This window comes from Lithobates pipiens, unplaced genomic scaffold (genome assembly GCF_037356315.1).
Source record: "Lithobates pipiens isolate NorthernLeopardFrog02 unplaced genomic scaffold, aLitPip1_a1.2 Scaffold_27, whole genome shotgun sequence".
NCBI lineage: Eukaryota > Metazoa > Chordata > Amphibia > Anura > Ranidae > Lithobates > Lithobates pipiens.
Genome location: NW_027507788.1, coordinates 15,233,832 through 15,294,779, shown reverse-complemented (window position 1 = coordinate 15,294,779; position 60,948 = coordinate 15,233,832). Strand labels below are relative to the sequence as shown.

General features: G+C 44.8%; 1 protein-coding gene across 5 annotated transcripts; it reads right to left on the bottom strand.

Moving 5' to 3' along the window:
* Positions 1-5,826: 5,826 nt before the first annotated feature.
* Positions 5,827-37,457, bottom strand: LOC143933570 (phospholipase A2 inhibitor and Ly6/PLAUR domain-containing protein-like). Of its 5 annotated transcripts, none has more exons than XM_077456515.1 (7): positions 37,251-37,457; positions 16,751-16,839; positions 15,619-15,697; positions 13,608-13,724; positions 9,896-10,045; positions 8,930-9,070; positions 5,827-6,161 (listed from the first exon to the last, which is right to left on the bottom strand). In XM_077456515.1, exons 3-7 carry the CDS (start codon positions 15,668-15,670, stop codon positions 6,022-6,024), a joined length of 600 nt encoding a protein of 199 aa, XP_077312641.1. In that variant the 5' UTR covers positions 15,671-15,697; positions 16,751-16,839; positions 37,251-37,457; the 3' UTR covers positions 5,827-6,021. The 5 variants fall into 5 exon arrangements, with proteins under 5 accessions (XP_077312641.1, XP_077312643.1, XP_077312640.1 ...); XM_077456517.1 differs by lacking the exon at positions 37,251-37,457 and adding an exon at positions 27,907-27,956; XM_077456514.1 differs by lacking the exon at positions 16,751-16,839 and having other exon boundaries at positions 15,619-15,694.
* Positions 37,458-60,948: the final 23,491 nt, after the last annotated feature.

Sequence of the window (60,948 nt, the reverse complement as noted above, 5' to 3'; positions counted from 1 at the left end):
GGCCCCCTTTGCGTTTTGACATCATTTAATGCCATTTTGTGGGCCTGCAACACTTCCTTGCTGTCCACAGAGGTTCTCATCCATGTGACATATACACTAAGTCTGCTGCTTCTGTTGGCTCTTCCTGGTGTTCCCCTGGTCACCTACCTGGTACCTGGCACCTTACATCAAATCCACGTTGAGGGGCTTGCTTACCCTTGTGTCGGGGCTGGGCTCAGCCTTTCCTTCTCAGAGCTGGCCGCTCAGCTGTCGGCTAATTGCCAGCTCCTATCTCTCCATGGTTACTCAGCTGTTGATGATATCTTGCTCGTCAGTCCTGTCTACTTAAGCCGTCCAGCTCAAAGGGTCTATGCCTTCGCCTTGGTCAACATCACAGAGACTATCTCCTGCGTTCCTGTTTAAAGACTTGCTTTGCTGACATCCCTTCTGTCTCCAGATTCTGTTTGCTGTTCCACTACATTGATCCCCGACTTCTGGATTGGCTGACTATCCGTTACGGTTACTTAATTTTGGCTATGTTTTGACTATGTTTTGTTCTTTTTACTTTTATTATTAAACAAGTGTGATTTGACTGTACTTGTGTCTCGGTCTGATTTCATGGTTTCTGACAAATTATAAGTTACAAGCAATCTCTGGAACAAATCAAACCTCTGGCTCATTGCCAGAATAACATTGTCCCTTAACAGGGTGTCAGGGTTGGGCTCAGCCCTTCCTTCTCAGAGCTGGCTCCTCAGCTGTTGGCTAATTGCCAGCTCCTATCTCTCCACGGTTACTCGGCTGTTGATGATATCCTGCTTGTCAGTCCTGCCTACTTAAGCCGTCTAGCCCAAAGGGTCTCTGCCTTCGCCTTGGTCAACATCACAGAGACTATCTCCTGCGTTCCTGTTTAAAGACTTGCTTTGCTGACATCCCTTCTGGCTCCAGATCCTGCTTGCTGTTCCACTACTTTGATCCCTGACTTCTGGTTTGGCTGACTATCCGTTATGGTTACTGAATTTTGGCTATGTTTTGTTCTTTTTACTTTTATTATTAAACAAATGTGATTTGACTGTACTTGTGTCTCGGTCTGATTTCATGGTTTCTGACAAATTACAAGTTTGCATTTTTCAGTTCATGACCAGCCAAGGCTTGGATCCCTACATCCCTTCTGGCTCCAGATCCTGCTTGCTGTTCCACTACATTGATCCTTGACTTCTGGCTTGGCTGACTATCCCTTCTGGTTCCTGAACTCTGGCTATGTTTTGACTACGTTTGTTCTTTTTACTTTTATTATTAAACAAGTGTGATTTAACTGTACTTCTGCCTCGGCCTGATTTCATGGTTTCTGACACCTTGACCACCTGGAAAGTTGCCCCCTGCTGGAGACTTATTGATACGCTTTTTAAAAACTTCCGGACCGCCTAACTGGAAATGTACGTCATTATTTTGACGATAAATACCGGGCACATGGCAGCAGCTAGCTGTTATAACCCAATATTTTTTTTAAACAGCAGGGTGTCCGGTATCCAATAAAAGTGGCTCCAGGGTTTTATTCACCGCGGGATCACTTTTATAGGTGGTGGGAGAGGTGCCCCTCCTGCCACTTTTCGGTTGTTACTCGATTACCGGATCCATCGGTAAAGGGGGAAACTATCCTATCCCCTGGAGCGATGGGCGAGAGGTCGAGTGAAGGCAAGATGGCCCCCACTCAACTCTATGCCCTTAGAGGACCAGAACAACGTGCTCCAAGGGCCCATTTTTTTTCGTGTGTAAAAGTACTTTTTTTTTTTGCTTTTAAGTATAAATATGAGATCTGAGATCTTTTTGCCCCCAGACGCCTCATTATAGAGGACCTGTCATGCTCATTTCTATTACAAGCGATGTTTACATTCCTTGTAATAGGAATAACAGTGATCAAAAATGTTTTTTTTGTTTTTTTTTTAAAGGGACAGTGTAAAAATAAAAAGTAAAATAAATAGAAAAAAAATGTAAAGAGCCCCATCTCTCCGAGCTCTCGCACAGAAGCGAACGCATACGCAAGTCACGCCCGCATATGTAAACCTTTTTCAGATCACAAATGTGAGATATCGCCGTGATCGTTAGAGTGAGAGCAATAATTCTAGCACTAGACCTTCTCTGTAACTTTAAACTGGTAACCTGTAAAAAAAAAATTAAATGGTCGCCTATGGAAATTTTGAATTACCGTCGTTTGTCGCCATTCCACAAGCATCTGCAATTTTAAAGCGTGACATGTTGGGTATCAATTTACTCGGCGTAACATCATCTTTCACAAAAAAAATTGGGCTAACTTTATTGTTTTTCCGTGATGCGTCCCAGGCGGTTGTGGGCTGGGATCAACTTCTGCTGGGATTGTGATTCCAGTGGAAATTATATTAGGCACCTGTAAAAACTAGGTACCAGCTCCCTTAAAAAAAAAAAAGTGCCAAAAGGGGGAAGATGAGGGGGGTAGAGGAGATAAAACGGAACTTCCTTTTTTAGGTGAAGTTCCCCTTTAATGTTAATCTGGTTGTAAACCTTAAAAACACCCCGTGAAGTGACTGGCCTCAGGTAATACACAGAGATGATGCAAATCCTCCTACATAAGTTGTATCTTTTTATCTGCCGCTCTCTCTCCTCTACAGTACATCCATTAAAAGTATAGAATTGCTAAAGTTTGTCTGAGCTTTCAGAAAGCAGAGGGCGGGTCACTGAAGTTACACTCTGCAGAACCCAGTGAGGAGTGCTCTGTGAGCTGATTGGAGGGAAGGGACACACCTTCCTTCACACAGGAACAGAGCTGAGGCTCTCAATCACAGGCTGTGTCCTGGAGGTCCCTCCCCGGTCACCTTTGTAACTCTTGATGTCAGGAAAACCTGCCAGGAAGACACACTCTCCTCTCCCATCATTCTCCTTCTCTTCCATCTACTGTAAAGTATTTGTAAATGATCACCTTGTAAAACAACCCATTCAATTTAAAATAGAAATGAAAGGAAAAATATTTGTGTACAGATATAAAAAAATAAAATTTAAATAAAATTTAAAAAGTTATAAAAAAAGTGATCATATTCCCTCTGATCTCAGCTGCTCAAAGAGGTGGGGGGGGGGACAACAACAGTACACTGGCTGTGTGTGTGCATGGGGGGGGGGGGCGGGGGGTCAGGACAAGTCTGATCATTGGAGGAAAGCAGACAGAGTTCTCAGCATAGCTGGAGAACTGACTATGCTTTGCTCTCATGATTAGTGTGGTCAGTTTTTACTAGGAAAGCAGAGGGGACTGGCAGGAACACCAGGGACATAAAGGAAGCAATACAAAGAGAACAGGAGACTTTCTCATACAAGTACATGGTACAGCAGTCACATATCAGGAATATGAAGTGTTGGGTTTGCATTAGACATGTGCAATTTGTTTCTAATTAGTTTAACAAATTTCAACAAATTTGTTATCTCGGAAATATCCGAATTACCGAAAACCCATTTAACGAATTTTTCTGAACATTCGGAAATTCGAAAATAAGAATGAAAATTCAAATGAACGAAAATCCGAAAATAATAACTAAAGGATAATCACTGAACTATTACCATTAAATGATAGGTATTGGAATTTCCTCGAAAAGTTTGCTGTTAGTGTACATAACGAATACGAATTTATCCGAAGTTACGAATTATCCAAAATAACGAATGCCGTATCTAAACGAATGGAAGGTAACAAATTAATAATAATAAATAACAATAATAATAAAACATTTTTATTATTATTATTTATTATTACTGTATTTTTGGCGTATAACACGCACTTTTTTCACCCTGAAAATCGGGTGCAAATAGCGTGTGTGTGTGTGTGTTATACGCCAATACTACAATATTATTTTCCTCAGAGGGGACAGGGAGGGGGGACGGGACGAGCGCCATCAGATTATATACAGTGAGAATCTCCTGTTTACTTGGCGGCCTCGGTAATAGGAAGTCCCGTCTCCTGGGCCATCATTGGACCACTGTTCTGTCTATCATAGGAGATTCTCACTGTATGTAATCTGTCGGCGCTCATCCCGCCCCCCTCCCTGTCCCCTCTAGGCTTCGATGATAGCAATGGTGAGTCTGCTTCATTGATGGCAATAGTGAGTCTGCTTCATTGATGGCAACGGTGAGGCTGCTGCATTGATGGCAACGGTGAGGCTGCTGCATTGATGGCAACGGTAAAACTGCTGCATTGATGGCAACGGTGAGGCTGCTGCATTGATGGCAACGGTGAGGCTGCTGCATTGATGACAACGGTGAGGCTGCTGCATTGATGGCTAAAGTGAGGCTGCTTCATTGATGGCTATGGTGAGGCTGCTTCATTGATGACAATGGTGAGGCTGCTTCATTGATGACAATTGTGAGGCTGCTTCATTGATGACAATTGTGAGGCTGCTTCATTGATGGCAATGGTGAGGCTGCTGCATTGATGGCTATGGTGAGGCTGCTGCATTGATGGCTATGGTGAGGCTGCTGCATTGATGGCTATGGTGAGGCTGCTGCATTGATGACAATGGTGAGGCTGCTGCATTGATTGCAATGGTGAGGCTGCTGCATTGATGGCTATGGTGAGGCTGCTGCATTGATGGCTATGGTGAGGCTACTGCATTGATTGTAATGGTGAGGCTGCTGCATTGATTGCAATGGTGAGGCTGCTGCATTGATTGCAATGGTGAGGCTGCTGCATTGATTGCAATGGTGAGGCTGCTGCATTGATTGCAATGGTGAGGCTGCTGCATTGATGGCTATGGTGAGGCTGCTGCATTGATGGCTATGGTGAGGCTGCTGCATTGATGGCTATGGTGAGGCTGCTGCATTGATGGCTATGGTGAGGCTGCTGCGTTGATTGTAATGGTGAGGCTGCTGCGTTAATGGCAATGGTGAGGCTGCTTTATTGATGGCAATGGTGAGGCTGCTGCATTGATTGCAATGGTGAGATTGCTCCACTGATGGCAATGGTGAGGCTGCTGCATTGATTGCAATGGTGAGATTGCTCCACTGATGGCAATGGTGAGGCTGCTGCATTGATGGCAATGGTGAGGCTGCTGCATTGATGGCAACGGTGAGGTTGTTCCACTGTTGGCAACGGTGAGGCTGCAGATGGGCACTGACCCTTATTTTGCTTCAAAGCTCCTTATTTTAAAGTTAAGTTTTTTTTCCTGAAACTTCCCTCTTAAAATTAATTTGTGCATTATACGACTGTGCGTGTTATACGCCGATAAATGCAGTAATTTGTTCCGTTCCATTTGTTTAGATGCAGCATTCGTTACTTCGGATAAAATTTGTTTTCGTTAAGTTGACTAACAGCCGAATCTGAAAGGAAATTCCAACACCTATAATGTCAAAGTTAGTTATTATTCGTTTTTTTCAAATTTTCGGATTTTCTTTCTTATTTTCGGATTTTCAGATTTTCTTTCTTATGTTCGGATTTTCGAATTTCGAAAAATTACGAATGACTCAAAAATGGGAAAAAAACAAAAACAAATGAACGAACTTTTGGGCAGTGCACATGTCTAGCTTACATATTCTTTAATGCCTCTAATTATAATAATAAGAATAATAAGAATGATAATAATAATGCCCACTCTCTCTTCTCCCATCATTCTCCTTCCCTTCCATCCATATGGTGTAAATGTCTCTAATAATAATAGTAATAATATGAGTGATAATAATAATGCTCACTTTCCTTCCAACCATATAAATGCCCATAGTAATAATATTATGAATAATAATACTCATTTTATTCTCCCATCATTCTCCTTTTTATCCATTCCCACTCTTCTCTCTATAATCATTCTTGACCATAGACAGATGCATTATACCCCAAAGAAGTAAACAAAACAATCTGTATTTATCAAAACAAACAAGACAAAGCACAAATGACTACATCAAAAAAAAAAATTTAAAAAAATTTAACGTTTAAAAAAAAGAAAAAAGAAAAATCTTTACTTTGGGTTATTGTATGTAAATGAATAGATACTTTAACGGAAAAATAACAGCAGTCAAAGTCAGATTTTCTGTGGGCCTTTAGAAGCTTCTCTTGAGACTTATGTTTCCACTGGTGCAGGTATAGGTAATTCCTTCCGACTCTCCGTCATTCGTGCGGCCGAAGACGTCACAGAGGGATTGTGAGGCACAACCACGAAAAGCTGTCGATACTGATATGGCTGGACAAAAAAAAAAATGACCACAGAAACAACAATTTTAAACATTTTAAAAGATAAATAAATTTTAAATTAAAACATTTAGGCTAGGTTCACATTGCTGCGATGCGGGAACGCCGCGAATCCGCGGCGTTTTCCCGCATCGCATTACTCCCGCCGGCAGTTCACACTGCCCTATGCGGACGGCTGGGGGTGTCAATGTTATGTTAATGACACCCCCAGATCCGTCGGCATATCGCAGTGCGATCTGCCGACTCGCACAGGAATCGGATCGCATGGTGTGAACCCCCATGCGATCCGATTCCGTTGCGGACCCAAAAAAGGGTCCCGTGCGAGTTTGCTGCGGGACCGCTGCGAGTTCAGCCATACTATCTGTATGGCTGAACTCGCAGCGCTACGGAGATCGGATGTGATTTGCTGTGCGAATCACATCCGGATCTCCCCCCGCAGCGGTGTGAACCCAGCCTAAAACTCTACCTAAATCTTTACAGCAAGAGAAATATTTAAATCAACATCTTAATAAATTCAAGTTTATAATCTTAGATATAATATTATTATAAAATAATATTCAATGTATTTATCTATCCATACATACAGCATCTAACAAAAGTGAGTACACCCCTCACCCCTCATATTTATAAGACTGGGATGCCAATAAAGTGCATGTGTGTGTAACGGCAGATGTCATAATACTTTTGGTAATATAGTATAAAAAAAATTATTGATTTTTTTCCAGGAGTGAGACGAGAAGTTCTCATACACTCATATATATATATATATATATATATACATACACTCATATAGTTCGGTACACAGTGCACTTCTCTTTTATGCCACAAGATGTCCTCAGTCTTCCGGGTTCAAATAATAACCAGCATCATTTTCCACGGAAGATTAAAGCTGGCCACACACTGAGCGAAGTTTGGCTGGTTCCCAGTGAAGTTGCCAAAATTATATTTGTAGGCACCATTTTCACAATACACTGCACTGTATAGCTTGGATGGAGGAATCTGTTAAGGTTTTTTTCTTTCAGTATATGGCCAGCTTAAGGATATACTATAAATTAGGGTTGCACTGATATCACTTTTTAAGACCGAGTACAAGTACCGATACTTTTTTTCAAGTACTCGCCAATACCAATTACCTATACTTTTCTTATGTTATGTGACAGTGGCACATGTGTCAGTAGTTTTTTTTATTTCTAATTTTTTTTTTTACAATTACATTTTGTTGACATTTTTTTTTTTTTTAACAATTCTTTCTTTCTTTCTTTCTTTCTTTCTTTCTTTCTTTCTTTCTTTCTTTCTTTCTTTCTTTCTTTCTTTCGGGGGGGGGGGGGGGGGGGTTGTTTGAGTGGATGGTGTCAGTGTTTTTTTTTTTTTTCAAATTAGTTTTTTACAATTTAACTTTGAAATAGTTATTACAAATTTTTTCTTTTTTTTCATCCCTGTTTTTGGGGGGGGGGGGGGGGGGGGGACTTTGTTCAGATGTCAGGGACCCAAACACACCCCCGATATCTCCCCTTTGAGGCGACAGAAAATGGGACTGAGGAGAGATTCCCCAGTCCCTTTCTCTGCAGCCTAAGCACTGAAGATGAATGGAGAGGAGACAGAGGCTCCTCTCCATGCTGAAGCACATTTTACGATGATTTCCTTTATGAATGGACAGAGTCAATGGTCACTGACTGTGCATTCGGAATAGGAAGGAGCCGGTAAATGACAGATTTAGCGTCTCCTTCCTCCTCTCTCTCCATCCTGACAGATCTGGGGCATGGGGGGACCGGAGGAGGACATGGGGGGGCTGGAGGAGGACAGGGGGACTAAAGTAGGATGGGAGGGGACCAAAGGAGGATGGGGGGGGACTGGAGGAGAACATGGAGGGGCCCAAAGGAGGATGGGGGGAACCAAAGGAGGACATGAGGAAACTGGAGGAGGACACGCAGAGACTAGAGGAGTTCATGTGGGGAACAAGGACATGGGGAGACCAGAAGAGGACATGGTGGGGATCGGAGGCGAACATGGGCAGACTGTAGGAGGACATGGAGAGACCAGAGGAGGGACTGGAGGAGGACATGGGGAGACTGGAGGAGGCCTGGGGGGACCAGAAGAGGACATGGGGGGACCGGAGGAGGGACCAGAGGACATGGGGGGACCGAAAGAGGACACAGAAGGGGGCCCAGAGAACAAAACGGATTGGGACCCAGAGGAGGACACGGGGAGCACAAAGGGGGACATCCGGGGGGTGATCGGTATGGCGGGGGGGGCAGTTACAGGCACCAATCTGCATGACAGCCGCAGGAGGGAGGGGAGGAGAAGCGGCTGTCATAAAAGCTATACAGGGAGAGCGGTGCTTGTAACTCCCCCCACCGCCACACCAATCACCCCCTGAGGCTGCCCAAGTATCAGGTCAAGCATCGAAGCATTTGCACAAGCACAAGTACTCGTGCAAATGCTCGGTATCGGCACTGATAACCATACTAGTATCGGTGCAACCCTACTATAAATGTAGGGTGCCATAGTTCCGTGCCCTGAGGGAACAGCAACACAGCGCCCTCCATTTACAGTGTATTGATGTAGAAAGCAGTACCAATTCTATCACGTCAGCGTTGTGCTCTACATAATGGAGCGCCACCACTGGAAGGAGGACTGTAGAGGACCCTGCATTTCATGTGAACGGTCTGAACACACAAGGAGAGGAGGAGCAAATTAACACAAAAAAAAAAGGGCCCCAAGTCACAAAGAGATAAGAAGTTTTGGATGTGTGATCTATACCTGAAACTTTTATAGTCTGGGTAACACACATGGTCTCATTGCCTTTACATTGCATGGTCATAGAAGCAGAACAGAAGGTGGATTCGGCATTCACGCAAGATGGACACACCAAACCATTCCATACCGAGCTGACCTCCGGCACTAAGAGAGAGAGAGAACAGAGACAGAATGTCACCAGAAACTGAAAAAAAATGTATAAATAATATTAATAAAAAAAAAAAAATGTATAATATATACACATCAAATAACTGGAAAGACCAGTGCTGCCTATCAGTGCCACCTACCAGTGTCCACCAGTGCCACCCATCAGTGCCCAATTCATCAGTGCAACCTGTGACCACCAGTGCCATCTATCAGGGACCAGTGCTACCTATCAGTGCCACCTACCAGTGCCCATCAGTGCCACCCATCAGTGCCCACCAATGCCACTTCATCAGTGAAACCTGTGACCATCAGTGCTGCCTCTATCTGAGTCCACCAGTGCCACCTATCAACACCCATCAGTGCAGCCTCATCAGCGCACATCAGTGAAGGAGAAAAATTATCTGTTTGCAAAATTTTATAGCAAAATCTTAAAAATGATTTCAAAATTTGGGGTCTTTTTTGTTTATTTCGCAAATAAAAAAATGATAAAAATGTCACATGGGTACAGTGTTGTATGACCGCGCAATTGTCATCCAAAGTGTTAGAGCGCTGACAGCTGAAAATTGGCCTGGGCAGGAAGGGGGTATAAGTGCCCCGGTAAGCAAGTGATTAAGGAAACTATGTTCAGCCCCTCCCACCAAACATGATCCATCCCCATTGCATAGAGAAGCACAGGGACCAAGTGATGGGTCTAAAATACGGTATGTAATGGCAACGGGAAGGTTCTATATACATAAATTTCATTGGCATTTTGATGTTGGGGGAAGACCAGAGAAGGCAAAATATCAGCTTTAAAGTACCATATAGAAGGGAATGACTTACAGGTGGGTAATTCCGGGACGCAGTTGTCGGTGGTGCAGCAGGAAGTAGCCATTCTTACCCTCCCATCCTCAGGAAGGCTGGCAGTGCCAGTTATTCCACATACCCTCTGAGCGCCACAGGACAGGCTGTACAGAGCCCAGGGGTAGCCTCCTGAAATTGGACACATTCTGTTACATTCAGCATTGAAAATAAGTTCAGACAGTTGTTCATTATACAGGATTTCCTGGAGGATCTGCAGCCTCACTTCGGCCATTTTTCTTTAGATTAACTTTCTTCTGGTTGGTATCTAATGCATTGGGGGTCCTATTCAAAATGAATGATGCCGCAATGCAGTGGCGCATGTAACATTTATTACCGTAATGGGGAACCCCACCCCTACCAAACTATACAGGGATACAGGAAAGAGTCCCAAACCCCACACACCTACACAACCTGATGGTTGACATAGTATGAGCAGCCTTAACCAAGCTTAGTCCAGGCCAAACCCTCCCCAATGAGTTTCGCCCCATGGGTGGGACGAAACGCGTAGGAACTAGTTTGAACAGGTTGAATCGGTATGTGGGGTTTAGGACTTCTCTTTCCTGTATCTAGTGCACTGAGCTAGGACAGGCTCATGCCAGTTAGCATCCCCAGCATGAGTCCTCAGACTGGAACACAGGAGCCTGGAGCGGTACCCCTTCATTTTTTTTTATGTAAGTACCAGTCCATGGAGCCCATTTTTTTCTTCCAGGCCTAGTGTTCTTCTTTGTTGTTCTGTTCCCATGCTGCCATCTTGCCCTGACATGCCATGCTCAGCTTTGCCAGACTCCTTGTCTGCGCATGCAGCAGGTCTACATCATGACTGGGAATTACATGAACATCCCACGCATGCATAGACACACAATGCAGCGATGCATGTAACATTGATTACCTTAATGGGGAACTCCACCCCTACCTAGATATTTTATTTTTATACACTACTAAATATCCTCTGTATTGAAATAAAAAAAAAGCACAACTACTAGTCCTGGGATACAGGAAAGAGAAGAACCAAACGCTGCACACCAACACAATCCGATGGTTGGCATAGCAAGAGCAGCCTCAACCTAGTTCCATCCACGCCATGCCCCCAACACAGTTTTCCCCCCATGGGTGGGACGAAACACGTCGGGGCTAGGCTGAAACTGCTCATACAATGCTGACCGTCAGGTTGTGTTAGTGTGTGGCATTTGGGCCTTCTCTTTCCTGGATCTAGTGCACTAAGCTAGGACAGGTTCCTTCCAGCCAGCGCCCCCAGCGTGAGTCCTTAGATTGGAACACAGGAGCCTGGAGAGGTACCCCTTAGTTCTTTTATAGAAGTACCAGTTTATGGAGTCCAGTGCTGTTCTTCTTCCAGGCCCAGTGTTCTTCTTTGTTGTTCTTTTCCCATGCTGGCATCTTGCCCTGACATCCCACTCATGCGCAGACAAAGAATCTGGCAAAGCTGAACGGCATGTCTGCATCATGGCCGGGAATTGCATTAACATCCCACGCATGCGTAGACACACTATGCAGTGATGAACGTAACAGTTATTACCTTAACGTGGAACTCCACCCCTACTTAGCTATTTTATTTTTATACCCTTTTAAATATCCTCTGTATTTAAATGGGTGGGACGAAACACGTTGGAGCTAAGCCAAAGCCACTCTTACTATGCTGACCATTGGGTTGTGTTGGTATTGAGGGTTTGCGACTTCTCTTTCCTGTATCTAATGCCCCCCAGCTTATATAATTCGATTGGAACACAAGAACCCTGAGTGGTACCCCTTAGTTCTTTGATGCGAGTGCATGGAGTCCAGCATTATCCTTCTTCCAGGCCTAGTGTTCCTCTTTGTTGTTCTGTTCCCACGCTGCCATCTTACCCAGATACCCCCAGACATCTGACAAAGCTGAGCGGCATGTCTACATCATGGCTGGGAATTGCATGAACATCCCACGCATGCGCGGACACATCACTCAGCTGTGGCAGGTCCCATAGACTAGCAGAGGACTGCTTTTTTTCTGTGCATGTATGGGAGTCTTGTGCGATTTTGTCCATGTGCAGGCATGGCATTTGGCTCTGCCAGGTCCTATAGCCCACACAGTCATCACCGCCTAGGTATGGACGCAGGAAGCAGGTAGCAATAAAAAAAAATGGTGTAACAGGTCGGGGGAGGAGTCATAGGATACAAAGTCATATTTATGGGCGGAGTTCTGCATTAATGTTACTGTAGGAAAGGGGGAGTGGGAAGAATCTGGGACCAAACTAGGTATTGGGTTCCTGTGCTGATGGGAAACCTTCTGGAAGAACATTTATAATATGCAAGACTCCCCATTTTCTTGGGCCCTCCCGAATCCACTTATCAACTATTTTGCAGGCAGTGCGGGCTCGAGGGGCATCTGCTTTGGGCCCCATAACAATGACTGGTGCCTGGGGCAGCTGCCCCTTTTGCCCTGTGTTAAAGACAGCCCTGCCACTACTGTAGTGTACTTACCTTGGGTGTGCAAAAGTGATAACATTTTCCTTCTTTTTTTTTTTTGCAAATATCAAAGTAAAATTTTTACAAATTTTCTGTTAACAAACCGTTTGCAATTTATTACAGAAGAACAAAAGGCTGAGAAGACTCATTTATGGATCTCTGTTACCAACTACGCATTCAGGATCTAGCTCCGCCTCCAGTTCTTAACCACTTGCCGACCGCTGTCAGCAAATATACGTCGGCAGAATGGCACGGCTGGGCAAAGTAACGTACCCATACGTTACTTTGAAATTCCCACCGTGCGCGCGTACCTGGCGCAAGCTCCGTGACCGTGCCCGTAGGACCTGCAAACTCGATCGCCGCGGGGGAAACCCGCGACCGTGTCACGGAGCTGAAGAATGGGGAGATGCCGATGTAAACAGCATCTCCCCGTTCTGCCTAGTGACAGGACACCGATCGTCTGCTCCCTGTCATCAGAAGCAGTGATCAGTGTCGTGTGACTGCTAGCCCATCCCCCAGACAGTTAGAAACACTCCCCAGGCCACATTTAACCCTTCCCCGCCCCCTAGTGGTTAACCCCTTCACCGCCAGTGACATTTTTACAGTAATCAATGCAATTTTATAGCATTGATCGCTGTATTAATGCCAATGGTCCCAAAAATGTGTCAAAATTGTCCGACGTGTCCGCAATAATGTCGCAGTCACAATAAAAAAAAATTAAAAATAAAAAAAAATAAAAAAGATGCTGATCACTGCCATTACTAGTAAAAATAGAAAAAAGATTAATAAAAATGCCATAAAACTATCCCCTATTTTGTAGACGCTAGAACTTTTGAGTAAACCAATCAATAAGCGCTTATTGTGATTTTTTTTTTTTTTTTTTACCAAAAATATGTAGAAGAATGCGTATCGGCCTAAATGTGGAAAAAGCATGTTTTTTTATATATTTTTGGGGGATATTTATTATAGCAAAAAGTAAAAAATAATGATTTTTTTTAAATTGTCGCTCTTTTTTTGTTTATAGCGCAAAAAATAAAAAACTGCAGGGGTGATCAAATACCACCAAAAGAAAGCTCTATTTGTGGGAAAAAAGAGCGCCAATTTTGTTTGGGAACCACGTCGCACGACCGCGCAATTGTCAGTTAAAGCGACGCAGTGCCAGATCGCAAAAAGTGCTCTGGTCAGGAAGGGGGGTAAAATCTTCCGGGGCTGAAGTGGTTAAAGGGGAACTCACCTGCTTCAAACGAGGTGTATGTAACCAGACAGGCAGAGCCAGGAAGACAAGTCTTGCTGGGGCCGGTGCACGAAGTGTCTCTTGTAGTTCCGCATAGCCCGCAGGACAGCGAGGAACCTAAAGTCAGAGAGATCTGTGAAAGTCTGTACACGGGGTCATAGCAAAGACATTAAAATTTTGAAAAAAAATAGACAAGCTGAAATGGCGCCCAAAGCGAAGACGCCAAAATGCACATATTTCTGGCACAAAATATTTTCATTGTAGTTCTGCTAAAAAAAATATCCAATTTTTTTAAACTTTAAACATGAATACATAAAAAAAAAAAAAAAAATAAGCAAAGAGAAGGTGAAATAGGTAATAGAAGGTGAGTAGTGCTAGCAGGGGGTTAAGCGTTCATTTATATTTAATGAATGCCGCATCTAAACAAATGGAATGTATCAAATTAATAATAATAAAAGTTTTTTATTATTATTATTAATTTGTTACATTCGATTTGTTTAGATGCGGCATTCATTATTTCGGAATAATTCGCAACTTCTAAATTCGTATTCGGTACATTCACTAACAGCCAAATTTTAAAGGAAATTTCAATACTTATAATTAGTATTAGTATTATTAGTTAGTAATAATTATTATTAGCTAGTTATTATTTTGGATTTTCGCTCTTATGTTCGTTTTTATTTCTGGATTATCGAATTTTCACATTTCCGAACTTTCGGATTTTCTAACAATTCGCTATTAACCGATTTGTCGAAATTTCGTCGAAAAACTAACTCGGAATGAAACTAATTGCACATGTCTACTTTTTAATAGTCGCTGCGACATGAATTGCGGCTACCTGAATGGTTCCCTTGCTAGAAATGGGTTGCGACTTGTCGTGAGATTTGGAACTGTCAAGCCGCATGACGCAGCGGCAGGGCTGGATTAACAGCATCATGTGCTTGGTGCTGAGGATTTTGGTGGACCTTTCACTGGGCACACTTCTGTGTTTCTAAGAGCCCGTATTGGCATGTGCCCAGACTCTAAAGGGTGCATGTCAACTAGGGAAGCCTGGCATCTGACTTGCCAGGTTGCCGTAAGGGCCATGCATTGCGTGCACTCTGAGCTGAAAGAGTGCAGCAGAGAGGGCCTAACACTATGGAAGCCTCAGAATTCTGCAAGAGCCCTGCACTGGCATGCCCCAGGCTTCCCGTTAGCACTTCTCATGCTGCGCCCATTATCTTTTCCACCACCCTGCCCAGGCGGTGCATGCGGAATGCAGGGCCTGTCAGGGGAGAACTCTGTTGGCCCATTGCTTTTCATAAGCAGTGTGTTCTTTTTGGGTGGCTGGGCCTATATTAAGGTAGGGGCCTGGAGCGGCAGCTCCAATAGCCCCTACGTTAATCCAGCCCTGCGCAGCGGTGTGAATGGGGGGCTTAATGCTTTATAAACAGACACAGATCTGCATTCAATTGTAACTTTTATATCTGCCTGGATGCCGGTGTCTTGTCAAATAACGTCCTCCATTCGATAGTGTCCGCTGCGTACTGCGCATGCGCAGTACACAGCAACACAGATTCCGAAAATTGCCGAGGATGAACGGCGCCTGCGCCGTGAGTCCAGGTTCTAGCCCCACCATCCAAGTGGACATAGAGTAGGAATAAAAAAGAGCCGAGCCCGAAGCGTGGCGAGCGAAGCGAGCCTGAAGCGTGGCGAGCGAAGCGAGCCCGCGAGGGGCCCTCTAATATTCACAACCCTATGTCCGCTTGGATGGTGGGGCTACCACCTCCACCTCCACTCACGGCGCAGGCGCCGTTCAGCTTCGGAAAGCTTCGTCTGCTCCGTACTGCACATGCGCAGTATGGGGCGGACACTATTTGATAGCCGGACACTATACGGCAGAACACCGGCTTTGATATTTGTTATGTATTTAGAATAATGTAACTTCTTTAGAATAAACAAAATTATAAAAAATATACACAAAATGTCATATTTCCTCTAAAATTTAAAAAAAAAAAAAAAAAACACTCACCAGATGGTACCAGAGCCAAAAAGATCGGGAGAATCCAAAAAATGGTCGCCATTATTGATGTTTTCTCTTCCTTGGGCTGCTGTAAGGTAGATGAGTATATTCAGTTAGGCGTTCAGGTGTATTGATTACTTACCCAGCTGTAGATAGAGAAATTTAAAGCCCAACATCCCAATCTTGACGTTTAGGCTCTGTTCACACTAGTGTGACTTGCCATGTGACTTTGGACACATAAAGTCGCATTGACAAGTCGCAGCCCATTTCTTTCAATGGCGCCCGTTCCAATCTAAGTGACTTTAGTCGTAGCGTCTTTTAAAAAAAAAAAAAGGTTCCTGCGCTACTTTGACGCAAGTTCCTTGCAACTCGAGTGCCATCGAATGTACAAGTCGCATGAAAAATCGCATGAAAGTCGCCCTAGAAATGACACTACCTTGGAGGACTGGAGCGACCTCTGAAGCTACTTCCGGTTCTGGGGCATAAAGGATTGAAGTCAAAATGTGTTTTTTCTTTTTAGGGTAAAGGAGTGATCTGAAGTCTTTTTGACCCCGGATCTCACAATAAAGAGGACCTGTGGTGCTTATTTCTATTACAAGGGATGTTTACATATATAATAAAACTGATAAATAAATAAATAAAATAAAAAGGAATTGTGTAAAAATAAAAAGTAAATAAAATTAAAGTAACCAAAAACAAACAAAAAGTAAATAAATAAGAAAAAAAAAGTAAATCGCCCCATCCCTCCGAGCTCGCACGTAGGTAAGTCGCGCTCACATATGTAAATGGTGTTCAAACCACACACGTGAGGTATCACTGCAATCAGTAGAGCGAGAGCAATAATTCTAGCACAAGTCCTCCTCCGTAGCTCTAAACTGGTCATCTGTAAAAATGTTTACAGTGTCGCCAATGGAGATTTTTAAGTCCTGCAGTGCGTTGCAATTCCACGAGTGTGCGCAATATTTTAAAGTGTGACATGTTAGGTATCTATTTACTCGGCGTAACATCATCTTTCACATTATATAAAAAAAATTGGGGTAACTAATAAAATAAAAAATTAAATAAAAATTGGGGTAACTAATGGGATTGTACTTAGACATGAAGTGAATAACAATGAATCATCTATCTTCAAAAATGTTACCGTAAGTTTATTAGTTAACCACTTCCATATTGCAGAATGTCATATAACGTCCTAGGCTTTCAGTGGAGATATCTGACTGATACCTGCAGCTAAAAAAAAAAAAATATTAAAAATGCTTCCATCTCCTCGTGCTCGCACGCAGAAGCAAGCGCATCAGTAGGTATCGCTGCAAACGCAAGAGCGAGAGCAATAATTCTAGCACAAAACCTCCTCTGTAACTCTAAACTAGTAGTAAAAATTTTAAAGTGTTGCCTCTGATTTTTAAGTACTGAAGTTTGGCGCCATTCCACGAGCGAGCGCATTTTTACAGCGTGACGTGTTAGGTATCTATTTACTCGGCATAACATCATCTTTCACATTATGCAAAAAAATTGGGATAACTTTGGTGTTTTTTTAATTCACGGATGTGTTTTTTGTTTGTTTTTTCCAACAAAATTATGTTTGAAAAATTGCTGTGCTATACGGTGTGATACAAAAAATTGCAATGGCCGCCATTTTATTCTCTAGGGTCTCTGCTAAAAATATATATATATATATATATATATATATATATTTATATATATATATATATATATATATATATATATATATATATATATATATATTTATATTTATATTTATATATATATATATATATATATATATATATATACACACATACACACCGTGTGATATAAAAAATTGCAATGACCACCATTTTATTCCCTAGAGTCTCTGCTAACAAAAAAAAAATACACACACACACACACACACACACACACACATTCATTGTTACGAAAAGTTAACAAACCTAACGAAAATTCGTATTTTGTACTAATCCAAATTGAATTTCGGACACGAATTACGAATTAATTTGAATACAAATTTATTGACGGCGCACATGTCTAATAAATATATATATTTATATTTATTAGACATGTGCGCCGTCAATAAATTAGTTCGTTCCGTTTCATATTAGAATTAATTCGTAATTCGTGTCCGAAATTCAATTTGGATTAGTACAAAATACGAATTTTCATTAGGTTCATTATGATGAATTTATCATTATGAGGGGCTCCCACCATCCCTGTGCTGTGATGACTTCCTGTTTTTTTTTTTAACTTCATCGTAACGAATAATCGTAATTAACGAACATTCTCGTTTCCGATGTAACAGAATTAGGATCCGAAATCCGTAAACTAAATTTCGTACAAAATTCGGAAGCATAGCAATTCGTATTTCGGATCATCCCAAATGTACGAATTTACAGTTATTCGTACAAAATTTCGATTCGTACGAAAACTAATCGCGCATGTATATCCCCACGGGAGTCTACGCCTCTAACCCCTTCCCCCCCCCCCCCCGTGCTGTCTGCTGGGAAACACACGGGTCCCAGAGAGAGCGCGGACCATTCGGATTGCGTATCGCGACTCGCGCAAGTCTTCATTGCCCGATACTCTTACTGAAGATGGCGGCGGCGGTGGCAGCATCCGAGGACCAAGGGACGGTTGGGCCTCGGGTGCCGACATCACGGGAGCCCTGAACGGGTAAGTGTCCTTATTTTAAAAGTCAGCAGCTGCAGTATTTGTAGCTGCTGACTTTGCAGGACTTCTGCTTTAAAGTCGCTTGGTGCCTTATGTGCATTTAATTAGCATCAGAGGTGGCAACCATACCTCCACCTCTCATGAAGCCACAGTGCCCAGGGCAGTCGCCCCTCCAACCCACCCCTTGTACCTGAGGGAGGGCACGCATTGCAGCATCCCCCCTTACCTTGTTCTCTTTGCCTTAGTAGTCCTCTGCTCAAGCCAAAGTTCCTATAGTAGTGTGAGAGGCATTCTCCCCCCTCTGTGCTCTCTGTGTCCGGCCTTTACTGGGAGGAATGTGGAGGAGGAGGACACAGATAACCAGACACCCCCACATTGACTTTGAATATAACCATTGAGATGGAAATGAGAGTCCCTCCTATGATCCTTATTAACCCATCACCCATACCAGCCTTCATTGTGCCTATAGGTGTCCTATACACCTCCATACAGGAGTGTCCCCCCCCCTCCCCAGGGTCACTCCTATACACCTCCATACAGGAGAGTCCCCCCCCTCCCCAGAGTCACTCCTATACACCTCCATACAGGAGAGTCCCCCCCTCCCCAGAGTCACTCCTATACACCTCCATACAGGAGAGTCCCCCCCTCCCCGGGGTCACTCCTATACACCTCCATACAGGAGCGTCCCCCCCTCCCCAGGGTCACTCCTATACACCTCCATACAGGAGCATCCCCCCCCTCCCCGGGGTCACTCCTATACACCTCCATACAGGAGAGTCCCCCCCTCCCCGGGGTCACTCCTATACACCTCCATACAGGAGCGTCCCCCCTCCCCAGGGTCACTCCTATACACCTCCATACAGGAGCATCCCCCCCCTCCCCAGAGTCACTCCTATACACCTCCATACAGGAGAGTCCCCCCTCCCCAGAGTCACTCCTATACACCTCCATACAGGAGCATCCCCCCCCTCCCCAGAGTCACTCCTATACACCTCCATACAGGAGAGTCCCCCCCTCCCCAGAGTCACTCCTATACACCTCCATACAGGAGAGTCCCCCCCTCCCCAGAGTCACTCCTATACACCTCCATACAGGAGAGTCCCCCCCTCCCCAGAGTCACTCCTATACACCTCCATAAAGGAGCGTCCCCCCCTTCCCCAGAGTCACTCCTATACACCTCCATACAGGAGAGTCCCCCCCCTCCCCAGGATCACTCCTATACACCTCCATACAGGAGAGTCCCCCCTCCCCAGAGTCATTCCTATACACCTCCATACAGGAGAGTCCCCCCCTCCCCAGAGTCACTCCTATACACCTCCATACAGGAGCATCCCCCCCTCCCCAGAGTCACTCCTATACACCTCCATACAGGAACATCCCCCCCCTCCCCGGGGTCACTCCTATACACCTCCATACAGGAGAGTCCCCCCCTCCCCGGGGTCACTCCTATACACCTCCATACAGGAGCGTCCCCCCTCCCCAGGGTCACTCCTATACACCTCCATACAGGAGCATCCCCCCCCTCCCCAGAGTCACTCCTATACACCTCCATACAGGAGAGTCCCCCCTCCCCAGAGTCACTCCTATACACCTCCATACAGGAGCATCCCCCCCCCTCCCCAGAGTCACTCCTATACACCTCCATACAGGAGAGTCCCCCCCTCCCCAGAGTCACTCCTATACACCTCCATACAGGAGAGTCCCCCCCTCCCCAGAGTCACTCCTATACACCTCCATACAGGAGAGTCCCCCCCTCCCCAGAGTCACTCCTATACACCTCCATAAAGGAGCGTCCCCCCCTTCCCCAGAGTCACTCCTATACACCTCCATACAGGAGAGTCCCCCCCCTCCCCAGGATCACTCCTATACACCTCCATACAGGAGAGTCCCCCCTCCCCAGAGTCATTCCTATACACCTCCATACAGGAGAGTCCCCCCCTCCCCAGAGTCACTCCTATACACCTCCATACAGGAGAGTCCCCCCCCTCCCCAGGATCACTCCTATACACCTCCATACAGGAGAGTCCCCCCTCCCCAGAGTCATTCCTATACACCTCCATACAGGAGAGTCCCCCCTCCCCAGAGTCATTCCTATACACCTCCATACAGGAGAGTCCCCCCCCCCCCAGAGTCACTCCTATACACCTCCATACAGGAGAGTCCCCCCCCCCTCCCCAGAGTCACTCCTATACACCTCCATACAGGAGAGTCCCCCCCCTCCCCAGAGTCACTCCTATACACCTCCATACAGGAGAGTCCCCCCCCTCCCCAGAGTCACTCCTATACACCTCCATACAGGAGAGTCCCCCCCTCCCCAGGGTCACTCCTATACACCTCCATACAGGAGAGTCCCCCCTCCCCAGAGTCACTTCTATACACCTCCATACAGGAGCATCCCCCCCCTCCCCAGAGTCACTCCTATACACCTCCATACAGGAGAGTCCCCCCCTCCCCAGAGTCACTCCTATACACCTCCATACAGGAGAGTCCCCCCCTCCCCAGAGTCACTCCTATACACCTCCATACAGGAGCATCCCCCCCCTCCCCAGAGTCACTCCTATACACCTCCATACAGGAGAGTCCCCCCCCTCCCCAGGATCACTCCTATACACCTCCATACAGGAGAGTCCCCCCTCCCCAGAGTCATTCCTATACACCTCCATACAGGAGAGTCCCCCCTCCCCAGAGTCATTCCTATACACCTCCATACAGGAGAGTCCCCCCCCCCAGAGTCACTCCTATACACCTCCATACAGGAGAGTCCCCCCCCCCTCCCCAGAGTCACTCCTATACACCTCCATACAGGAGAGTCCCCCCCTCCCCAGAGTCACTCCTATACACCTCCATACAGGAGAGTCCCCCCCTCCCCAGGGTCACTCCTATACACCTCCATACAGGAGAGTCCCCCCTCCCCAGAGTCACTTCTATACACCTCCATACAGGAGAGTCATCGTCCCCCCGGGTCACTCCTATACACCTCCATACAGGAGAGTCCCCCCTCCCCAGAGTCACTCCTATACACCTCCATACAGGAGAGTCATCGCCCCCCCGGGTCACTCCTATACACCTCCATACAGGAGACTGTGTTACCCAAATATGCCTTTTTTCACATGTGCGGCTAGGGGGTGGAAATCGTGTGGTTATACTGCCCCCCCCCCGCCCCCCCACACCAGTACAAGGACAGGGTTGTCCAGCTCCTAGGGCATAGATCCAGAATGGCAACCCCCTCCTCCACTGTGGTTACCCTGCCTCTATTCTTTGCCCCCTTGCTTTACTGCGCCCGTGGCCGCTGTCCCTCCTGCCCACCTCTTGTCCCGGCCATGCACCCCCCCCTACCTACCTGATCCTGGGCATGCTGCCATTCAGGGCCTTACACATGCCTTACACATGCAAATCAGCCATGCCAAGATTAAAAAACCGCATGACCAATGTGAGTCTATGGGGCCGCACCACAACCGCATGCACGTGATTACAGCGCAGCAGTGCAACAGTTACAGGCTTAACCACTTGCCTACCAGCCGCCGTCATTATACTGCGGTAGGTCGGCACGATCTCATGAACCCGTCATAGCTGTACGCCAGTCCCTTTAAGCGGGATAGCAGGTGCATGCGGGGGTGCTGATGCTCGTGACCGGCGGTCGTGATAACCGCCCGCCACGAGCGATTGTGGGTACGAGAGGAAGAACAGGGACGTGGGTGTCTATGAGGAGAGGAGAGACAGATTGTGACTTCCTACGAGCTAGGAACCACGATCTGTCATCTCCTCCAGTCACTCCCCTCCCCCACAGTTAGAGCACACAGTCAGGGAACACACTTAACCCCTTGATCGCCCCCCCTTAGTGTTAACCCCTTCCCTGCCAGTGACATTTACACAATAATCAGTGCATTTTTTATAGCACTGATCGCTGTATAATTGTCAATCGACACAAAAAAATGTGTCAAAAGTGTCCGATGTGTCCGCCATAATGTCGCAGCCTCGATAAAAATCACATTACTAGTAAAAAAAAAAATAATAATAATAAAAATGCCTTAAATCTATCCCCTATTTTGTAGACGTTATAACTTTTGCGCAAACCAATCAATATACGCTTTTTTCGCCATTTTTATTACCAAAAATATGTAGAAGAATACATATCGGCCTAAACTGAGAAAAAAAATAGCTTTTTTTAAAAAAAATTATGATATTTATTACAGAAAAAAATCCGAAAATATTGTGTTTTTTTTTTTTTTCAAAGTCGCTCTTTTTTTGTTTATAGCGCAAACAATAAAAACCGCAGAGATGATCAAATACATCCAAAAGAAAGCTCTATTTGTGGAGGGGAAAAAAATAAAAAATAACGCGAACCTCGTTTGGGTATAACGTCGCAAAACCGCGCAATTGTCAGCTAAATCGACGCAGTGCCGAATCGTAAAAAAAATGGCCCGGTCATCGAGCAGCCAAATCTTCCGGGGCTGAAGTGGATAAATCAGGCAGTGAGGAGGCCGCACAATGATGAATGCACCTTGTTTGTATTCAAAGTGAATTGCCCATTGCCTTTTATTGAATAAAGTCTCTTAATACCGCACTTAGTTGGCGCCCCCTATTGTCCATCCCAGGAAAAAAAAGGCCTCCTCGCTGCCTGTCAAGTGCCCTCTGAAGAGCGATCCAACACGGGTCGCTCTTCGGAGGGCACTGCCCCATGTGAACAAGCCCTAGGAGGGAGGAGGAGTGGAACATGGAGAGAAATAAAGTTGCTGCAAAGGGTTAAGCTCCTCTTTCGCTGGTAGAAAATTAGATTACAGAATGTGCTGTGACGTCATCCCCACTTCTCATGCCCTTGGCATTCCGACCAAAAGATCCGTCTGGTTTTTTCCGACGGATTTTGCCCGAAACTGGTGTTGCATACACACGGTCAGACAAAGTTGACGGAAAATCCGACGAGGTGACATTCTTTGCGTACAACAGGACTACGTAGAGGCCAGTAACTTGCTACAAAGTTACATTGGACAGTCTGATCACTGTGGGGAAAGGAGACTGAGGAAATGCTTTTTTCTGCCTGCAGCAGACTGATGACATAATCTCAGTGCCAGCTGCAGCCTCTCGCCTTGTGACTTGCTACAACAATATAATGTACAGTCTAGTTACTGGGGGGGGGGCGAGGAGACTAAGGAAATGCTTTTCAGGGGAGAAGTGACTAAGGAAATGCTCCTTCCTGCCTGCAGCAGACCAATGACATCTCAGCTTCAGCCTCTCACCTTATTTGCTACAGCATTATAATGTACAGTCTAGTTACTGGGGGGCGAGGAGACTAAGGAAATGCTTCTCGGGGGAGAAGTGACTGAGGAAATGCTTTTTGGGGGAGAAGTGACTAAGGAAATGCTTTTCGGGGGAGAAGTGACTAAGGAAATGCTTTTTGGGGGAGAAGTGACTGAGGAAATGCTCCTTCCTGCCTGCAGCAGACCGATGACATCATCTCAGCCCCAGCCTCTCACCTTGTGATTTGCTACAGCATTATAATGTACAGTCTAGTTACTGGGGGGCGAGGAGACTAAGGAAATGCTTTTCGGGGCATAAGTGACTAAGGAAATGCTTTTCGGGGGAGAAGTGACTAAGGAAATGCTTTTTGGGGGAGAAGTGACTGAGGAAATGCTCCTTCCTGCCTGCAGCAGACCGATGACATAATCTCAGCCCCGGCCTCTCACCTTGTGATTTGCTACAGCATTATAATGTACAGTCTAGTTACTGGGGGCGAGGAGACTAAGGAAATGCTTTTCGGGGGAGAAGTGACTGAGGAAATGCTCCTTTCTGCCTGCAGATGACTGATGACATCACCTCTGCCCCAGCTGCAGCCTTCTCGCCTTGTGACTTGCTACAACATAACAATGTACAGTCTAATTACTGGGGGCGGAGAGACTGAAGAAATACCTCTTGGGGAGAAGAGAGTCTGAGCAAATGCTTCTACCTACTGGGAGGGAGGAGACTGAGGAAATGCTTTTTGGGAGAAGTGACTAAGGAAATGCTTCATCCTGTCCGCAGCAGACTGATGACATCATGTCAGCCCCAGCCTCTTTGAAGAGTGCAAAAATAATATGAGGACACCAGTTTCTCCACCCCAGTGATGAATGGGAGATCAACTCCCGTTATGAAACCCCGCCCACCAGACGATGTCGCCGTTCACTCTCGTGTTTGGCAAACAAGCTCAAAGATTATATTGAACAGCTGCGGTAAAACGCCGCGCTCCGTTCACATGCCCGGGTTTGACTCCACATGTAGAAAATAGAAGGCGAAATGGAGCCTCCACTGGTGTAAAATCATTTGAGATATTGATTCATTTAAAATATATATATATATATATATATATATATATATATATATATTACACGTACATCAAATTCAGTTAAGACCAGCCTTTTAGTAACATAGTACAAGACATGCCGAGCAGCCCTGTGTTGCGATCTCGCCGCGGCTTCATTCGCTAGACATCAGAACACCACCCCAGCTTCTACATACAGTGGCCGTGTAGCCCCCCCCGGCGCGTTTCGTCGCCTCCGACTTCGTCACAGGCCACCCCGGTGACATGTCATGGCAACCAAGTTAAAATATCCTCTTCCCTCCTTATCGACCAATCAACCCTATATACTAATTTCTTAATGGGAGCCGATCTCCTATTCATCACTGCGGTGGAGGAATTGGTGTCATCATATACACATATTGTTTTTGCACTCTTCAATAAGGATTGTCTTTTTGGTGTGAATTCACAAGACTTTCTTATTATACATACACACACACACACACACACACATATAAACACATACATACACACACATGCATACACATATGCATACACACACATATACACATTACAATGAATTTATTTTTTCATTATTAAAGTGGTGTTCCACACACATAAAAAAAAAAAATAGATTAAAATTCCTTAAAAAAATAAAAAATAAAACATTTGGATTTTTTTTTTTAACTCACCTCTAAATGGCTGTTGCTAGGGGGTCGCTCGTAATCTGCCTCCTTCAGTGCCCGGGCTGGTGACATCACTTCCCCTCGGCGCAGGAAGGGCTCAGCTCTGCCCCCTCCCTCCTGTCAGTCATCTGGGACACGTGACAGGTCCCGTAAACCAATCAAATTTCTTTATAAATTTAGGCCAATATATACTCTGATACATATTTTTGGTAAAAAATTTTTTTAAAAATCCCAATACGTGTATATTGATTGAAATGTAATAATGGTCCTGTAAACCAATCAATATACATGTATTGGGGCAGAGTATATATATTGGCCTAAATTTATAAAGAAATTTGATTGAAATGTAATAATGTAATATATGCATTGGGATTTATTTATTTATTTTTTTACCAAAAACATGTAGCAGAATACATATTGGCCTAAATTGTTGAAAAAAATATATTTTTTTTAATTTTTTTATTGGATGTGTTTTATAGCAGAAAGTAAAAAATATTCTTTTTTTTTTTTTTTACCAAAACTTTCTGTCATTTTTCGTTTATAGCATAACCGTTTATACCACCAAAAGAACGCTCTATTTGTGTGAAAACAAGGATATAAATTTTACTTTGGGCACAACGTTGCACGACCGCGCAATTGTCAGTTAAAGTAACGCAGTGCCGTATCGCAAAAAATGGCCTGGTCATGAAGGGGGTAAATCTCCTGGAGGTCAAGTGGTTTTATTTATAATATATATATATATATCAGTGCCTTGCGAAAGTATTCGGCCCCCTTGAACTTTTCAACCTTTTGCCACATTTCAGGCTTCAAACATAAAGATATAAAATTTTTATTTTTTGTGAAGAATCACCAACAAGTGGGACACAATTGTGAAGTGGAACGAAATCTATTGGATTTTTGAAACTTTTTTAACTAATAAAAAAATGAAACGTGCAAAATGATTGGGCCCCCTTGCGTTAATACTTTGTAGAGCCACCTTTTGCTGCGATTACAGCTGCAAGTCCCTTGGGGTGTCTCTATCAGTTTTGCACATCGAGAGACTGAAATTCTTGCCCATTCTTCCTTGCAAAACAGCTGGAGCTCAGTGAGGTTGGATGGAGAGCGTTTGTGAACAGCAGTTTTCAGCTCTTTCCACAGATTCTCGATTGGATTCAGGTCTGGACTTTGACTTGGCCATTCTAACACCTGGATACGTTTATTTGTGAACCATTCCTTTGTAGATTTTGCTGTATGTTTGGGATCATTGTCTTGTTGGAAGATAAATCTCCGTCCCAGTTTCAGGTCTTTTGCAGACTCCAACAGGTTTTCATCCAGAATGGTCCTGTATTTGGCTGCATCCATCTTCCCCTCAATTTTAACCATCTTCCCTGTCCCTGCTGAAGAAAAGCAGGCCCAAACCATGATGCTGCCACCACCATGTGTGACAGTGGGGATGGTGTGTTGAGGGTGATGAGCTGTGTTGCTTTTACGCCAAACATATCGTTTTGCATTGTGGGCAAAAAGTTGGATTTTGGTTTCATCTGACCAGAGCACCTTCTTCCACATGTTTGGTGTGTCTCCCAGGTGGCTTGTGGCAAACTTTAGACGAGACTTTTTATGGATATCTTTGAGAAATGGCTTTCTTCTTGCCACTCTTCCATAAAGGGCAGATTTGTGCAGTGTACGACTGATTGTTGTCCTATGGACAGACTCTCCCACCTCAGCTGTAGTTCTCTGCAGTTCATCAAGAGTGATCATGGGCCTCTTGGCTGCATCTCTGATCAGTCTTCTCCTTGTCTGAGCTGAAAGTTTAGAGGGACGGCCAGGTCTTGGTAGATTTGCAGTGGTCTGATACTCCTTCCATTTCAAAATGATCGCTTGCACAGTGCTCCTTGGGATGTTTAAAGCTTGGGAAATCTTTTTGTATCCAAATACGGCTTTAAACGTCACAACAGTATTACGGACCTGCCTGGTGTGTTCCTTGGTCTTCATGATGCTCTCTGCGCTTTCAACAGAACCCTGAGACTATCACAGAGCAGGTGCATTTATACAGAGACTTGATTACACACAGGTGGATTCTATTTATCACCATCAGTCATTTAGGACAACATTGGATCATTCAGAGATCCTCGCTGAACTTCTGGAGTGAGTTTGCTGCACTGAAAGTAAAGGTGCCGAATAATTTTGCACGCACCACTTTTCAGTTTTTTATTTGCTAAAAAAGTTTAAAATATTTAAAACAATTGTGTCCTACTTGTTGGTGATTCTTCACAAAAAATAAAAAATTTCTATCTTTATGTTTGAAGCCTGAAATGTGGCAAAAGGTTGAAAAGTTCAAGGGGGCCGAATACTTTCACAAGGCACTGTATATATATATATATATTATAAATAAAACCACTTGACCTCCAGAAGATTTACATATATATATATATATATATATATATATATATATATATATATATATATATATATATATAATTTTATTTTTATTTTTTTGCAGGATATACAGTATGTTACTAAAACAAATAAATGTGATGTGCTCACTACACTCTGTTCTGTGATATGTTGTAATATTTGTTACGCAATTCTCCTTCAACACAATAAAAAAAAAAAAAAAAAAATGTAAAAATATAAAAAGAAATGGTTAACCTTATTCTTGAAATAATAAGGTTAATAATGAGTCAGATTCTATGTACTTACAACGCACATCCAGAGTCCCCAGAACTGCGTCTTCTAACATCTCCGGTCACTTTGACTTCTGAGCCTCACTATCACCCATCCCCCAACTACAGAAGAGCCAATAGAATGAACTGTGATCTGCGTATTAAAACTTTCACTGCAGTTTCACTTTTATCTCCCTCCTCCTCAATAACAGAGTAAAAAAAAAAAAAAAGACGAAATTTGACTTAACCTCTTCACGCCTAAGGGTAAAACAAATCTAAATGCCCTAGCACAATTTTGCAACTTTGACATCTGCTAGTAAAACTGTACATATCATCACAACTACTTAGTGTATCCAGGACATTTTTTGTTTTTTTTTTAATTAAAGGAAAAACTGGGCCAAAATAGTAAAAAAAAAAAATAAAAAAAAAAACCTAGACAACCATAGGCAACACCCCCCCCCCCCCCATCGTTGCCCGGGGGTGGCGCTAGTCTTGCCTAAGGCTTGGGAGTACAAAAAGGAACAGGGTCACAGCAGACTAGTTTTACCTACGTCTGGAGACCTAATGGTGTCCACCTCCCCAGCTGTCCTTGTGCCCACCTCGACCAGGTCCCCAGTGTCCCCTCCCCACTGTCCTCCTCCGCCTCCCCAGCTGTGCCCGCCTCCCCATTGTCCCCTCCCAACTGTCCTCCTCTGCCTCCCCAGCTGTGCCCGCCTCGTCCGGCTCCCCAGTGTCCCCTCCCAACCATCCTCCTCCGCCTCCCCAGCTGTCCTTGTGCCCACCTCGACCAGCTCCCCAGTGTCCCCTCCCCACTGTCCTTGTGCCCACCTTGTCTGGCTCCCCAGTGTCCCCTCCCCACTGTCCTCCTCCTCTTCCCCAGCTGTGCCCGCCTCGTCCGGCTCCCCAGTGTCCCCTCCCAACCGTCCTCCTCTGCCTCCCCAGCTGTCCTTGTGCCCACCTCGACCAGCTCCCTAGTGTCCCCTCCCCACTGTCCTCCTCTGCCTCCCCAGCTGTGCCCGCCTCATCTGGCTCCCCACTGTCCTCCTCCGCCTCCCCAGCTGTGCCCGCCTCGTCTGGCTCCCCAATGTCCCCACCCCACTGTCCTCCTCCACCTCCCCAGCTGTGCCCGCCTTGTCTGGCTCCCCAATGTCCCCACCCCACTGTCCTCCTCCACCTCCCCAGCTGTGCCCGTCTCCCCATTGTCCCCTCCCAACTGTTCTCCTCTGCCTCCCCAGCTGTGCCCGCCTCGTCAGGCACCCCAATGTCCCCTCCCCACTGTCCTTCTCTGCCTCCCCAGCTCTCCCCTGGTGTTCCCTGGCCAGGCTAGTGGAGAAGTCACTGGCCATGGCTGCACTCCCTATGCAGCAGTGCACGCTAGACAGCTGCCTAGTTCGCCTAGCGGGAGCGCCAGCCCTGCCCGTGCCCCAACTGCCTGTAGGCGCCCCGGTTTCTGTTCCAGATGGTACTAACCTTCCAAGCCCCCATCACTCTAGCAGAGACTCATAGCCACCACTCCAAACTTGGTCAGGTCAGAATGACAGCACAGAACCTCCCCTAGATCACTGAAAAGAACAGATACTACACTTGATCTTAGCCAAAAGGTCGAGTCATAGCCAATCAGAGGCTATCACAGCAATCAGGTGACCCGGAATCAGACGTTCCTTAGTACGGGGCCGGGACTCATGGTGAGACCCCAGTCACTGCGCTGGAAGCCCGCCGTGTGGAAGAGGAAGGAAGGAAGATACGCAAATATGCGGCATAGACGGAGAGAAGCCAAGTCCAGGGGGGCCACATATTTGCCTATAAAATACATGAAATCTGACCTACAGCCTGGCCTCCAGTCTTGCACAGTTGTACCGGCTCCTCTCCTGGAATGAAATGATTTGCTCTGATTTCTCTGCACACTGTGAGCTTCTCACAATGTGCATCAGAAGCTGCAGCAAGTCAAATAGAGCCTGCATCATTTCCTGTCTGGAGGACATCCAGCATCATCTAGCTCTTTCCTCCCTAGTTTGACTCTCACTGGCCCTCCCCTTTCATTCATTCATTCAATCTCAGTTCTTTCAATCGTGGAGGCATTACCTAAGGTAGTCTGCATGCAAATGTAATCTGCTTAGCAACACCCACTTCTCCAGACTGACACCCACCCATCAAGGCATTTTGATTTTGATTTTTGCACATCACTGCTTGCACCAAATACAGATTTTAGCACCAAGTCTCAAAAAAGGTTTAGTCTTTAACCACTTGCCGCCTGCCCTATTACGGCGGCAAAGTGGTTTCATAATCCTAACCGGACGTCATATGACGTGATCAGGATTATGAGCCGCTGCACGCCCCCGGGGGCGCGCATCGCGGCGATCGTTGTTGCGGGGTGTCAGTCTGACACCCGGCAACTACGATCTTGGTAAAGAGTCTCCGACGGAGACTCTTTACCACGTGATCAGCCGTGTCCAATCACGGCTGATCACAGTGTAAATGGGAAGAGCCGGTGATCGGCTGCTCCTCTGACAGGGGGGGTCTGTGCTGATCGATTATCAGCACAGCCCCCCCGAGGATGCCCACACTGGACCACCAGGGACGCCACCAGACCACCAGGGATGCCCAGCAGAGGTAATCCTCCAGGGATGCCAGTCAGGCACAATGGATGCCAATCAGTGCCCATAATGGATGGCAATCAGTGCCCACAATGTGCATCACTGATTGGCATGCATTATTGTTTGGCACTGATTGGCATCCATTAGTACAGTATAACACCTGTGTTGCTAATGAGTGCCCACCTGTGCCGCTAATGAGTGCCCACCTGTGCCGCTTATCAGTGCCCACCTGTGCCGCCTATCAGTGCCCACCCATGCCCATCTGTGCCGCCTACCCATGCCCATCTGTGCCGCCTACCCATGCCCATCTGTGCCGCCCATCCATGCCAATTTGTGCCACCTATCAGTGTCCATCCGTGTCGCCCATCCGTGTCGCCTATCAGTGTCGCCTATCAGTGTCGCCTATCAGTGCCGCCTATCAGTGTCCATCAATGCCACCTCATCAGTGCCACTTCATTGGTGCCCATCCGTGTCGCCCATCAGTGTCGCCTGTCAGTGCCCCCCTATCAGTGCCGCCTGTCAGTGCCACCTATCAGTGTCCAATGCCACCTCATCAGTGCCACTTCATTGGTGCCACATCATTGGTGCCCATCAGTGCCGCCTTATCAGTGCCCATCAGTGTAGCCCCATCAGTGCCCATCAGTGAAGGAGAAAACGTACTTATTTACAAAGTTTTGAAACTGAAACAAAAAAAAAAAACATTTTTTTTTCAAAATTTTTGGTATTTTTTTATTTGTAGCACAAAAAATAAAAACCGCAGAGGTGATCAAATACCACCAAAAGAAAGCTCTATTTGTGGGAAAAAAATGATAAAAATTTCATTTGGGTACAGTGTAGCATGACCGCGCAATTGTCATTCAAAGTGCGACAGCGCTGAAAGCTCAAAATTGGTCTGGGCAGGAAGGTGTTTAAGTGCCTGGTATTGAAGTGGTTAAAGCGGAGTTCCACCCAAAAATTGAACTTTTGCTTTAAGTGATGGTGACCCCCTAACATGCCACATTTGGCATGAATTTCTTTTTTTTTTGGGGGGGGGGGGGGGAGTGGATACCTTCTTTTTAGAGGCATCCAGCTCCCACTTCCTCCCAGGGCTTTGTGGCACCGGAAGGTTCTGGGACAGGTCGCAGAAGGTTATCCGCCCATTTACAGTGTGCTGCGCAGCTCGCGCTTGCGCATGCGCAGTGCATCACAGCTGGGCGCCCACAGCAAGAATGCCGGCATCGCAGAGAGGAGCGGGGGCTTCGTTCACCCACATCGCTGGACCCCGGGACAGGTAAGTGTCCGATTATTAAGTTAAGTCAGCAGCTACACTTTTTTTAGCTGCTGACTTTTATTTTTTTTATTTTTTTCAGCTTTACATGGCTAAACTGACCTCATTTACAGACGAAGTTCATCCCTTTGATCTAAGAGAATGTCTATCTATATCACAATGTTTCCATTTAGCGAAGTTGTGATAAACTTGGCAGGCTGCCTATTTTTTTTTTTTATTATTATTTATTTATTTATTTGCAACAATCTTAATTGTTACGTTCTCTTTTGATAAAATAAAAAAAAGTCTATTTTTTTGACAGCTGTCAGCTTGAGCAGACAACTCTCTGTACTGAATCGAGGAAATTTTTTTTTTAAGATCGGGAGGGGGGCGGTAGAATCGCGATCTCGATTCTTTAACGATTAACTGTGCATCTCTACTAGGTACGTGATCTGCCGCAGAGAGGCCGCCCTGCCGCAGTATATATGTATGGTTTGCAGGCTGTAAAGTGGTTAAGCCTTGACATGTTGGGTATCTATTTACTCCGTGCAACGTCATCTTTATATATGTTACCAAAATGTAGTAATATATTATTTAGTATTAGTAATTAGTATAACTTTAGTGTGTTTTTTTTTTTTTTTTTTTTTAAATGTTGTGTTCCTTAAACCATTGTACTAATAGCATTAGGCATAAAAAAAAAGAAAAAAAAAGTGGAACTACCACCATTTTATTCTCTAGGGTGTCTGCTTTCAGAAAATATTTAATGTTTGGGGTTTTATGTAATCTTCAGGCCTAAAAGGCAAAACAAAAAATAATAATAATAGCTCTGACAGCAAAAGGGGGTACTGGGCTAATTTTGCTCATTGTTATACCCCAAGCATTGTAGGTGTCCATTGAATCAAACCAGTGAAATTAAAGTGTCACTAAATCCACAAGAGTAAAATCAGTCTGTATATGTAGAATAGCATGCTTGCTGTACTCACTGTGGAACCTAAGGGGTTAATCCTCTATTGTGTAAAAAAAGGTTGTTTGATCCTGTCTTCTCTGATCCTCCCCTTCTTCCACAGTCCCCAATATATTTCTTGAGATATATATATATATATATATATATATATATATGTATGTATGTATGTATGTATATATATGTATATATATATATATATATATATATATATATATATATATATATGTGTATATATATATATAAAATAAAATAATAATACAGAGCCTTGGAGTCACTTTGCACATGCTCAGTTTGGTGTGTATTGCTAGAGAGGGTTTTTTTTAATTTTTTTTTATTTTTTGGAAGAGTGCATGTGATCAGCACAGGGCCAACCAGCACTGTCCTATGAGGCTGCAGAATCAACCCTGTCCTTGCATCCTCATAGGACAGTCAGAGGAGAATGCAAACTCCTCCTACAAGCTTTAACCAGACACTGATAGAAGTCACAAGATTGCTATATACTGCCGATGGGGAAAAAGTATTTAGCAGTTTATATTTAGGAAAATCATTTTATTTCCACGTTCTGTGTACTGTGGGGGACCAGATATAGTGAATGCAGGGTCCGGGGTTTCGTAACACTTTAACACAAACTTTTAGGTAGTTTCCAAAGCAAATAATGAAAACTGACCTTTCAGTGCAAGTTGGCATGACGAACACGTGATTGTGATTTTACAATTTTAGCTGATAAGACATTTAGGATCCTTTTTTTTTAGGAAAGAGGTTTTCAATTTCTAATGATATCAGCCTTCCATTGCATAGACATACAACTACATTGTAAAAAGTATTGGGACGCCTGCCTTTACACATACATGAACTTTACTGGCATCCCAGTCTTAGTCTGTAGGGTTCAATAATGAGTTGGCCCACCCTTTGCAGCTATAACAGCTTTTGGGAAGGCCGTCCACAAAGGTTTAGGTGTGTGTCTATGGGAACGTTTGACCATTTTTGCCCATCTGTGAAGTCAGGCACTGATGTGGATGAGAAGGTCTGTCTCGCAGTCTCCATTCTAATTAATCCCAAAGGTGTTCTATGGGGGTTAAGGTCAAGACTCTGCGCAGACTAGTCAAGTTTCTCCACCCCAAACTCACTCATCCATGTTTTTTTTTTATCTCAGGCTTCCCAGCCTAGAGGGGAGATCTGGGGACTTTTAGACCCCACATCTCTTTGTAAAGAGGACCTGTCATGCACTATTCCTATTACACGGGATGTTTACATTCCATGTAATAGGAATAAAAGTGATAAAAAAATAAAAAAAATGTAAAAAGAAAGTGTCAAAATAGAAAAATAAAAGTAAAATGAACAATAAGAAAAAAAGAAATGAAAGCGCCCTGCCCCCCCCCCCCCCCCCCCCGTGCTCACTTGCATACGCAAGTCACACCCACTTATATAAATGGCAGTCAAACCACACATGTGAGGTATCACCGTGAATGTCAGAGCGAGAGCAATAATTCTAGCACTAGAACTCATCTGTAACTCTAAACATGTATCCTGTAAAAAAAAATAATTATAATTAAAGCGTAGCCTATGGGGATTTTTAAGTACCGAAGTTTGGTGCCATTCCACGAGTGTGCGAAATTTTAAAGTGAGGAATCTATTTACTCGGTGCAACATCATCTTTCACATTATCCCCAAAAAATTGGGCTAACTTTACGTTTTTTTTTTGTTGTTTTTTTAAATGCATGAAACGTTTTGTTTTTTTCACGTTAGAACACGTTAGAAAAATTGCTGCGCAAATACCGTGCGAGATAAAAAGTTGAAATGACTGCCATCTTATTCTCTAGGGTCTCTGCTAAAAAATATATAGATAGAGACAGAGAGAGAGAGAGAGAGATATCTATATCTATATTTATATATAGAGAGAGAGATATCTATATGGATATATACATAGTTATATATATCTATTAGATTATTTATTATATTATATTATATTATATTATATTATATTATATTATATATAATTAGATTATCTATTATATATATATTATATATCTAATATTGCAACAACCACCATTTTATTCTCTAGAGTCTCTGAAAAAATAAAAATGTTTGGTGGTTCTGTGTAATTTTCTAGCAAAAATAATGATAATTTTTACATGTAAGAGAGAAATTATATATATATATGTATGGGTTCTAAAAAAAATATTTGGGGGTTCTGTGTAATTTTCTAGCAAAAAAAAGATATTTTTTACATATATATATATATATATATATATATATATATATATGTAAAAAATATCCGCTTTATCAAGTTGTTAATAAATTGTAAAAAAAAAAAATATATATATATATATATATATATATATATATATATATATATATTATTTTTTTTGAAAAAAGATCATTTAAAAATGTAATTTTTGTAATGCGGGAAAAGGGGGGGGGGGATCTGTCAGGTAGGCTGTACATAGAGTTGTCACCTCACCCTCTTGTGCGCCGTCAATAAATTCATTTCATTTAATTCCCGTTCCACTTCATATTAGGCGTTAATTCGTATTTCGTAATTCGTGTCTGAAATTCAATTTGGATTTGTACGAAATATGAATTTTCATTAGGTTCGTTCTCTTTTTGTAACAATTACGAATGTTCGTTATGATGAATTTATCATTATGAGGGGTTCCCAACATCCCTGTGCTGTGCTCATTATGAGAGGTTCTCACCATCCCTGTGCTGTGCTCATTATGAGAGGCTCCCACCATCCCTGTGCTGTGCTCATTATGAGGGGCTCCCACCATCCCTGTGCTGTGCTCATTATGAGGGGCTCCCACCATCCCTGTGCTGTGCTCATTATGAGGGGCTCCCACCATCCCTGTGCTGTGCTCATTATGAGGGGCTCCCACCATCCCTGTGCTGTGCTCATTATGAGGGGCTCCCACCATCCCTGTGCTGTGCTCATTATGAGGGGCTCCCACCATCCCTGTGCTGTGCTCATTATGAGGGGCTCCCACCATCCCTGTGCTGTGCTCATTATGAGGGGCTCCCACCATCCCTGTGCTGTGCTCATTATGAGGGGCTCCCACCATCCCTGTGCTGTGCTCATTATGAGGGGCTCCCACCATCCCTGTGCTGTGCTCATTATGAGGGGCTCCCACCATCCCTGTGCTGTGCTCATTATGAGGGGCTCCCACCATCCCTGTGCTGTGCTCATTATGAGGGGCTCCCACCATCCCTGTGCTGTGCTCATTATGAGAGGTTCTCACCATCCCTGTGCTGTGCTCATTATGAGAGGCTCCCCCCATCCCTGTGCTGTGCTCATTATGAGGGGCTCCCACCATCCCTGTGCTGTGCTCATTATGAGGGGCTCCCACCATCCCTGTGCTGTGCTCATTATGAGGGGCTCCCACCATCCCTGTGCTGTGCTCATTATGAGGGGCTCCCACCATCCCTGTGCTGTGCTCATTATGAGGGGCTCCCACCATCCCTGTGCTGTGCTCATTATGAGGGGCTCCCACCATCCCTGTGCTGTGCTCATTATGAGGGGCTCCCACCATCCCTGTGCTGTGCTCATTATGAGGGGCTCCCACCATCCCTGTGCTGTGCTCATTATGAGGAGCTCCCACCATCCCTGTGCTGTGCTCATTATGAGGAGCTCCCACCATCCCTGTGCTGTGCTCATTATGAGGAGCTCCCACCATCCCTGTGCTGTGCTCATTATGAGGGGCTCCCACCATCCCTGTGCTGTGCTCATTATGAGGAGCTCCCACCATCCCTGTGCTGTGCTCATTATGAGGAGCTCCCACCATCCCTGTGCTGTGCTGACTTCCTGGAGTTTTTAACTTCTTCATAACGAAGAATCACAATTAACGAAAATTCTTATTTTGTCCGATTCTGAATCTCCCATCAACTACCAGTACCAGTCTCTCCCACTCCCATATTAAAAAAGGTCATTTTCCCAACCCCCAATCAGCAGCAGAAGAAAACCTCTGATTGGTCAATAAAACACCAGTCACGTTTCCGCTGTAACGGAATTTGGATCCAAAATTTGTAAAAGAAATTTCGTATTTCGTACAAAATTCGGAAGCATAGCAATTCGTATTTCGGATCCTCCAGAATGTGCGAATTTACGTAAATTTGTATGAATTTTTGATTTGTACGGAACGAATCGCACATGTCTAATATTGATTAGTGGTTCTAAATTAATAATAACTACTACAGTAGGGAACAGACACAAGAGATACACTCCGCATCTTTCCAAATAACTGTTCCTTACTAGTTATTAGTAGTTATTAATTATTTATTAGTAGTTATTAATTAGTTATTAGTAGTTGTTAATAAATTGGAACCACTAATCAATATGAGGATAGGAGTTGCCTATCTATAAATGTCCATGCCAGGCACCAAGTGGGTTTAATTACCACCTTCATCCGCCACAGAACCCGTGTAATTCATATGTGTTCAGGTTTAAAGGGATGAGGTGGCGACCATAGCTGAACGGGGCCCCGTGATTTCTAATGGCAGGGTTTGTACTTAAGTCCAGATCTTGAAGCAATTGGTGTCAAAGCTTTGTGGTCTGATCAGAAATTGTTTGCCAAAATTCTTACCGCTCTTCGGTGGGTGACGATCCAACCTAATCGAAGTTCATTCTTCCCGGAAGGACAGAACTTTAGCTTCTCTTACAAAGAGCCGTCCAACTGACTCATCCCCCACCCTCCGCTCACAATGATTTCCATCAATTGTTGTACATTCTGAACTCTCTCTTTCATTTCCAGGTTCCACCCTCTCTTCTCCCCTCTCCTCTCCTCTCCTCCTATGGTGGAGGAGACCAGAACGAGGCTTGGAACGCTTTAGTCTTGTTCTGCTTTCCTGTAGGGGAGGAAGAGAGGAGAGCGAAGAGGAGGAGGCTGCCTGGAGTCATCTGAGATCAGAAATATTCCATTTTTGAGAACTAGGGAAAGGGAAAAGAACTCTAAAAGAAAACTTAGAACCCCAAACATTATATATATTTTTGTACTTGGAATCCCCAAACTGCATTGTTTTACATAGAACCCCAAAACATTATATATATATATATTTTTACTTACTTACTTTTTACTTAGAATTCCCAAACATTATATATATATATATATTTACTTAGAATCCCTGAACATTATATATTTTTTCTTACCTATAATCCCCAAACATTATATATATTTTTTTACTTAGAATCCCCCGAACATTATATATATATTTTTTTTACTTAGAACCCCCAAACATTATATATATTTTTTTTACTTAGAATCCCTGAACATTATATATATGTTTTTTACTTAGAATCCCTGAACATTATATATTTTTTCTTACCTATAATCCCCAAACATTATATATATATATTTTTTTACTTAGAATCCCCAAACATTACATATATTTGTTTTACTTAGAACCCCCAAACATCATATATATATATATATATATATATATATATATATAAATATATATATATATATATATATTTTACTTAGAACCCCCAAACATTATATATTTTTTTACTTATAATCCCTGAACATTATATATTTTTTCTTACCTATAATCCCCAGACATTATATATTTTTTTTTACTTAGAATCCCCGAACATTATATATATATTTTTTTTACTTAGAATCCCTAAACATTATATATTTTTTTTTTACTTAGAACCCCCAAACATTATATATATTTTTTTTTACTTAGAACTCCCAAACATTATATATTTTTTTTACTTATAATCCCTGAACATTATATATTTTTTCTTACCTATAATCCCCAAACATTATATATATTTTTTTACTTAGAATCCCCGAACATTATATATATATATATATATATATATATATATATATATATATATATATATATATATATATATATATATTTTTTTTTTTTATTTAGAATCCTTAAACATTATATATATATTTCCTACTTAGAATCCCCAAACATTATTTATATTTTTTTTACTTAGAAACCCCAAACATTATATATATATATATTTTTTTTTACTTAGAACCCCCAAACATTATATATTTTTTTTACTTAGAACCCCCAAACATTATATATTTTTTCTTACCTATAATCCCCATACATTATATATATTTTTTTACTTAGAATCTCCGAACATTATATATATATATATATATTTTACTTAGAATCCCTAAACATTATATATATTTTTTTTTACTTAGAACCCCCAAACATTATATATATTTTTTTTTTACTTAGAACTCCCAAACATTATATATTTTTTTACTTATAATCCCTGAACATTATATATTTTTTCTTACCTATAATCCCCAAACATTATATATATTTTTTTACTTAGAATCCCCGAACATATATATATATATATATATATATATATATATATATATATATATATATATATATATATATATATATATATATATATATAATATTTTTTTTTTATTTAGAATCCCTAAACATTATATATATATTTTCTACTTAGAATTCCCCAAACATTATTTATATTTTTTTTACTTAGAAACCCCAAACATTATATATTTTTTTTACTTAGAACCCCCAAACATTATATATTTTTTCTTACCTATAATCCCCAAACATTATATATATTTTTTTTTACTTAGAAACCCCAAACACTATATATATATATATATATATATATATATATATATATATATATATATATATATATTTTTTTTTTTTTTTTTTTTTTTTTACTTAGAACCCCCAAACATTATTTATATTTTTTTTACTTAGAAACCCCAAACATTATATATATATATATATATATATTTTTTTTTTTTTTTTTTTACTTAGACCCCCCCAAACATTATATATATTTTTTTACTTATAATCCCTGAACATTATACAGTTTTTCTTACCTATAATCACCAAACATTATATATATTTTTTTTACTTAGAACCCCCAAACATTATATATATTTTTTTACTTAGGATCCCCAAACATTAAATATATTTTTTTACTTAGGCTCCCCAAACATTAAATATATTTTTTTACTTAGAATACCCAAACAGTTAGTGAAAACCCAAGATTCAGTATCTCAGAAAATTAGAATATTGTAAAAAAGGTGAATATTGTAGACTCACGGTGTCTAATTAGCTAATTAACTCAAAATAACTGTAAAGGTTTCCAGAGTCTTTGAATGGTCTCTCAGTCGGGACACAATCACGGGGAAGACTGCTGACTTCACAGTTGTCCAGAAGACAGTCATTGACACCCTCCGCAAGGAGGGAAAACGTCATTGCTAAAGAAGTTGGCTGTTCACAGAGTGCTGTATCCAAGCATATTAATAAAAAGTTGAGTGGAAGGAAAAAGTACGGTAGAAAGAGATGAGCAAGCAACAGGGATAACAATAGTCTTGAGAGGATAGGGAAGCAAAGGCCAGTCAAGAATTTGGGGAGGTTCACAAGAAGTTGACTACGGCTGGTTTCAGTGCTTCAAGAGCCACCACACACGGATGTATCCAGGACATGGGCTACAACTGTTGCATTCCTTGTGTCAAGCCACTCCTGGACCAGAGACAACATCAGAAGCGTCTTACCTGGGCTAAGGAGAAAAAGGCTTTGACTGTTGCTCAATGGTCCAAAGACCTCTTTTCGAATGAAAATCCTGCAGCCCTCTCTACCAGAAATTCTAGAGCACTTCATGCTTCCCTCTGCTGACCAGCTTTATGGAGATGCTGATTTCATTTTCCAGCAGGACTTGGCACCTGCCCACACTGCCAAAAGTACCAATACCCGGTTTAATGATCATGGTATATCTTAGCTGGATTGGCCAGCAAACTCTCCTGACCTAAACCCCATAGAGAATCTGTGCGGTATTGTCAAGAGGAAGATGAGAGACACGAAACCCAACAATGCAGACGAGCTGAAGGCCGCTATCAAAGCAACCCGGGGCTTCCATAACACCTCAACAGTGCCACAGGCGTTATGCGGAGATTCAAATTTTTTGGAGATGCACCGGCAGGGCTTTTTTTTTTCAGCGGGAACGCGGGGAACCGTCTCCGAAGATGAACGGCGCCTGCGCACTGAGTCTAGGTTGAAACCCCCACCATCCAAGTGGACACACGGGAGCAGTTAGTAAGACGGCCCCTCGTGGGCTCGCTTCGCTCTGCAATTTTTTATTCTAACTATATGTCCATTTGGATGGTGGGGCTTGAACCTGGACTCAGTGCGCAGGCGCCGTTTATCTTTGGAGACTTTTGGCATATCCTTGTCTTCGGTACTGCGCAAGCACAGTACAGGGCGGACACTATCCGACGGGGGACAGAATTCGACACAACACCGGCACCTCCAACACTGAATGTATCCTATGGCAAGGTGCTGGAGGGTCAATTGATGCTGACTGCTGGGGGATCTATTTTTTTTTTTTTTTTGTGGGGGTCTATTGTTGCTGGGGTGGTATTTTGTTGCAGGGGGGGTCCATTGTTGCTGGGGGGAGGTCTGTCGTTGTGTGCGGGGGGATCTATTGTTTCTGTGGTGGGGTCCATTGCTGCTTGGGTGGGGTCTAGACAATTCCATACAATTTAGTAGCACAAAATGATACTTGGTTCTGTACTCCCTAAAAGTAGACGTGGGCACCGTCAATAAATTAGTTTCGTTCTGTTCCGTTACGGTTCGTATTAAAATTAATTTGTACTTCGTATTTCGTGTCCGAAATTCAATTTCAATTCGTGCGAAATGCGAATTGTCGTTAGGTTCGTTAACTTGTACGAACGTTCTTTACGATGAATTTAAAGGCAAAAATATACCTCAATATGACAGTCGATGCTGATGGAAGTTTGGTTTTTATCCAAAATACAAAAATTTCGTTGAAGAATTTCCTATCCGAAATACGAATTTTCGTTAGATGAGGGGCTCCCACCATCCCTGTGCTGTGCTGACTTCCTCCTGGGGATTCATAAACAAAAGTTCGTATTTTGTACAAAATTCGGACGCATGGCAATTCGTATTTCGGATCCTCCCGAACGTACCAATTTAGGGAAATAAAAAAGGTAGACATGTGCGATTAGTTTGGTACGGAACGAAAATTTGTACAAATTTCCAGGAAATTCGTACATTTGTATGGATCTGAAAAATGCAAATTTTTATGCATACGAATTCCGTACGAAATACGAAATTTCGTTTACGAATTTCGGATCCAAATTCATAACGAAAATTCATAATTGTTACGAAAAGTTAACAAACCTAAAAGTTAAAAACTCAAGACATCAGCACAGGGATGGTGGGAACCCTATGGGAATTTCTATGCTTACGAATTTAATACGAAAAACAAAATTTTGTTAACGAATTTCAGAATTTCGGATCCAAATTAACAGAAACATGACTGGTGTTTTGTTCACCAATCAGAGGAAGTCAGCACAGCACAGGGATGGTGGGAACCCCTCATAATGGGCACAGCGGGTGTACAATCAGACCCGGGTACTCAGACCAGGGATGGTGGGAAGACCTCATAATGGGCACAGCGGGTGTACAGACCTGGGAACTCAGCACAGGAATGTTGGGACCCCCTCATAATGGGCACAGCGGGTGTACACTCAGACCTGGGAACTCAGCACAGGGATGGTGGAAGCCCCCTTATAATGGGCACAGCGGTGGACACTCAGACCCGGGAACTCAGCACAGGGATGGTGGGAACCACTCATAATGGGCACAGCAGGTGTACAGACCCGGGAACTCAGCACAGGGATGGTGGGAACCCCTCATAATGGGCACAGCGGGTGTACACTCAGACCTGGGAACTCAGCACAGGGATGGTGGGAACCCCTCATAATAGTCACAGCGGGTGTACACTCAGACCTGGGAACTCAGCACAGGGATGGTGGAACCCCTCATAATGCTAAATTCATCATAATGAACATTTGTAATTGTTACGAAAAGTTAACAAACCTAAAAGTTAAAAACCCAGGAAGTCAGCACAGCGCAGGGATGGTGGGAGCCCCTCATAATGGGCACAGCGGGTGTACACTCAGACCCGGGAACTCGGCACAGTGATGGTGGGGACCCCTCATAATGATAAATTCATCATAACAAACTTTGGTTATTTTATTTCCTACGAATCCGAATTGAATTTCGGACACGAATTACGAAGTACGATTATTTTTTTGTACGGAACGAATTGGAACGAAACGAAACGAATGCTCGGAGGTGGGTAGGGGGGGCAGAGACGAAGGGTGACTCATAAGGGGGGAGTTCCTGCAACCATTCTTTGAGGGAAAAAAGCCCTGTGCACCGGTATATACTGTATTGCGGTTTCTTTGGAGAAGTTTTAGCATCTTTTGGAAGTCCCATCCTCTTGTCCTGAATCTTGTTTCTCAGTTTATGTCACCCAGCTCCATATAGAAAACTGTCAGACACAAGAATTAGGAGTAAGCTGTTCTATTTATTTCAATGCGTTTTGGGTTTAAATATACAGATTGTGGTTTGTCCATGTAGGTTGGCTCAGATAGCTTGAGCAATCTACGAAAACCACAGTCTTGCAGAAAGCTTGGAGTTAATAAATGGTCTTATCAGAAGAGGATGTTTGGCCTTGTGGCTTTGTGTTGTGCATTCCATTCTTCTATAAAAAGACAACATTTTAAGGAACTTCCAGCCACTGGTGCTTTTTTCTTCTTCTTCTTCTTCTTCTTCTTTTTATTTATTTTTATTTTTTTTCCTTTTCAAATTTGTTTATTGAATTTTAACTTCTACATAAGCACATATGGTGGCAGCAAAAGAAAAGATCACATATATGGAGTTTCCAAAACTCTGGAGGTCATAATCAGGGCCGCCAACCTCCTGAAATGAAATTTACTGATAGGGCCAATTTTTTTACTGACAGTTCAAAGAGTTTCCAGTGCAAATATCAATATTTAAGCTACAAACCTGTAGCTAGTGTGAGTAGCAATGCGCTTAACCGCTTCAGCCCCAGAAGATTTTACCCCCTTCCGGACCGGAGCACTTTTTTGCGATTCGGCACTGCGTCGCTTCAACTGACAATTGCGCGGCCGTGCGACGTTGCACCCCAACAAAATCTACGTCCTTTTTTCCCCCCCACAAATAGAGCTTTCTTTTGGGGGTATTTGATCACCTCTGCGGTTTTTATTTTTTAAACCAAAAAATAAGATACGATTTTGAAAAAAACGCAATATTTTTTTCTTTTTGCTATAATAAATATCCCCCCAAAAATATATATAAAATTATTATTTTTTCCTCAGTTTAGCCCGATACGTATTCTTCTACATATTTTTGGTAAAAAAAAATCGCAATAAGTGTATATTGATTGGTTAGCACAAAAGTTATAGCATCTACAATATAGGGGATCGTTTTATGGTATTTTTATTATATATATATATATATATATATATATATATATATATATATATATATATAATCTTTTTTTTATTTTTATTTTTTTACTAGTAATGGCGGCGATCTGCGATTTTTATCAGGACTGTGACTTTATGGCGGACACATCGAACACTTTTGACACATTTTTGGGACCCTTGTCATTTATACAGCAATCAGTGCTATAAAAATGCATTGATTACTGTAAAAATGTTACTGACAGGGAAGGGGTTAACACTAGGGGGCGATCAAGGGGTTAATTGTGTTCCCTAGTGTGTGTTCTAACTGAGGGGGGAAAGGACTGTGTAGGGGAGATGACAGACAGCTGTTCATACTTTGTATGAACAGACGATCAGTCTCTTCGCCCCTCAGAGAACCGGAAACTGTGTTTGTTTATACACACAGATCCCGGTTCTCGGTGTGTCATCAGCGATCGCGGGAGCCCGGCGGTGATGGTGACCTCACTTTTGTTATCACAAGAAATGTTTACATTCCTTGTAATAACAATAAAAGTAATATTAAAAAAAATGTAAGGTATAGTGTTAAAATAAAAAAATAGGTAGCACCCTCTAGTGTGCTACTAGGGGTAGTGCAGGCAAATTTAGCTGGCCCAGGGATAACCCAGAGTCATGGAATCTAGGTCAGGGTTATTCGAGGTTAGGGCTGGGTGACTTATCCTGGCAGCTCTCTGGTGCCTCTCCCTGGTTCTAGAATGTTGGAGAATATTCTAGAAGTTAGTTAAACCCCAAATGTATCAGTAAAGAGGATCTGCTTTTTTTTATCACAAGAAATGTTTACATTCTTTGCAATAACAATAAAAGTAATATTAAAAAAATGTAAGGTATAGTGTTAAAATAAAAAAATAGGTATCACCCTCTAGTGTGCTACTAGTGGTAGTGCAGGCAAATTTAGCTGGCCCAGGGATAACCCTGAGTCATGGAATCTAGGTCAGGGTTATTCGAGGTTAGGGCTGGGTGACTTATCCTGGCAGCTCTCTGCTGCCTCTCCCTGGTTCTAGAATATTGGAGAATATTCTAGAAGTTAGTTAGACCCCAAATGTCTCAGTAAAGAGGACCTGCCTTTTGTTATCACAAGAAATGTTTACATTCCTTGTAATAACAATAAAAGTGATTTAAAAAAATTGAAGGTATAGTGTAAAAAAAAAAAATAGGTAGCACCCTCTAGTGTGCTACAAGTGGTAGTGCAGGCAAATTTATCTGGCCTGGGGATAAACCTGAGGCATGGCATCTAGGTCAGGGTTATTAGAGGTTAGGGCTGGGTGACTTATCCTGGCAGCTCTCTGGTGCCTCTCCCTGGTTCTAGAATGTTGGAGAATATTCTAGAAGTTAGTTAGACCCCAAATGTCTCAGTCAAGGGGACCTGCCTTTTGTTATCACAAGAAATGTTTACAATCCTTGTGATAACATTAAAAGTGATTTAAACAGTTTAATGTATAGTGTAAAAATAAAAAAAATAGGTAGCACCCTCTAGTGTGCTACTAGTGGTAGTGCAGGAAAAATTAGCTGTTCCAGGGATAAACCTGAGTTATGGCATCTAGGTCAGGGTTATTAGAGGTTAGGGCTGGGTGACTTATCCTGGCAGCTCTCTGGTGCCTCTCCCTGGTTCTAGAATGTTGGAGCATATTCTAGAAGTTAGTTGGCAGAAGAGGGGTTGCCTTAAAAATTTAGGGGCTCTTAGCCAATCCCTAGGAAGCGGACCTGGCAGGGGACTAAGGAGCCTTATAGAAATGAGCCATGCCAGCCGTTAAGTCTGGTGGAAGATGGGGAAGCAGTGCTGAGAGGAGTCTGTTGGTGGCCCTTGAGGGTGGGGTTTACCTCGAGCTGGAGCTCCGGAGATTGGCCTGGAAGGATCCCATCACAGGAGGCAGCTGGAGGAGAACATTTGGAGAGGCAGCAAAGAGAGACAGAGTAGATCAGAAAGGTGCAGGAACAGACAAGGGGAGAGACTGCCAGCTGTAGCAGGTCTCTCTTGAAGACAGCGGTGTGCCAAGTCCTCATCCAACCTTGTCCTGGGAAGTCTCCAGTGTGTCAGTCGGGTGGACTGGGAAGAGGAAGCAGCCATGGCTGGTGAAGTGGCAGCCACATGGGTTAGCATTTCTGCAGAAAGTAGAGCCGGGATCAGGGACCACAGGAAAGCAGATGGTGTTGCAGGAGGCAGTTCACTCCACATGTGCTACTTTTCCCAAGGGATTGGGAGTTCCTAGACTGTAATAGGCCATTGCTAAACTAACTGACGAGACTGTTAGTTACTAAAGAGTGAACCCAGCGGAGCTCTGCAAGGAATCAAGTGTTGTGCAGGAGGAAGAAGTGGAAGCTGTAAATGGGAAGGAAGTTGTCCTTGGTTCTGTTTGTTGGACATTTTCCCATCATCCCTAACCCCATCCAAGTTATTATCCCCTAATAAACACAAGCTAAAGGACTGCTTTCTGTGTCTGGATGCAAGAAGGAAATGCCGTGTGACTGGCTGTGCAGCAGTGGGGAACCCTGTCATCCAGGGCTGGGACAAGGGGTCAGCGGGAGGTGCTTCTGCCCTGGGCGACAGGGGTAGGGTTGCCACCTGTCCGGTTTTCACCCGGACAGTCCGGATTTTGGCACACATGTCCGGTTTTCAGTGTGCCTGACACCCGGACACACTGCTATCAGTTGAGAGGGGAAGTGGGAAAAGTGTCATTCAGAAGAAGGTGGGACAGGCTGCTGGATGATGATGATGGGTGGGTGAGAATTGAGGGCTTTGTATGGGTGAGGATTTTCTTTACTGTGTGTGTACAGTAAGTGCTTAGCTCTGTGCGATACTTACTTGGCAGCATGATCGTTCCGTGCAGAGCAGCTCCGCCCCCGAATTCGGCCCCGCTTCTTGTCTTCAGCCATGCTGCTCCTGTCTGCTTGACTGTGCCTCTGTGCAAAGCAGCCCCGCCTCCTAACTCCGCCTCCCACGTCTTGTCTTCAGCCATGCTGCTCCTGTCTGCTTGACTGTGCCTCTGTGCAAAGCAGCCCCGCCTCCTAACTCGGCCTCCCACGTCTTGTCTTCAGCCATGCTGCTCCTGTCTGCTTGACTGTGCCTCTGTGCAAAGCAGCCCCGCCTAGTAACTCCGCCTCCTAACTCCGCCTCCCACGTCTTGTCTTCAGCCATGCTGCTCCTGTCCAGCTTGTAAGGTAAGAGAGTCCCCTGCTGCTCTTAGGCTCCTCCCACCCACCCATTGCAGGAACTATATACACTGCAACAGCAGGTTGCTGACTCTTCTTCACAGTGCCCAATGTATAGTGTGTGTCCTACAGTCACTCTGCCCCCCTCCTCTGTTACTCTGCGCACCCCCTCCTGTGACACCGCACGCTCTCCTGTCACCCCGCACCCCCTCCTGTCACCCCGCACCCCCTCCTATCACTCTGCACCCCCTCCTGTCACACTGCACCCCCTCCTGTCACTCTGCACCCCCTCCTGTCACACTGCACCCCCTCCTGTCACTCTGCACCCCCTCCTGTCACTCTGCACCCCCTCCTGTTCCCTCCTGTCACCCCCTCCTGTCACCCCCTCCTGTCACACTGCACCCCCTCCTGTCACCCCCTCCTGTCACACTGCACCCCCTCCTGTCACTCTGCACCCCCTCCTGTCACTCTGCACCCCCTCCTGTTCCCTCCTGTCACCCCGCACCCCCTCCTATCACCCCCTCCTGCCACCCCGCACCCCCTCCTATTACTCTGCACCCCCTCCTGTCACACTGCACCCCCTCCTGTCACCCCCTCCTGTCACTCTGCACCCCCTCCTGTCACTCTGCACCCCCTCCTGTTCCCTCCTGTCACCCCGCACCCCCTCCTGTCACCCCCTCCTGTCACCCCGCACCCCCTCCTATTACTCTGCACCCCCTTCTGTCACACTGCACCCCCTCCTGTCACTCTGCACCCCCTCCTGTTCCCTCCTGTCACCCCGCACCCCCTCCTGTCACCCCCTCCTGTCACCCCGCACCCCCTCCTATCACTCTGCACCCCCTCCTGTCACACTGCACCCCCTCCTGTCACACTGCACCCCCTCCTGTCACTCTGCACCCCCTCCTGTCACACCGCACCCCCTCCAGTCACACCGCACCCCCTCCTGTCACTCTGCACCCCCTCCTGTCACACCGCACCCCCTCCAGTCACACCGCACCCCCTCCAGTCACACCGCACCCCCTCCAGTCACACCGCACCCCCTCCTGTCACACCGCATCCCCTCCTGTCACTCCGCACCCCCTCCAGTCACACCGCACCCCCTCCTGTCACACCGCATCCCCTCCTGTCACTCCGCACCCCATCCTGTCACTCTGCACCCCCTCCTGTAACACCGCACCCCCTCCTGTCACACTCTGCACCCCCTCCTGTCACACTCTGCCCCCTTCTGTCACACTCTGCACCCCCTTCTGTCACACTCTTCCCCCCCTCCTGTCACACTCTTCCCCCCCTCCTGTCACACTCTGCACCCCTCCTGTCACACTCTGCCCCCCCTCCTGTCACACTCTGCACCCCCCCTCCTGTCACACTCGGCACCCCCCCTCCTGTCACACTCTGCACCCCCCCTCCTGTCACACTCTGCATCCCCCTCCTGTCACACGCTGCATCCACCTCCTGTCACACTCTGCATCCACCTCCTGTCACACTCTGCATCCCCCTCCTGTCACACTCTGCCCCCTTCTGTCACACTCTGCACCCCCTTCTGTCACACTCTTCCCCCCCTCCTGTCACACTCTGCCCCCCCTCCTGTCACACTCTTCCCCCCCTCCTGTCACACTCTGCACCCCTCCTGTCACACTCTGCCCCCTCCTGTCACACCTTGCTCCCCCTCCTGTCACACTCTGCACCCCCCCTCCTGTCACACTCGGCACCCCCCCTCCTGTCACACTCTGCACCCCCCCTCCTGTCACACTCTGCATCCCCCTCCTGTCACACGCTGCATCCACCTCCTGTCACACTCTGCATCCACCTCCTGTCACACTCTGCACCCACCTCCTGTCACACTCTGCATCCCCCTCCTGTCACACTGTGCCCCCCTCCTGTCACTATGTGCCCCCCTGTCACACTCTGCTACTCTCCTATCACTCTGCCCCTTACTGTCACACCGGGGTACTGATGTAAAGAAGACTACTAATGTAAATTGAGAGTGAAAGAGGGTCTCTTGATTTAAGGAGGACTCCTAATGTAAAAGGGCCCTTGATATGAGGAGTTACTGATATAACGGGCCCCTGCTGTTGTGAGGGAGGACTCTGATGTGAAGGGGGGGACTCTGATCTCATAGGGGGACCATTGATGCTCAGTACAGTCCTTCTAATGTAAAGGGTGACTCCTGGTGTAAAGGGGGACTCCAGACTCCCGAAACCTGATGAAGGGGGACTCCTGATCTAAAGGGGACTTTAATGTGAAAGGGGGATTCCTGAACTGATAGAAGTCTTTAGGGGGCACTGATATAAAGGGACTCTCATATAATGGGGGTATTTAATATAATAGGGTGCCGATATAAGGCCACTCTGTTCTAATGGGGGGTCTCTAAGGAGAGGTAAAAATTTGCAGTGCGCTGTTCGGGTTTAGTTTGAAGAAAAGGTGGCAACCCTAGACAGGGGTATATCTACTGTGAGGAATGCAAGGTGTTTGCCTTGGGCGGAATTGTCTATTGATGTCCTCCCAGAACCGTGATGTGCGTTCTGTGATCGCTGTGTGCTTTGGACACAGCCGATCACAGGTTTGGCCAATCACAGCCGATAACGATGTAAATACACTTGCCTGTTATTGGCAATCCTTTCCTCACGCTGTAACCAGTCTGTGTGAAAGGGACATCTACATTGATAATCAGGGTTCAGGTAAACAGTGCCAATAATCAGTGCTGCCTATCAGTGGCAATTAGTGCTTCCAATCAGTGCTTCCTCATCAGTGCTGCCCATCAGTGCCTCCTATCAGTGCTGCCTACCAGTGCCACCTATTAGTGCCCATCAGTGCCTCATATCACTGCCCATTAGTGCTGCCCATCAGTGCCTCCTATCAGTGCTGCCTACCAGTGCCACCTATTAGTGGCCATCAGTGCTGCCTATCAGTGCCCATCAGTGACTCATATCAGTGCTGCCTATCAGTGTCACCTATTAGTGCCATTCAGTGCCTCATATCGGTGCCCATCAGTGCCTCTTATCAGTGCTGCCTATCAGTGCCAGCTATCATTGCCCAACAGTGCCTCATGTCAGTGCCCATCAGTGCTACCTATCAGTGCCCATCAGTGCTGCCTATCAGTGCCATCTATCTGTGCCACCTATCAGTGTCCATCAGGGCTGCCTATCAGTGCCTTCTATCAGTGCCCTTCAGTGCCCCCTATTAGTGCCCATCAGTGCAGCCTCATCCTCTGCCCTTCTAACCCAGTCCTATGTCCCGCTGAACCCATCCTCTGCCCCATTGACCACATACGTGGCAATTAGACAAATCATGTCTCAGGGTCTGATGAGGAAGCCACAGATGTTTACTGTGAACGGCTGCAGGTTCCTCACCAGACCCTGAGACAAGAAGGTGTATACTGTGACTGAGGTGGGACAAATTTAGATGGGGGGGGGGGGTTGAATGATTTTAGTCTTGCATAAGGCTGCACAAAACCAAATTACACCACTGTTGGTCGCAATGGTTTACTGTAGGGATGAGGGTGCCTTCCTTCTGTTATAAGGCTGTCAGGAGTAGTGACAACAGCATCACTAGTCCTGTCAGCCCAGTGCTGGGAGCTACAAGGTGAGGAGGAGAGAGCCAGGAGGTGGTGCGGGCTGTGTTCTCACTCCCGTGCAGTGCTCCTGTATTAACTCCTGTATTAACAAGGAAGTGGCGGTGTTTACAGACACATTGGAGCTGCACTAGCAGGAAGGATGAGAGAGAGAGAGAGAGCACAGCCAGCACCACCGTGTGCAGAAGTGTCCAGGAGAGAACTATGAGTGGAGGAGAGAGCCGGGAGGTGGTGCGGGCTGTGTTCTCGCTCCCATGCAGTGCTCCTGTATTAACTCCTATATTAACAAGGAAGTGGCGGTGTTTACAGACACATCGGAACTGCGCTAGCAGGAAGGATGAGAGAGAGCACAGCCAGCACCACCGATTGCAGAAGTGTCCAGGAGAGAACCGCGAGTGGAGAAGAGAGCCGGGAGGTGGTGCAGGCTCTGTTCTCGCTCTCGTGCAGTGCTCCTGTATTAACTCCTGTATTAACAAGGAAGTTGCGCTATTCACAGACACACCGGAGCTACACTAGCAGAAAGGATGAGAAGGAGAGAGAGCACAGCCAGCACCACCTAGTGCAGAAGTAAATAACATTTCTAATCATATGAAGTTAATAAGAAGAGTCCCCCTTTACATCAGAGGCCACAGAGTTCCCCTTTTACATCTGAATTTGCAAAGTTCCCCTTTTACTGTAAGGAGAGACTCTGCACACTCTGATGTAAGGGAGAACTCTGGGGACTCTGACATAGGGGATGTTCTGGGAACTCTGATTTAAGGGGGAACAGGAACACTGAGAATTCTGATGTACGCAGAGGACTCTGATGTAAGGGGGGACACTGTGGCCTCTGGTGTAAAGGGGAAATCTGATGTAAGGGGTGCTCTGAGAACCCTGAATTACCTTAGTGATCAGTAGATCTCTGTCATGTCACAAGGCAGAACGGACAAATGCCTTGTTTACATCTCCCCATTCTGCCTCTCCACACCGAAATTGCGGGCCGCCGGCAAACATCGAGCTCTCGGCACCCGCTGCCGGGCGGTGGGCGCACACGCGGCCGACAGGCGGCAAATTCAAAGGGATGTGCGGGTACGCCCATTTGCCTGCCTGTGCCATTCTGCCGACGTACATCTGTGTGCAGCAGTCGGCAAGCGGTTAAAGTAACACAGTGCCGTATCAAAAAAAAAAAATGGCCTGGCCATGAAGGGGAGTAAATCCTTCCAGGGTTGAAGTTTAAAGTGTATTTTTTTCAAGGTTAAAAAAAAAACACAGATTTTTACATGTGTAGGGGAAGTGTCAGATAAAGGCCTGGTCTACAACTGGTTAAATATCTCGGAGCAAAAAAATTCATCAAGAAACAACAGATAATAACTGAGATTTTGAGTCTTTTCCGGAGCCCTTTCCTCCCGCTGGTGCAGATGAACTCGACATCCATCCATCCGTCCGTCCGTCCGTCCGTGTTCCTTTGGAGTGGACTGACAGGCGCTGGAGATCGCAGATGCTTTTTGTGGCACAACCCCGAAAAGCTTTTAGTTGTGTTTTTCCTCCTGTTTAAAAAAAAAAGTAACAATCCGTCCTTTCACTTTTTAAGCACACGCCTTATAATCCGTATTTTAGACCTGAAGTTTAGTTAAACCACCACAAGATGGCAGTACATGTTACAATCTGTGCAATATAGATCTATATACTTTATATACATAACAACCTGATTGATTCATCACAGAACTGGATATTCGGATCGGATCTATTAAATATTTAACCACTTGAGGTCCGCGCTACAGCCGAATGACGGCCACAGCGCTGACCTGAATTCCCGGGAAGCCGTCATAGGACGTCCTCCCCTTTGCGTGTTCCCTGCGCGCTGTGATCACTGAGTAAACGAGACTCGGGTGATCACTGATCAGAGTAAGGGGCCGGTCCCCGGCCCCTTACCATGTGATCACCTGTCAGCCAATGACAGCTGATCACATGTGTAAACAAAAGTTCGGTAATCGGCTCACCGACCTATCCTCAAGGGACATCGGTCCCGAAGAGGAAGGAGGCACATCTGCCTCCTCCTCTGTGCCTGCAAGTGCCACCTGCCATTGCCCACAGTGCCCACCACTGCCACCTATAAATGCCCACAAGTGCCACCTATCAATGCCCACAAGTGCCACCTATCAATGCCCACCAGTGGTATCAATCAGTGCCTCATCAGTGCCACCTAGCAGTGCTGCCTTTCAGTTTCAACTATCAGTGCCCATCACTGCCACCCATCAGTGCCTATCACTGCTACCCAGTGTCCATCACTGCCACCCATCAGTGCTCATCACTTCCAGCTATCAGTGCCACCTATTAGTGCCACTTTTCAGTGCCCACCAATGCCACCTATCAATGCCCTTCAGTCCCACCCATCAGTGCCACCAATCAGTGCCACCTCTCAGTGCCGTCTATCAGTGCCCACCAGTACCACCTATCAATGCAAGTGCCACCTATCAATGCCACATGTGCCACCTATAAATGCCCACAAGCGGTGCCAATCAGTGCCTCATCGGTGCCACCTAGCAGTGCTGCCTTTCCGTTTAACCTATCAGTACCCATCACTGCCACCCATCAGTGGCAGTGATGGGCACTGATATTTATTAAAGGATGAAAAACTATATATACAGCAATGTCACTCACAAGCGGGCGAGTAAGCTGAGCTGCTGAGTCACTGCCGGGAGGGGGAGCTGAGCTGCTGAGTTACTACTGTGGGGGGGGGGGGATTGAGTTGCTATGTAACTGCTGGGAGTAGGAGCAGTGGGAGTTGATCTGGGTCACTGCTGGGAGGGGAAGTTGAGCTGTTGAGTAACTGCTGGGGGTAGGAGAATGAGGAGCTGAGCTGTTGAGTGACTGCTGGGAGGAGGAGCTGAACTAATGAGCCACTGCTAGGAGGGGGAGCTGAGGTGCTTAGTCACTGCTGGGAAAAGAAGTTGAGCTGTTCAATTATCAGCCCCTAAATATTCCGCTCGCCTACATTGGAAAATGATTTTGGAGGGGGGGCGAGCACCGCTGGAAGGTGGCGTTGATTGGGAGCCGTTCTCCCAGCGATAGTGTAAATTTGCTGTCCCTTCAAAATAACTCAACACACAGCCATTAATGTCTAAACCGCTGGCAACAAAAGTGAGTACACCCCTAAGTGAAAATGTCCAAATTGGGCCCAATTAGCAATTTTCCCTCCCGGTGTCATGTGACTCGTTAGTGTTACAAGGTCTCAGGTGTGAATGGGGAGCAGGTGTGTTAAATTTGGTGTTATCACTCTCACTCTCTCATACTTGTACTGTGACATACTGAAGCAGTATTCCAACATGATAAAAACTGCAAACACACCTCCAAGATGACCACTGCCTTGCTAAAGAAGCTGAGGGTAAAGGTGATGGACTGGCCAAGCATGTCTCCAGACCTAAACCCTATTGGGCATCTGTGGGGCATCCTCAAAACAGAAGGTGGAGGAGCGCAAGGTCTCCAACATCTACCAGCTCTGTGATGTCGTCATGGAGGAGGGGAAGAGGACTCCAGTGACAACCTGTGAAGCTCTGGTGACCTCCATGCCCAAGAGGGTTAAGGCAGTGCTGGGAAATAATGGTGACCACACAAAATATTGGCACTTTGGGGCCAATTTGGATATTTTCACTTAGGGGTGTACTCACTTTTGTTGCCAGCGGTTTAGACATTAATGGCTGTGTGTTGAGTTATTTTGAGGGGACAGGAAATTTACACTGTTATACAAGCTGTACACTCACTACTTTACATTGTAGACAAGTGTCATTTCTTCAGTGTTGTCACATGAAAAGATAGAAGAAAAGATTTAGAAAAATGTGAGGGGTGTACTTACTTTTGTGAGATACTGTATGTATATATATACACACACACACATCCGCATATAGTAAATTCTCACTTGTACTTGTATATCCAACTGTATAAATTTACATATCACATTAAAACAATGGAACCAGGTTTCGAGCTCATGCTCTTTTTCAAGCCAAGTTGTTTGGCTTGAAAAAGAGTGCGAGCTTGAAACCTGGTTGCATTGTTTACATGTGATATGTAATTTTATACAGTTGGATATACAAGTAAAGTGAGCATTTACTATATTTGGCCTCCATATCTCTTGACTGATTATATGGAAGCAGAATTTATTTATTTATATATATATATATATATATATATATATATATATATATATATATATATATATATATATATATATATATTTCTTTTTTCTTTTTCTTTTTTCCTATTTCTTCATCTGCTTCCTGGTTTCTGGCCTAGCCCAAAATGATGTCATACATCCCAGGAGTCTTTATGGGCATTTTTTTTTCCTTTCATCTGGAGGAGGGGAGGAGAAACTTTCTCAGCTACACACACCCTCCTGCCTGCATACCTGAGCTAAGGGCAGGTGGATTCCAGGAAGTAAATCCTACATGAATCATCTACCCTTCCTCAAGATAGCCATGGCTAGAAGTACTAGGAGGGTGTTGTGGTCAGTGGAAAGAATGCTGATTTCTCAACAAGGTAAAGCACGGAGACATGGATGGACGGATGGATGGATGGATGTGGGGGAGTTTGCTTTGAATATTAAAAATGAGTTGAATAGGGTTTCCGGTTTGTGGTGCTCGGATACAATTACGTTCTGTTACATTTAGGGGGCAGTGGTGGGATCTGGCCGTGTAACTTTTACACCTATCATAATAAAAACGAAACAAAGGGCAATGTATGCAAAACTGCTGTCCGGTTCCTGTAAGTATTATGTAAGTATTAAAATACTATTTACATAGTTCAGGTATGGCGTGTCTTGATAAAGAAACAAATGTATTTTAGGCCTATGCAAATTTTATTTATTTTTTCCTCTTCTGATAGAGACAGAGAAATGAACACCTACACTGAGAATAACACGGTCTGCAGGGGATGAGTACTGCAGTGGATTTTAGATCTGCATATTATAAGTCAATGGTCAATAAGATTAAAGCTCAACATCAGCCAAACTTGACTGGACAGTGAATGGAGAAGCAGCAGACTGATGAGCTCTTCTCTCGGTCACTCTACTCTTTCCTCCTATCAGCATGCCCCGTGTACTGCTAAGCTCTGCTGGGAAAGGGCTTCAAGACTTTGATACCAACTATGGCCATGAGGCCACCTTAGGTCAATGATGCCACCATTATGCCCACTGTTTGTTACATGCGACTTGCAAGGCAGGGAATTCTAGGGTCGCAGCTGATTGGGATTGGCGGATTGCTGTCACGTGACAGTTTCTGATTGGTTTGGACTGATCCAAGCTTGCTTAACTCATCCCTAATATTTAGATCTCCACTGACCTCCCTAAATGAGTTATTCATAGACAGTCTTAACCTTCATTCAGAATGCTGGAAGGCCTAGGTCAGTGATGGCGAACCTTGGCACCCCAGATGTTTTGGAACTACATTTCCCATGATGCTCATGTACCCTGCGGTGTAGGTGAGCATCATGGGAAATTTAGTTCCAAAACCTGGGGTGCCAAGGTTCGCCATCACTGGCCTAGGTTATTCTGCACCTTCAATGCCACCGGCACCACTGCTTACCTATTGTTTATATTAACATCCTGCCCTTAAGTCAGTCTTTCACAAGGTAGCAGCGTCCAATGTCAATTGATGTGTTATGCGTGTGAACGTTTGCACAAATCGCTTAAAATACGGCCAGACGCAGACACAACATCTTCTACAGTGCCTTGAAAAAGTATTCATACCCCTTGGAATTTTACACATTTTGTTTTACCCTTAACTAAAATCGAATGGAACCGATTGCTTTCAGAAATCCTAATTAGTAAATAGAGTCCTCCTGTGTGTAATTTAATCTCAGTATAAATGCAGCTGTTCTGTGAAGCCCTCAGAGGTTTGTCAGAAAACCTTAGTGAACAAACCACGTCATGAAGGGCAAGGAACACACCAGACAGGTCAGGGATAATGTTGTGGAGAAGTATTAAGCAGAGTTAGGTTATAAAAAAATATCCCAAGCTTTGAACATCTCACGGAGCTCTGTTCAATCCATCATCGGAAAATGGAAAGAGTATGGCACAACTGCAAACCTACCAAGACATGGCCGTCCACCTAAACTGACCAGGCCGGGCAAGGAGAGCATTCATCAGAGAAGTAGCCAAGGGGTCCGTGGTAACTCTGGAGGAGCTGCAGAGATCCACAGCTCAGGTGGGAGAATCTGTCCTCAGGACAACTATTAGTCGTCTCTCCACAAATCTGCCCTTTATGGAAGAGTGACAACAAGAAAGACATTGGTGAAAGAAAGCCATAAAAAGTCCCGTTTGCAGTTTGTGAGAAGCCATGTGGGGGACACAGCAAACATGTGGAAGAAGGTGCTCTGGTCAGAGGAGACCAAAATTGAACTTTTTGGCCTTAAAGCAAAACGCTATGTGTGGGGAAAACTAACACTGAACATCACCCTGAATACACCGTGAAACATGGTGGTGGCAGCATCATGTGGTGGGGATGCTTTTCTTCAGCAGGGACAGGGAAGCTGGTCAGAGTTGATGGGAAGATGGATGGAGCCAAATACAGGACAATCTTAGAAGAAAAACTGTTATGCCGCGTACACACGATCGGACTATCCGGCGGACAAACCACCAGACTTTGCAGCTGAGGTCCGCCGGACTTTCCGAACGAGCGGGCCTGCCCACACACGACCGGACTTTTCGGCGTGCTAGGTCCGGCGGACAACCGGCTTTTGAAATGAACGGACTTGCCACACACGGAGAAAAGTCCATTCATTTTGAACGTGGCTCCAGGTAGCCGGGACTAGCGAAGGAAGTCAATGTCGCCGCCTCCATCCGCGAGATTGACACCTCGCTAGCCCCGTCACCTGGTATGGATTTAAAGGGGAACCCCTATGCCGAAAAAACGGCGTGGGGTCCCCCCAAAGTCCATAGCAGACCCTTATCAGAGCACGCAGGTCAGGAAAGGGGGTGGGGACGAGTGAACCCCCCCCCCAGCATCCTCCGGGACTGTGACATCATAGGGGGCGGGGTCACCATGTGACATCACCCGGTGACCCCACCCTTGTCCCTATATAAGTCGCCACACAACGTGTCCCTGCCATTATGGCCAGACAAAGTGTTGTGTCAACATCGCAAGGAAGAAGAAGAAGAGAAGAAGGTGGCGACAGAAGACCGGGCCAACGCTAGTAAAAGAGCTAAAGATAGCGGAGGCCCGGCAGAAGAACCGAAGAGTGGGACAAGACCCCAGAAGAGCAGGACAAGACCCCCGGATGGCGGCGGCGATGACTTGAAAAAGAGCGTGAGCTTGAAATCTGGTTGCATTATTTTAAGGTGATATGTAAATTTATACACTTGTAAAGGCAGAATTTACTATATCTAGACTCCATATCACTTAATTGATTTTATATGTACAGTATATATCTATCTATATATATATATATATAGGCTTGGTGGTCAGTGGGAGTAAAAAAAATGACACCCTTGATGCCAGTGGGAGAAATAATGCCCCCCCATTGGTGTCAGTGGGTGAATTAATTCCCCATCTCTGGTGTCAGTGGGAGGAAATGTGTCCCATGTTTGATGTCAGTGAGAAGAATAATGTCCCACCATTGGTGTCAGTGGAAAGAATAGCGCCACGTCTTTGGTGTCAGTGGAAGGAATAGTGACACATCACTGGTGTCAATGGGAGAATTTGTTTCACATCTCTGGTGGAGGGAATATTGTGCTGTATTTGTTGTCAGTGGAAGGAATAGTGACACATCACTGGTGTCAGTGGGAGAATTTGTTTCCCATCTCTGGTGTCAGTGGGAGGAATAGTGTCCCATCAATGGTGTCAGTGGAGGGAATATTGTTACCGTATTTGGTGTCAGTGGAAGGAATAGTGACACATCAGTAGTGTCAGTGGGAGGAATAGTGGCTCATCATGGTGTGAGTGGGAGAATTAGTTCCCGGTCATTGGTGTCAGTGGAAGGAATAGTGCCCCATCATTGGTGTCAGTGGAAGAAATAGTGCCCCATCATTGGTGTCAGTGGAAGGAATAGTGCCCCATCATTGGTGTCAGTGGAAGGAATAGTGCCCCATCATTGGTGTCAGTAGAAGGAATAGTGCCCCATCATTGATGTCAGTGGAAGGAATAGTGCCCCATCATTGGTGTCAGTGGAAGGAATAGTGCCCCATCATTGGTGTCAGTAGAAGGAATAGTGCCCCATCATTGATGTCAGTGGAAGGAATAGTGTCCCATCATTGGTGTCAGTGGGAGGAATAGTGCCCCATCATTGGTGTCAGTAGAAGGAATAGTGCCCCATCATTGATGTCAGTGGAAGGAATAGTGCCCCATCATTGGTGTCAGTGGGAGGAATAGTGCCCCATCATTGGTGTCAGTGGAAGGACACCAGGATAAAGGCAAGCAAAGGAACACATTTGGCCCGTGGTCTGCAGTTTTCCCTTGATGGAGCCAATTTGCTCCATCAAGGCAAAACCTTTTGTTTTCCTGATCCTCAAGTATATTCCCTGGATCATCTGTGTATTTTCTTCATATTATGAGATTTCAAACCATTGACAATCTGTCAATATACTTATTTTTCATACCATTTCTATCATTCTTTTATTAGCTGGTAGTGACTTTGAAGAAAGTCATTCTATGCTCATGAGACCTGTTAGCCTTGGAGCTGCTTGTCAGGCCCGGCTCACCACCGACAATGCAAGCATATCATTATAGTGACGTTCTGTCCCTGTCTGTCTGCTATATTCAATAAGAATATATGACAAAGGAGGTAAGAGGGACATGACGTCAGTGCCCCAGGCTGGCAATCATTTTTATCCATTGCTTTAATACATTACAAGTAAAAGTGAAAAGAACAGTTGAAGTTTGCACTCCTACATCATCATTATACATAGCTGTGTACCGAGAAGTTTCTCGAAGAGTAACTCCACTTTTGTTGAGAAAAAAAATATTCCTCTCTGGGTGATCTCTGTACATTGCAGGGATTTTGACAAACTTTATTGCAGATTCCGACCTTTTGTTATTCAGAAGAAATAGCTGTTTGTTTGTCTGTGTCCACTCTTCTGGGTTGAGGTCAGGACTCTGTGTAGGCCAGTCAAGTTCCTCCACCCCAAACTTTTGGGGTTTGGGTTTGTTTATCAGGGGTTGTGCTTGGCCTCCTTAGTTCCAGTGAAGGGAACTCTTAAGGCGTCGGCATACCAAGACATTTTGGACAATTTCATGCTCCCAACTTTGTGGGAACAGTTTGGGGATGACCCCTTCTTGTTCCAACATGACTGTGCACCGGTGCTCAAAGCAAGGTCCATAAAGGCATGGATGAGCGAGTTTGGGGTGGAGGAACTTGATTGGCCTACACAGAGGATTAGGAGTGTGTCTATGGGAATGTTCGACCACTCTTTCCGAAGCGAATTTGTGAGGTCAGGCAATGATGTTGGGTGAGAAGGCCTGGCTCGCAGTCTTCACTCTAAATCATCTCAAAGTTGTTCTATTGGGTTGAGGTCAGGACTCTGTGTAGGCCAGTCAAGTTCCTCCACCCCAAACTTTTGGGGTTGTTTATCAGGGGTTGGGCTTGGTCTCTTAATTCCAGTGAAGGGAACTCTTAAGGCGTCAGCGTACCAAGACATTTTGGACCATTTCATGCTCCCAACTTTGTGGGAACAGTTTGGGGATGGTCCCTTCTTGTTCCCATATGACAAGGTCCATAAAGACATGGATGAGCGAGCTTGGGGTGGAGGAACTTGACTGGTCCTGACCTCAATCCAATAGAACACCTTTGGGATGAATTAGTGGAGACTGCGAGCCAGGCCCTTTTGTCCAACATCAGTGCCTGACCTAACCAATACACTTCTGGAAGAATGGTCAAACATTCCCATAGACACACTCCTAAACCTCGCGGACGGCCTTCCCAGAAGAGTTGAAGCTGTTATAGCTGCAAGAAGGTTGGGCCAACTCAATATTGAACCCTACGGACTAATGTCGCGTACATACGATCGGAATTATGGTCGGAAATAGGTCTGATGGTTTTCACGATGAAATTCCGATGGAATTCCGCTCAAGCTGTCTTGCCTACACACGGTCACACCAAATTCCGACCGTCAAGAACGCGGTGACGTACAGCGCGTACGAGGGGGCTAAAAAAAGGAAGTTCAGTACCCAGTAGCCAATAGCTTCCATCTCGTAGTTGAAACTCATGCGTGAGTTTTTGCACGTCGGAATTGCATACGCGTGATCGAAATTTCCGATAGAA

Coding starts and splice junctions, on each gene's coding strand:
- LOC143933570 (XM_077456512.1), bottom strand. Junction 13,725..15,618: donor TTTGGCTCTGGTACCATCTG/GTGAGTGTTTTT, acceptor CTCTGACTTTAG/GTTCCTCGCTGTCCTGCGGG. Junction 9,071..9,895: donor CGTCCCGGAATTACCCACCT/GTAAGTCATTCC, acceptor TCTCTCTCTTAG/TGCCGGAGGTCAGCTCGGTA.